This window comes from Tursiops truncatus, chromosome 2 (genome assembly GCF_011762595.2).
Source record: "Tursiops truncatus isolate mTurTru1 chromosome 2, mTurTru1.mat.Y, whole genome shotgun sequence".
In the NCBI taxonomy this organism is placed as follows: Eukaryota; Metazoa; Chordata; class Mammalia; order Artiodactyla; family Delphinidae; genus Tursiops; species Tursiops truncatus.
Window position 1 is genome coordinate 138,714,925 of NC_047035.1, and position 71,664 is coordinate 138,786,588.

At 47.5% G+C, this 71,664-nt stretch overlaps 1 protein-coding gene and 1 pseudogene across 1 annotated transcript; one reads left to right on the plus strand and one right to left on the minus strand.

The window, feature by feature from the left end:
- Positions 1-15,419: 15,419 nt before the first annotated feature.
- RHCG (Rh family C glycoprotein) lies at positions 15,420-40,221 on the minus strand. Its single transcript, XM_033852643.2, has 10 exons — positions 40,035-40,221; positions 30,045-30,231; positions 26,674-26,824; positions 22,570-22,717; positions 21,618-21,784; positions 20,025-20,162; positions 19,690-19,826; positions 19,252-19,376; positions 18,981-19,054; positions 15,420-15,488 (listed from the first exon to the last, which is right to left on the minus strand). Exons 1-10 carry the CDS (start codon positions 40,219-40,221, stop codon positions 15,420-15,422), a joined length of 1,383 nt encoding a protein of 460 aa, XP_033708534.1.
- Positions 40,222-68,372: 28,151 nt separating this feature from the next.
- Positions 68,373-69,896, plus strand: LOC109551781 (heterogeneous nuclear ribonucleoprotein K pseudogene; annotated as a pseudogene).
- The last annotated feature ends 1,768 nt before the right edge of the window (positions 69,897-71,664 follow it).

Below are 71,664 nucleotides of genomic sequence, written 5' to 3' on the forward strand. Positions count from 1 at the left end.
GCGCATCCGGAGCCCGTGCTCCGCAACGGGAGGAGCCACAACAGTGAGAGGCCCGCGTACCGCAAAAAAAAAAAAGAGAAGCCACCGCGATGAGAAGCCCACGCACCACAACGAAAACTAGGTCCCACTCACCGCAACTAGAGAAAGCCTGCACACAGCAGCAAAGGCCCAAAGCAGACAAAAAAAAAAAAAAAGAAAAGAAACTTAGATTTAAAAAAAAATGTGCTACCATTTTATGTAGCTACCAAAAAATGTGCTACCAAAATAGATAGCTAGTGGGAAGCAGCCGCATAGCACAGGGAGATCAGCTTGGTGCTTTGTGACCACCTAGAGAGGTGGGATAGGGAGGGTGGAAGGGAGACGCAAGAAGGAGGAGAGATGGGGATGTATGTATATGTATAGCTGATTCACTTTGTTATACAGCAGAAACTAACACACCATTGTAAAGTAATTATACTCCAATAAAGATGTTAAAAAATGTGAAATTTGCCAATTAAAAAATGTACATTCATATTTTAGAGCCACTGGGGGGCAGGGTGGTGATGGGATACATGGCCCTCAGGCTGCTGAGTTTGAGACCTTTGCTTCTGACCTCACTGAGATCCCCCATCCTCAGTTCCCAAGACTGCAGGCAAGGGAGGCTTGAATGTGGCCACCAGTGCAGATTCTCCCTGTGCACAGGTCCCCCCGGCCCAGAAGTCAAAAGCAGTCTGTAATGCGGGCTGGTGTCCAGAAACCCACTCTATTTGTCCTTGGTGCCCTGGTGCACGTCTGCAGCCCTCTGACTGGGTGGCTTCTGCTTTCAGTTGTCAGCCCCAGCTGAGACGTCCCATCTCCAATGACTGCAATTCCTCGCCTTTCCTGAGCCCCGCTGTTTTCCCCACTGGAGGCAGAAGTGACAGGTTAATGGCAGTCTGTGCTGGTCTCTGCGGGGTGCCCTGACCTTCCCTTTGGGCTTGGCATGATCCCACAACACAGATCATCCTCCAGAGGGGGCAATGGGGAGGGGGAGGACCGAGAGGGAGAGAGACAGAGAGAGAGAGACAGCCACAGAGAGAGAAGAGCAGGGAGGCGAGGGAGCAGAGAAGGAAAGAGAAAAAGGAGAAGAAGAGAGAGAAAGAGAGGGAGAATCAGGCGGATACACAGAGAGAAACAGCAAGGAAATCAGAGAGAGATACAAGAGAGATAGGGGATGTTGGTGGAGACAGAGGAGAGAGATGGGAAGAGACACAGGGGACAAGCCTGACACAGGTGGAGAGAGTCAGGGAGAGACCTACAGACAGACATGGAAAGAGACCGCGGAAGAGAGGAGGAGAGAAGGGCAGGAGAGAAGGTAGGGGACACCCCTCCAGGTGCCCCCAGGTCCCCTTCCCAAGGCTTTCCTTGTCAGAACTGTCTCCGCAGTTCCCAGAGGCTCTGAGGGGCAAGAATCAGAGCCCTCCGAGATGATTCCCTCTTTGCTCTGAAACCTGGGGCCGTGCGCACCTGCATTTGAAGCTCAGGGGAAGCCGGCACTACCTCTACGCTGGTAAGTGACAGACTCCAGTCCAGGGCCGACATGTTCTGAGGGCTCTGAAAGGCAGAAGGGCAGCTCTCACTGGACTCCAGGGAGGTGCTGCAGATGGGGAGCCCCACCCACCTGTCAAAGGAGTTGACATTTATTTGGGAAGGATGAGACCAAAAATTTCAAATTCTTAAAAAAATTCCTTTTGAAAATGTTATTAAGCTTTTAAGATGATAAAGAGAAAACACTTGCCGTGACGACATAGGAGGAGATCAAGCGAAGAGTAAAAATTCTCCTCCCCTGCAACATCTCCAAGCACATTCTAGGGGACAGGATTCAAATCTGGAGCCCTCTAAGCCAGATTCACAAGTGGTCCCCTTAGCCTTCCCTCCCCTTGGCCCATGGGACTGGGGCTACTGGGGTTGGCATTCGTGCCAGCTCTGCCTGCAGGACCCCTTGATGGCATCTCTTAGGAACATACAGAAGGGTCAGGTCTTTAGTGAGGCAGCTTTTCACAAGTACCCATGTATGTAAGTGCACAAGCATGTGCAAGCACACACGTGCACGCACGAGCACACACGTGCATGTGCACACACAACCCATCTTCCGGGTGTGGCTCCTGGTGTGTCCGAGGGGTCAGCTAGGTGACCTTTCATTACAATTCTTGGTAATAGTCAACCAGAAAGGTTAGAACACATATCGGGTACTGGTGTGCTGCTCATAACTGTGGTCTTTGGGACACTTGACCTGTGTGCCTTGGTGCTCAGTGACTCAAGTGGGGAAATTCCAGGCACAAGAGAAGGACAAACAGTGCTGGGCCGACAGGGGAGAGGTTTGAGGTGAAAGATGAGCAGATGGGCCAGACCCATCCCTTTGTGTCTTTAATGACAGATATCTTCTTCTATCAAGCATTTACAGTGATGTTTATCTCATGTGCATTTAATTATGTGTATAGACACTCAAAATATTTTTAATTAAAAATACTGAATACATTTGAAAATGTACTCTTTCTTGTATCCTACATATTAGTACATCCATTTATACATGTTTATTACTGTTCAGAGCTGTATATACAAAACCATGTATACTGACTTGCTGGGCAAATTTTAAAGGCTCACTAGGGGTAATATTTTTTTTCAAATATTTAATTAATTAATTAATTTATGGCTGCTTCGGGTCTTAGTTGCAGCATGTGGGCTTCTCTCTAGCTGTGGTGTGTGAACTCAGTGGCTGCGGTGCACGGGCTCTCTAGTTGTGGCACACGGGCTTAGTTGCAGAGCGTGGGCTTAGTTGTCCCGGCTTAGTTGCCCCGAAGCATGTAGGATCTTAGTTCCTTGACCAGGGATAGGACCCATGTCCCCTGCATTGGAAGGTGAACTCTTTTTTTTTTTAATTTTTTTTTTTGGCTGCATTGGGTCTTCGTTGCTACATGTGGGCTTTCTCTAGTTGCGGCGAGGCGGGGATACTCTTCGTTACTGTGCACGGGCTTCTCATTGCAGTGGCCTCTCTTGTAGAGCACGGGCTCTAGGCGCACAGACTTCAGTAGTTGAGGCACACGGCCTTAGTTGCTCCGCAGCATGTGGGATGGAATCTTCCCAGACCAGGGCTCAAACCCGTGTCTCCTGTATTGGCAGGCAGATTCTAAACCACTGCGCCACCAGGGAAGTCCCGGAAGGTGGATTCTTAACCATGGGACCACCAGTGAAGTCCCCAACTAGGGGTAATTTTGACTATACTGGATGTTGACTTTAAGTAATGATTCTAACCCCACAAAAGATAAGACTCCACTGTGCCTATTCCCTCCTCTCTGCCAAGCCCCCCATTATGCCCTGGGGGAGACAGAAACAAAGGTCCCACCTTGTGGGGTATTGTATCCTATTGGGGGTAGACGTATAGGCACATGATGAGAATATACTGTGATGTGTGTTATAGGGGAGGTGTGTCCATGGGGAAATGGCATCCAGGAAGGCTTTGTAGAGCAGAGGACACTGGAGGAAATTCTCAGAGGGGAAGTAGGAGAGGTTATGGGCACTAATAGTTTCAGCCTTGCTCCTGATGTCTGGGATACAGCCTGGGTTCAAAGCCTGGCCCTGACACATACTAGCTGTGGGACCTCGGGCTAGTTACCTCATCTCACTGGACCTAACATCCACGGCAGATGCTGTTGGTCACCCACCAGCAGGCATTTCTTTGTCCTTGCACAACTCTAACTTTGACCCTGGCTCAGGGAAGGGGAACCGAGCTCCAGCCCCAGTCCCAGCCTCTGGGGGAGGGTTCCAGAAGATTTAAGTCCTTGTCCCCTTGTCAGTGATTGGTTTAGGCGTTGAAATATATTGCACCATTGGCACAACTGCCTAACAAACCACCTTGACACTTCAAACAACAACAATCATTTCCTTTTTTATTTATTTTTGGCTGTGTTGTGTCTTTGTTGCTGCGTGGGCTTTCTCTAGTTGCGGCGAGCGGGGGCTACTCTTTGTTGCAGTGCATGGGCTTCTCATTGCAGTGGCTTCTCTTGCTGCAGAGCACGGGATCTAGGCGAGTGGGCTCAGTAGTTGTGGTTTGCAGGCCCTAGAGCGCAGGCTCAGTAGTTGTGGCACACGGGCTTAGTTGCTCCGCAGCATGTGGGATCTTCCCGGACTAGGGCTCGAACCCATGTCCCCTGCATTGGCAAGCGGATTCTTAACTTCCATGCCACCAGGGAAGTCCCAGCAATCATTTCTTTTGCTCAATACATCTGTGATTGGGGCAGGAATCGGTGGGATGGCTCATCTAGGTTTCACATGGTATCAACTGGGCAGTCTGAGTGGAGCTAGAGGATCAATCACACGGCTGGAAGTTGGGGCTGGCTGTGGGCCGGTCACTCAGCCTAGCCTGCGGGCCAAGGGCCTCCATTACTCCTTGCTTGGACTTCTTCAGACATGGACGCTGGGTTCCCAGAACAAGGGTCCCAAGACGCAGGAAAGAGAAGCTGTCATTTCTTAAGGTCTGGGCCTGGAAGCTGGCACAGTGTCATTTTGTCCTGTTCTATTGGGCAAGCAGTCACCAAGCTCAGATTCAAGGGGAGGGCACAGACCTCACCTCTTGATGAGAAGAATATGGAAGAATTGGGGGTGGGGGCATGTTTTAAAATTGCTGTAGCCAGTGAAACATGGGGAGAAGTCTGTTGGGGGGTGATTACTAAGAAAGGTTTCTTTGCTCCCCAAAAGAGACATAGGCTTAACTGAATCACAACTGAGAGGCCAACATAAGAAATGAGACTCTCCCAAGAAGAATAGGATGATCATACACTTGACCCTTTACGATTATATTCTTAGTTTCATAAAATTCAGGGAAAGGAGACCATTATAATAATATCTCCTGCAGTTGTTATATTTGGGATCATAACAAAGCATGCCTAAATTACATATAATTATGTGAATTATACTTAAAATCCTGTAGAATTTCAATATTTGATGGGAAAACTCAATACTGTCAAGATGTCAATCCTTCCTAAATTAAAGTATAAATACAATGCAATACCACTGAGATTGGAATTTAGAAACATTCTAAAGTTCATCTGGAGAAGCGAATGTGAAAAATTAACCAAGAAAATTTTGAGAGAGAAGAAGTGTTCTCACAGGACACAAAAACACATATAATGGGATGTATCATAGCATAAGTTTTAATAACAAGAAATTGGAGACAACGTGAATGTCCACCCCCAGGGGAATAGTTAAATAAATTAGAGAGTATGACTCAAGCTTGAGCATGCATCAGGATCACCTGAAGACTGTCAGGTCCTGCTCGCAGAGTTTCTGTAGGCTGGGGGAGGGAAGGCTCAAGAATTCTGCGTTTCAAACAGGCTCCCAGGTGATGGCGATGCTGCTGGTCCAGACCACACTTTGAGAACCCCTGAATTAGAGACTCTCTCTACTAGAGAATACACTGAAATTGATCTAAGGACAAGGTGTGTGTGAGCCGCAAAAGATAAAGAATAACATCAATTTTCCCTCCCAAAACACAAAAACTAAACTTAATCAAATTATGTGGGTGTATAATTTCACTTAAAAAGATGACTGAAGGGAAAAAAGACAGGTAAGGAAAAGGTAGATTGTTGCTCTTCTTGCCCTGGACATTGCTGCGTCTGTATGCGATGCTGCAGCCACCTTTATACTGGCCTGACGTTGGAGCCAATAGCAAGGAGGGAGGAGCCATGAGAATCACAGGAAAGCATGCCCGCAGCCTGGTGTATCCCTGGAACTCTTGTTATGTGAATTAATAAGTCCTCATATGGCTTAAGCCATTTTTTGTTAGGGTCTTCTTTTACTCACAGCCCAAACTGCGTAACTGATACAGTAATGACTGAATAAGATCATATAAGTGACTGCTTACTTGGGCACTTGACACATAGCCTTCTTCCATCCAGCCACCTTTTACTGCACTTATTCTGGAAAAGATTTCTGGGCTGGGCCATAATAGGAAATATTGTGAGGAAGCTGGCAGATTCCCTGACCTCCAGGAGCTCAGAGTGGATAAGGGGAGCCAAGAGAAGCAAAAGAAGGAATTTAATGGTTCATGCAACTGGGAAATCCAGGAATGGGCTGGCTTCAGGTGTGGCAGAGTCCTGTTACTCAAATGATGTCAATTGGTCTCTTTTTCAATGTGGCTCAGGTCTCCCCTTTGTGAGCTACTTGCATTCTGTCCTGCTGTGGAGCACTTCCTCTATGCGGTGGGAGGAGAGCATGGATTTTGTCAACCATAAGGCTTACATCCTACCATCTGAGCAAGCCTAGAGGAAAGAGAAGCCTCCTCTTTTCCCTGCCTCCATATATAAAATCCCAGGGAAGGAGTCTGACTGGCTTAGCCTGTGCCATGTGCCCCTATCTGGCCAAAAATTGTGGTCGGGGGATGGCATACCATGCTTGGCCTAACATGTGTATTGTGTGGGTGTTTACATATATCATTTATGTCATATATGTGTATATATTATATATATATATATTTTTTAATCTATTGTGTCTTTTTTAAGATTTTATTTTTGGCTGCTTTGGGTCTTTTTTATTTATTTATTTATTTATTTTTGACTGTGTTGGGTCTTTGTTGTTGTGCGTGGGCTTTCTCTAGCTGCTGAGAGCAGGGGCTACTCTTTGTTGTGTTGCACCGGCTTCTCATTGCGGTGGCTTCTCTTGTTGTGGAGCATGGGCTCTAGGCGCACGGGCTTCAGTAGTTGTGGCTTGTGGGCTCTAGAGCACAGGCTCAGCAGTTGTGGCGCACGGGCTTCATTGCTCTGCGGCATGTGGGATCTTCCCGGACCAGGGCTCGAACCCGTGTCCCCTGCACTGGCAGGCGGATTCTTATCCACTGCGCCACCATGGAAGTCCCTAATCTATTGTTGTATAACAATATTACCACAAATGCAGCAGTGTGAGACAACATATATTATCTCACAGCTTTTGTGGGTCAGGAATCCTGGCATGGCTTAGCTGGGTCCTCTGCAAGCCTGCAATCAAGGTGCAGGCCAGGACTGAGGCCTCATCTGGAGGCTCAGCTGGGGAAGGGTCCACTTCCAAATTCATGCAGCACTTGGCCAAATTCAGTTCCTTGCACATACAGGACTGAGGGCTCATTTTCTTGCTGGCTGTCACCTGTCCTCAGTTTCTAGAGGCCATTTTCAGGTGGGCTGCAACATGGCCACCTGCTTTAGCAAAACCAACAAGGGAGTGAGAGAATTAGTAAGATGGGTGCTACAATCTTTTTTTTTTTTTTGGCCACGCCATGTGACACGTGGGATCTTAGTTCCCTGACCAAGGATCGGACCGGTGCCCCCTGCAGTGGAAGTTCAGAGTCTTAACCACTGGACCGCCAGGGAAGTTCCCGGATACTACAGTCTTACGTGATGTAATCACATCATCATATACATGTAATCACATACATCCCATCACCTTTGCTGTATCCTGTTGTTTAGACATAAGTCACAGGTCCTGCCCAATCTCAAGGAGATGGGATTCTGCATGGGCATGAATACCAAGAAGTGGGTGTCATGGGGGCCACCTCAAGAGTTTGTCTCCATAGAGTATATATACATACAGGTATATGTTTACTGAATAGTTTATTACATATATAGTTGTTCTCTGCTTGCTATTCTCCACCTCATTCTCCCAGTGTAGCCAAAATTCATTCATTCACTTATTCATTCACTTAACAAGTACTGATCAATCCCCTGCAATGTGCCAGGCTCAGCCCTAGGAAGATGGATTCCTGTTCTCATAGGACTTATATGTACTGGGGGAACTGAGAGTTAACTAATCACACAACGAAATATATCATCACAGGCTCTGTAAATGCTATGAAGAAAAGTTCAGGGTACAGTAAAGGCATATAACTAGGGGTCCTGTCCTGGTCTAGGGCTCAGGAAAAGTCCCTCTGAGAAATATTTCCTGAAATTTAAGGATGAGTAGAAAATGCAGTGCACAGGGAGTCAATGCAATGGGGCAGGGTGTGTAGAACACTCTAGGCAAAGGGCATGGCCTATGCAAAGGCCCTGAGGCAGAACTGTATGACTAATTCCTAGAACTCAGTGAATTCCCTGAGGCTGGCATCCCGAACAGCAAGGGGGAGTGGAGAATACTGTTCCTGATCCTGTCACTCCTGGTGCTTAAAACTCTTCAATGACTTGTTCTCAGAACCCTTAGTATAATATCTAAACTTGCCCTTGGGTAGACTCCTGTCTTCCCCTCTGGCTGCATGCCTGGCCACTCCTGAGCCAGATGTTCTGTCACCTCCCAGAAGCTGGTTTCTCCACCCCCAACCCTTTGCTTGAATATTTCCTATTTGTCCTTCAGGACACAGATTAGACATCATGGCCTCTGGAAAGCTGGGTTAAATATTCTCCTGTTTGTCTCTGCAAACCCATGGGTTCCATGCAGGTTTTGTCAGGAGGGAGGGGAGTGAGGATGGGTCATTGTTCCATGGTCTCCTCTCCTCCCTCCCTCACAGGGTCACTTGGAGCTGGCTATGGCCATTGACAGATATCACTGATCTGCTTGAGACAGCCCTCTCCACATAACCCTCCCCCATCCAGGATCCTCAAACCCTCCCTTCCTTTGTCTCTTCCAGTGACCTAAGAGTGGTAACAGCCTAGCTGTGACTAAAAGTGTGTGATTAAAAGCTGGACCTCTGGGGCCATAGTTTGAATGCCAGCTTTGCTACATACTTAGCTGTGTGACTTTGGGCAAGTTACTCAACCTCTCTGTGCTTCAGTTTCTTCATGAGTTAAAATGAGGATAATAACTGTACTCCCTTCATAGAATTGTTATGAAGATTAAATGAATTGGGACTTCTCTGGTGGTCCAGTGGTAAAGAATCCGCCTTCCAATGCAGGGGACGCAGGTTTGATCCCTGGTCAGGGAACTAAGATCCCAAATGTCGCAGGGCAATTAGGCCCATGAGCCACAACTACTGAGCTCGAGCACCTCAACGAGAGAGCCTGCATGCTGCAAACTATAGAGCCCACATGCTCTGGAGCCTGCGCGCCACAACAAAAGATCCCGCATGCTGCAGCTAAGACCTAACACAGCCAAAAATAAAAATAAAATAAATAAATCTTTTAAAAAAAAGATTAAATGAATTAATATATGTAAATCCACCCACTTTGTGAAATAGTTGGAATCCTCCTCCCACTCATTAGCCTATGAAATTACCCACCCCTATAAAAACTGACAACCCCAAACCCTGGTGCCTTTCTCACCTTCTGAGATGGCCCACACTCTGTCTGTGGAGTGTGTTTCTCTCTAAATAAATCCACTTCTTACTTATCACTTTGTCTCTCACTGAATTTCTTCTGCGATGAGACATCAAGAATCTAAGCTTCATTAAGTCCTGAAACCAGGTGTGTGATCACAGTTCAAAGACTGTGGGTTTTGGCCGGGTTCAAGTCCCAGCCGTGGGGGTTCAAGTCCCAATCTGAGGTGCACGGTTTCACTTCCTGGGTCATCTTAGTTCTCTGCATCCTCCATGCCTCAAACAGAACCCGGCTGACTGTCAGTTCTTGTTTGCTGCTTGAAGGAAGGAATGAACGCCTGTGGTGGGGCCGGGCAGAAGGGAAAAAGGGATCAGATAGACCTGGGTTCAAATTTCTGCTCTTGGGGCTTCCCTGGTGGTGCAGTGGTTAAGAATCTGCCTGCCAATGCAGGGAACACGGGTTCAAGCCCTGATCTGGGCAGATCCCACATGCCACAGAGCAACTAAGCCTATGCACCACAACTACTGAGCCTGCACTCTAGAGCCCGCGCACCACAACTACTGAGCCCAGGTGCCACAACTACTGAAGCCCGCGAGCCTAGAGCCCGTGCTCCACAACAAGAGAAGCCACTGCAATGAGAAACCCATGCACCATGACGAAGAGTAGCCCCCGCTTGCCGCCACTAGAGAAAGCCCGCGCGCACAAACGAAGACCCAACGCAGCCAGAAATAAATTAAAAAATAAATTAATTAAAAAAAAATTTCTGCTCTTCACCTACTGGCTGTGTGACCTTGGGCAAATCATTTAGCTTATCTGAGCCTCAGTTTCTTTGTGAAATGGGAAGCCCAGGGCCTACGTCCCTGGATTGCTCTCAGGCTCAATGAGCTGCTGTGTACAAAGTAGTGACACAGTGGCTGGCGCCTGCATAAAGGCTCAGTAAACTGATAAGAACTTTTTCTGAGTCTCTACACATCCCAACGTGTCCGCTTGCTGTGACTCGACTTACCCTTTCAGGATTCCATCTCTCCGGCACCTCCCAGATTCTATCCAGCTCCCAAACCACTCAAGTCTCAGCCTGGCCCTCAAAGGATCAGGCATAAAGAAAGAAAGCTGCCCATCTTCACCCTGAAGGAAACTGGAGGCCAATTCTTCTGTCCTCTATGGGGTCCTTGCCTCCTTCCCCATCCTTCATCTTGACTGGCCAAAAAGGACATCCCAGAGCACAACCCAAGCTGGAAGTTTCTGGAATTCATGGGAAAAAGCCCCACACTAGTTAGGGGAGAGTTCCCAAGGCCTGGGTGCCCCACACTCCCAGCCTGTCTGCTCCCTCGAAAAGGGTCCCGGTACCTCCTATTTTCCCAGCCAGGAGGCCTGCCAGTTCCCACATTACCACATGAATGGGCCACAAGGCGCCCTGTCCACTCGAGCAAACAATTTGGCTAGCAAATTGACATAATTAGGAGAGACAGAGAGGGAAGAAAGCCGCGCCCGGCTCCCACAGCAGCCCGCGGGCAGCTCCTGCCGAGCTCCTCCTGGGCTTTGTGGGCCTGGTGCTCAGGGCTGATTAGAAACCTTGTGGCCTTTTCAAGAGCCCTAAGTGATTGGCCCCCTTAATCTGATTACAACTTGCAGAGCCCCTCCAGCCGCCTCTGAAGGGCCGTTCTCAAGCATCCTGCTTGATGGTGCACACACGAGTACACACACACACACACACACACACTTAGCACCCACTCAGGCCTGCTGGTGGAGGCGCTGCCTCTTTCCTCACCATGGCTCACCTCTTTAGTCAGGGACCTCTGAGGACCTCTGAGCTGTCCTAGTCGCCGCCTTCAGGCCCCATTCCCCTCAAGACAGGCCCTAAACCTGACACACAAGGGGACTGACACTAACACACTGGGTCACCTATCTTTTTATTTTTTTAATTTCTTAATACAATTTTAAAAGTTACTTTCCATTTACAGTTATTACAAAACATTGGCTATACTCCCCACGTCGTACAATACATCCTTGAGTCTATCTTACACCCAACAGTTTGTACTTCCTTCTCGCCCACCCCCAATTGCTCTCCCCCCACCCCAACTGGTAACCACTAGCTTGTTCTTTATATCTTGGGTCACCTATCTTTAGAGTGTCCCACTCGGATACACTGCCCAGGCCAGGGGCACACACGTACACTCACACCCCATGGGCATGCCTCCCCACCACCCATCCCTCCTCAGAGCGGCCACTCTGACCATCCAGGACAAGATACCCGACCCCACCAAGGGCAGCCCTCTCTCCACAGCAGCTGTATTTCCAGGGCTTCTCGGGCTGCAGCTCCCAGGGGATTAGGCCCAGCAGGCAGCCTGGACACAGCTCAGGCACAGGCTGCTTGGGCCGCCCCCCCAGGAACTCAGCTCGCAGGGCTACCGTCAATGGCCTCAGCTCTCCACATCCACTTTCTAGCTCTTAATCCCCGGAGCTGAGCCACAATGGCCCCTTTTCCCATACTTGCTCCTGGTCCTCACAGGCCCCAGCCTGGCCTCCCACCCCAATCGGAGCCCTTCTGGACCGCAGCACAGGATGAGGGTGGGGCGGGGGACAAACCTGGCGCAAGGCGGAAGGGGACAGAAGAGGAGGCTCTGGCCTTGTTAACTAACCACGCCTACCCCAAGAGATGCAAGACAGGCATGTACGTATGGGTGGGTGACATGCGTAGGGCCCTCAGGGATGAGCCCCAGGCTGCTGCACCCCATCTTTCAGGCCATTCAACCTGGAGGCTCTGAGAAAGGGTTCTCCACTTAAGAACCCCACTCTTTTCTCACACCGTCCTGAAGACCCTCATCTCCTGGCTGGGCCAGGAACCAGAGAGTGGGAAACATGGGGTCCAGGTTGGGACATTGAAATCAGAGGGACCTGGGCTCCAGTGTCACTTTAGCACCACCCTTAATAACACTGTGACCATGGACGGGTTACTTATCCTCTCTGGACCTCAGTATCCCCACCTGTGAGATGCTGGGAGCTGCTGGGAGGTTAAATAACAGGGCCTGTAAGGTCAGCACAGTGCCCAGCACATAGTCAGCACTCAGTACATGGCTGCTGTCATCATTTGTGAGTCAAAACAGGAGGGGACTTGGGGTGCAGCCACCAAACAACAGATGTGGGGACAGTCTCTGGGTGTGCCCCTGCAGCCCTGCAGGAATCTGGGCTCTGCAGGGTCCTGCGAAAACCGTCGTCACAGCTGTGCCCTCCAGTATAAGCCTCCCAGTGTAAGCCTCCCAGTTGCCAACGTTTTAAAGACCTCATCCCCAGTCACGTGACCCAGAGCTAGTTCGGGCAACAGGGGTCGGTCCAGACTCAGGTCTCTCCCTGCTGAGGCCTGGGCTTGGGCTCCCAGGGCAACCTCTACATTACCCTGAGGCAACTGCCGGACCCTTGTCTTCGGTGCCCTCCCTGCACAGCCACCAGAACCCAGGTCGTGTCATCAGGGGAAGGGGCCCCCCCAGAGCCCCCATAGCCTGGTCCTTGTCTGGGCCTATTACTGGGCGAGACTGCCAGCGGGACCTCAGGGCCGTCAGGCTTCGGGGATCTCCTCCACCCGTACCTCTCCGGCGCCGCCGCCCCTCCCAGGCCCTCCGTGGGCGTGCCGGCCTGGGCTGGGCTGGGCCAGCTCTGCAGGCGGAGGGAGGCTGGGGTGAGGATCAGCTGAAATCAAAGCCGCCGCTCCCCTCCCCGCCACGCCGCACCCCTGCCGAGCCGCCGCGCACCTCCTTCTTTGTCACAATGTTTTTCAATCCGGTGAAGCAAACTGTCCAATTAGAGCCGGGGCCTCCGGCTTCCATCTTTGCCGACGTTTAATTAACACGCTCCTCTTGGCAGCTGCTGACAAGTTCCAGAAACAGGTTGTAAAGGGTTTTTGTCTTTACCCAGCATGGAAAATGAGGGGTGTTACATCTCGGGAACATGAATAGGTTGCATTTCAGCTCCTCCTCCCCGCCGCCTCCTCCCGCTCCTCTGGCAAGCGGAATGAAGGCCTGAGTGCGTATGTACGTGTGAATTGCGAGGCGGACGGGGAGGGCGATTTGGAGGCAGGAGAGACCTTCTCCTCCCTCTCCCCTCACCCCTTCTTCCTGGAGTCTTTGCTCCACAAAGGATCTGGATTCTGCTTCTTAGTCTCCAGCTGGCACACTTTTGCCTCACCTCCTTTTTAGCCATACCAAACCTTGCCATGCTGATTCCCATCCCTGGGTCTCTGCCCATGCTGTCCCTTTGCCATCCTTCTGGTAAACTCCTATTCAGCCTCCAAAACCCTGCACAGGTGGCCCACTCTGGTAAGCCACCTGGGCATTGAATGCCTGCCAGAGTTCAGGGTGGATTCTGGATGTCAGTTTAATCCCCCAGCTACACTGTGAGCCCCCTGAAGGCAGGAACCCTGTGTGGTGGCAGGCCTTAATAAGTGATGGAAGATCTGAATTACTGCAACATTCTCCCAATGTGGAGGGAAAGCAGGACTGGCATGGCAGGGAGGAAGGCGGGAAGGGTTGGGGGAGGGGAATTGGCCACAAAAGCCCTATCTCTCTACTCTCTCACCTGCCTGAGTGCCCTTGAAAGGGAGCCGGGTCACATGGAGGGCACAGTGGGCATGGTAGTTTCACAAAATGGGTGTTTCTGGGGTGGCTGATGTGAAGTAAGGAGGGGCCTTGGGGAAAGATCCCAGTACAAAAGCTGAGCCCTGCTGGGGGAGGGTGGGGGCGGGCTCCAGGCTGGGCAGACTCCAGCACCCTGAATTCTTCCTCTTCAGCCTGGGATGATTTTCCTTGCAGTGTGAGCGGCAGCTTGGGGTGGGAGGTCAGGACTGAGGCAGGAGGTTTCTTGGGTCTTTTTCTCCCTCAAACTGGCCCTGTTGGAGCATTAATACCCATTCTACAAAGAACACCAAGAACGTTTTATTCATGGAGGCTACCATCTGCATGGCACAGAGAGGCCTGGAGGTTTCAGGGGGCATGGGAGATACTGGCTGAGGGGCAGGAAGGGAGTGGAAGAGCCCAGCAGTCGGTGGTTGGCAGCTACGTTGTCTCGTAGGAGGGCTCAGGTCCACCTCCAGCCCCCAGCCCCACTCCTGCCTGCTTTTCTCAGGATGTGGCCGCCAAGACTCCTGGTGGCAGGCTTCCTGCAGCCAGAACCTGGCTTGGATGCCCACTTTGTCTATAGCTCCTCCTCCATTCTCAGGCAGGTCCCCTGGGATGAAAGCGGAGGGAGAGATGGAGGCACCCTGGACCGGGCCAGCAGGTGGAGTGCCGCTCGCCTTGCTCTTTTGTTCCCAGCTTGATCAGCACTGGCTCCTTGGGGAATGCTGGAACAGTCTGTGGAGCCTGCAGGGAGAGAGCCAACAGCAGCGGGCCACTGTCATGTTCTGCAGTAGCCCCTCGGGCACCTTTTCCTTTTCTGAACGAGATGGGCAGCATTAGAAGCAACCAGTGACAGCCTCTCTTTTCTCTTTCCTTAAACCCCAGCATCCTCTCCTGCCACATCACTCAGCCTGTGTCCCAGACACAGCTCTTTCCAAACTCTGGTCTTTGAAGAGGTCAGATAACTACGATAAGAGCAATGATAGCGACCTGGAGAGACCCCAGTTCCTCCACTTGCGCTGTGTGGCTTTGAAGATCCTGAACATCTCTGAGCCTTAATTTCCTCATCTATTAAAAAGAGGGAAGTAACTGCACCTGTCTGTAGAGATCTCTGAAGGGTCAGATGCAAAAGACATGAGAAAGGGCTTGGTGCATTCCACAGAGGGAGCAAGGAAATGTTAGTTGATGGAAAAAAAGGAAGGAGAGAGAGATAAGGAAGGAAGGAAGGGTCTCGCCTGAGTTGATCTACTGAACAGAGCCAGACCTGTCATCTCCACTTTTATAAATGAGGAAAGTGAGGCTCAGTCTCTGGGGTGAAGAGTTCCTCAAAGTCACTCTTCCAGTCCCGGGTGCTTTCCACAAATTACCGTGTCTGTCCAGTAGGCACATAGTCTGACTCTGAGTGCCTCTCCCACCAACCCCAGCATGCCGCTGTGGGTGGGTGGGTAGGGGGTTGTGGGAGCTCACATCCTCATTTCTTGATGCTTTCTTTTTGCCCCTTTGCTGGTGGCATCTGATTCCCAGAGTTGGGCCCCCACTGACAAGCCAAGCCCATGCTCACCTGCTTCTCACTTGCCCTGGGAGTTTAAGGTTCTGAGGGCTTGAGGGTGGGGTCCTCAGAATGGAAGACAATACTCTTCTGGTCCTTGGGCATCTGCAGAGAGAGGAGGCAGCTCCGAGGGCCCTGCTCCAGGCCGGGCAGGTGTACCTGGTGGAACTAGAACAGCCTGGGCAAGTCAGGAGCAGCAAATGGTGTGTGGCGGGCGCCACCTTGTGATCACCGTGCAGTTTGCATGCCGCAAAGCAGGGCAGTCTTTCACACAGGTATCTGGCTTCTAGTTCACTTAGCCACTGTCCAGGGTGCTAGGGCACTGCAAGGCCAAGGCACAGTCCTTGACCCACTAGAGCAATGGGAAGGCATTCAAGTGAAGTGCACAGTGACAGTAAGAGTTGTAAATGCACGCAAGAGACTGATAACCCAGCCTGGGGGGATTCCATTGTGCTGAACACACTTTTTGAAAGAGGCGTAGCAGTGTGCCAGGTGAGAGGCAGCACGGCAAGCTCCCTGAAGCGCGGGCAGGTCCAAAAGTGAGGTAGGGGGAGATGCAGGGGAAGCCAGAAGTGGATTGGTAGGTGCAGTAGGGGTGGGGCAGATCAGCCCAACCTTGGCCTCAAGGCTCAGATTTGATCCTAAAGACTCCCTCATCTGTTGTCCTGGGGAATATCTGTCTCACTTCTGTCCTCTGGGAAGCCACCTTATCTCCCAGGTAGACTATCCAGAGGCCAGGGGCCATGGGAATGGCTTGATGGTGGCTTACTTCCATCAACACGGAATTATATTACTTGAAACTGAGCACTGCTGAAGAGTATACAGCACGGAGAAGGTGTGAACTTAGAATAAATTATGAAGATCAAAACAGAACCAAGAGGGAATTCCCTGGTGGTCCAGTGGTTAGGACTTGGAGCTTCCACTGCTGCGGCCGCCCCAGTTCAATCCCTGGTTGGGAAACTAGGATCCCACAAGCTGTGCAGTGGCAAAAAAAAAAAGAAAAGAAAAAAAATAAAATAAGAGAGAACTTCTACATATGGGAATTGATAATGTTTTTTAGTTTATTTCATCAGCATTAAATCTGTGTGGTTTCTAATTGTGGTGTCTGAAATAGTTTAAGTTCTGACTTCAAATATAGAGTGAAAATAATTACACTGCTAAAAAAATAAAGTTTATTCAGAATGTAATAACACAAAACACTTCTTATGATAGAGAGATAAAGAACAAGAGCAGGATACCAAATCGAGTATAATATCATCTCAGCTATGTATGAAAAATCAATGCCGATTTTAAAAAAAGGGCTGGAAGGAAATATATCGAGACTATTAATAGTGCTTGAATGAGGGTGATGGGATTTCTTTCTATTTTTCTCTATTTCCAGATTTTCTTTAATGAGCTTCTATTCATGTTATAATTTAAAAAATAATTTAAAGAGAGTGAATTGAAAAGGCTTATTAGTTATGTACATAAAATTGGATTACCCTGAAAACTTCTGGTATGATTTTAAAAATACAGAGCCAACTAATCATAAGAGATGCAAATCAAAACCACAATGAGCTATCACCTCACACCTGTCAGAATGGCTATCATCAGAAAGTCTACAAATAACAAACGCTGGTGAGGATGTGAGAAAAGGGAACCCTGGACACCGTTGGTGGGAATGAAAATTGGTGCAGCCACTATGGAGAACAGTATGGAAGTTCCTCAAAAAACTAAAAATAGAACTGCTATATGATCCAGCAATTCCACTGCTGGATATATATCTGAAGAAAATGGAAACACTAATTTGAAAAGATATATGCACCCCAATGTGCATAGCAGCATTATTTACAATAGCCAAGATATGGAAGCAACCTAAGTGTTCAACAACAGATAAGCAGATAAAGAAGAAGACGTGGTATATAGAGAGAATGGAATATTACTCAGCCATAAAAAAGAATGAAATTCTGCCATTTGTAACAACATAGATGGACCTGGAGGGTGTTATGCTTAGTGAAATAAATCAGAGAAAGACAAATACTGTACATTATCACTTATATGTGGAATCTAAAACATAAAATGAATGAATGAATATAACAGAACAGAAACAGGCTCACAGATACAGAGAACAAACTAGTGGTTACCAGTGGGGAGAGGGAAGGGAGGAGGGGCCAGATGGGGTAGGGGATTAAGAGGTACAAACCACCATGTATAAAATAAGCTACAAGGATATAGTATACAGCACAGGGAAATATAGCTATTATTTTATAATAACTTTAAATAGAGTATAATCTATTAGAATATTGAATCACTATGCTGTACATCTGAAACTAATATAATACTGTAATTCAACCATACTTCAGTAATAAAATAATACAAAGCCAAATGAAGGACCATGATGGGCAGACCCTTGTCTCAGGGGCCACAGACACAGGCTAGGTCCTTGCCCTTGTCAGCAGGGGGAAGTGCAGGAGGCAAGAAGGGCCCTCTATGTCATCCTCCATCACCTAATGCAGGTAAATACCTCTAATAATGATTCGTGGGGAGGAAGGCCATCCTGATGTCACAGAAAGCCCAGACTGTGGCATGTTTTTTGTTTTTTGTTTTTTGATGTACGCGGGCCTCTCACTGTTGTGGCCTCTCCTGTTGCGGAGCACAGGCTCCAGACGCTCAGGCTCAGTGGCCATGGCTCACGGGCCTAGCCGCTTCACGGCACGTGGGATCTTCCCGGACCAGGGCACGAACCCGTGTCCCCTGCATCGGCAGGTGGACTCTCAACCACTGCGCCACCAGGGAAGCCCTGTGGCATGTTTTTAAAGAAACTGAGTTCTGTGACATTCTACTACTTTTAGCTTCTAGAACAATGTTTCTCAAGTTGGATTTTTGTACTGACACTTCTCTGGATGCTGGGAGAAGTGTTAGTATAAGACCACCTGGGAGCTTGTTCCCATGCAGAGTCCCAGGCCCTACTGAAATGGAATTTCTGGGCTAGCCTCTGGGAAACTGAGTTTTTCCAGGTGGTTCTTATGGATACAGAGGCTAAGCACTGCACTGTGATTCTGAACCCAGGCTGTATATTAGATTCACCTGGGAGGTTTTAAGTACTGAAAAATTCTAATGCCCAGGCCCTTCACAAGACGAATTAACTCCAAGTCTCTGGAGGCTGAGACCTGAGCTTGGAAACTTTTAAAGCTCTCCAGGTGATTCCAATGTGCATGTAAGGACCCAAACCCACTGGTCTTGGGCAGTGGTTCACAGATGAGTTTTTCATCAGAGTCAGGTGGAGGGCTTGTAAACAGCGCTGGGCCCCACCTCTTGAGCTGTGAAATCAGGAGCTTTGGGTGGGACTTGAGAATTTATATTTCTCACGAGCTCCCAGGTGGTGCTTCTGCTCTGGGGAGCACAGGGGACTAGGCTTTGGGAATTACTCTAGAATGCTCTAGAATGAAGCCTTCAACCCCCAGGAGACACAGCCTCCTGGATAAAGGAGCAGGATGACACAGGCTCTGTCCCCCAACCCTCAGCTTCCTGCTTCCCAGGCCCCAGCCCAGCTGATGTGGTCCAGGGAGAGGGGAAGGCAGCCACCCTTGTGTGGGGGGACAAGTCAGTAAAACTCACCTCCCAGTAGATTGCATCCTCAAAGCAGTTCTCATCAGCGGCTTGTCCCCAGAATGGCAATTTCAAAATGACCCCTAAAGGAAGTTGGAGGTCAGGGATAACTTCTTCTCTACCTACCCAGCCCTTTCCCTTGACGGAAAAATCCCCTCAGTCTCACCGCTATAAGTGCAGAGACAAAGGGTTTCTGGGAGCCTCAGCTGACCTCTGGCACACACTCTTAGGTCCCCCAACCACAGGCCCCACCTTCTCTGGCCCAGGCAGTCCCACTCACCTACGATGATGCCGCCCACCAGGGCCATGGCCAGCGACACAAAGAGACCAGCAGCCTGGAACTTGCCCTGTGTGCTTGCGTTCCAGCTCAGTGTGGAACTTCCAAAGCCAAAGGCAAAGGCAAGCCTGGGGTGGAAACAGGGGGCAGGTCAGGGCCCCACAGAGAGGCCAAGTCACCGCCTGCTGCCACCCCACACACGAGTGGACACCAAGGGCCTCAGCCTTCCTGTCTACAAAATGGGGGCACTGGAAAGACCAGATGATCTCTAAGGTCCTTATGGAAGGACAGAGGTTGAGGAGAGAAGGCCCATGAAATAGTGGTCCAGACTGGGCAAGAAAGGGGATAGAGACACAGTCTTGGACCCGAAAGGAACAGTAGGAAGGAGGAATGGAGAAGGAAGGAGGGAGCTCAACCTCCCTCTGCCTCCTCCATTCTTACCCTTCCTGCCCATACAGCTCAGTGTTGGCAGAGGCTGCCGTCACAGCACCCACAATGCCACCTATGATGCCGGGCATGCCATGCAGGTTGTGAATGCCACACGTGTCCTGGATCCGCAGCCGGGACTCCAGGAATGGCTGGAAAGGGGAGATAGGTGCTGCTCAGGCAGGGGGCTGTGGCACGATGTGGGGAGGCCAGGATTCTGGAGGCTCCAAATACAGAGAGATCCCGGATTCCCCAGTCCCCCACCCCCTCCCTAGGGACCACCCCCCACTGTCAGGAACACAGAGACCCCAGCATTCTCCAGCCCCCAGCCCCTGGCCTGGGGCCCTCACCGTCAGGTACACAAAACCCAGGGTGGAGATGATGCCGCAGATGAAGCCGATGATGAGGGAGCCGTAAGGCATGAGCATCATCTCGGCGGCAGTGCCCACGGCCACCCCTCCTGCGAGCGTGGCGTTCTGGATGTGCACCTGAGCAGGGCAGGCAGAGCGGGCAGGAACTCAGTCCTCTCCCAGAGTAGCGTCCTGGAGGAGCTGACCCATAGCCCAAGTTGACCTCCTATGCGTGGGTGCCACCTGGGAGCCAGGGATGGCTCAGAGTGCATCTCAGCAAGCCAGGAGACTGCAGAGGGCTCCAGCCTGGGCCCAGGCTTCGGACAGCCACCCCTGTGTTCTCTGCACATGTGCCACCCACACCAGCGCTCTGGGCTTTTTCCGTGTGCACAAATCAGTGTTCTTGTGTCCATGCCAATGAGTTCCATCAGCACATCTGCATGTTCCCTTTGTATCTGGCTGCCACACATCCCTGTGTGCCCAGGTTTGCATGTCTGATGTTCTCTAAGTGCCCGTGTGCCAACGTCAGGCACCTCTGGGGCCTATTTATTCACACGCACCCATGTCAGACTCTGTGAGCCTACACCAGCACCAGCTGACTCTCTGAGCGCCTCCCTGCGCCATGGACTGTGTCGCTGGCTTGTGGGGATGTTGTTTCCTCTCCACAACAAGCCCAGGAGGTAAGTACAGTTATCTTTTGACGTTTACAGATGAGGAAATTGAGGCACAGGGAGGTTAATGGACTTGCTGAAGACCACACAGCTAGCAAGGGGCAGAAAGGTGTCTTGATCCAGGTCTTCGTGGAGCCACAGCCCCTGACCTTGACCCTATTCCATGTCCCTCCCTGCATGTGCCCACGTCAGCGTGTCTGATTCTCTTCCCCCTGCTTCCTGAGCCCCCACCTCTCTGTGCAGTGATCGGCCAGTGCATCCAGGGGCTCGAGGCTGTGTCCCGGAATAACGGGTACTCCTGGCAGTGTCTCGACACACATGTGCCCATGTCTAGAAGCTAGTGTCAGAATGGCAAATAGAGAGGCGGTTGTCTTTTTACAGAAAAATCTACCAACACCCATGGGGTTTGGCCCCTCCCGCTAATGACAGAAACACATGTCCCAGTGGCGTGATATGAAGGACACTGGGCAACACCACATTCCCACAAACCTCCCAAATGCATCGAAGGGATTCCCCGCTTTGGTGTGTGGGATAGGGCAGGTGAAAGCAGTGCTAGGAAGGCTGAGGGCCAGTGTCTGGAGGATCAGAAGTTGGCAGAGGGGAGGTGCTCAGTCCAGAAGAGCTGTCAGCACCCAGGCTGTGGGGAGGAGAACGAGAGGAGCCAGTTCATCCAGAGCAGCCGGCATAATAGAACCTCCAAGAATGTGGTTCTGGACTCTGCCTAAAACCAGCTGTGTCATCTGGACAAGTCATTTCTCCCGGAGCCTCCGTTTCTTCATCTGCAAGATGGGTGCGATAACCCTTATGCTGCCTGCTTCACAGCGCTGTCGGCGGGGCATGGTGATCAGTGCCCACTGGGCACAGGCAGTCGTGGCCACAGCTCCCCCCAAGGCTCCCCACTGCTCCCCCGCCCCACGCTCACCATATCCAGCTTGCCCTTCTTATGCAGGACGCTGGACAGCGCCACCGCAGTGAGCACACAGGCTGCCAAGGAGCAGTAGGTGTTGATGACAGCTCGGTGCTGGGCGTCTCCGTGATTGGAAACAGCTGAGTTGAAGCTGGGCCAGTACATCCACAGGAAGAGGGTGCCTGGCCAGACCAGACAGGGCCGGTGGGCCCGGGAGAAGAGGTGTTAGATGGGCCCAACGGAGCTCAGGCAGACATCCTGTCCTTTAGCTACAGAGATGTCAGATGACTCACACGCCCCAGCTATTTCCCACCCCTGCAGCTTTATTCATGCTGGGATCTTCTTAGAAGGCCCTCCCTGCCTTACTTACTACCTAACTCCCACTGAGCCTTCCACTCTGCTCCAGGAAGTCTACCTTGACCCCATAACTGGGCAAAATGCCTCCCACCGGCTTCCACAGCACCTTGAGGGAGAATCATTTTCTCCACTGTAGGGAGATTATCTGGTGGCATGGCCATCTGTCTACTACACTGTGAGGCGCTCCTTGGAGGCAGGGCTGGGTTTTAAGAGACCAGAGAGGGTGGCTGATACGTATTCTCTGGAATGAATGGACACTGGAAATAGGAATGTACACCTTGCCTAGCCTAGGGATGGAGTGAACAGTTCCTGGTTACCACTGTGTCTGCCCTGGGACATCCTAGGGAACACACATGATGACTGACCAACTTCCTCCAGCCCCATGGGGGAAAGGGACAAGTATCTGGGATCCTGGAAGTATCTATAGACGACCTCTCTCTGCACTTCCTCCAAAGGGAGCTGGCAGCCACCTCACAGAGCGCATGGGGATCAGCTGTGAACATGGCAGCCTGAACTGCTCATGGTGACCTTCACCCGTCACAGTGGTCCTCACCCGACATGGCAGCCCTCAGTCATCAAGGCGGCCCTCAATCATTATGGAAGCTCTCACCGATCATGGCAAAGAGGTCCGAGTGGTACACAGAACTTGGCCTGTCCTTGCTCTGATACAGGTTGGGTCGGTAGAGGATCCAGGTCACTGTGAGCCCAAAGTAGGCGCCGAATGTGTGGATGGTCATGGAGCCCCCTGCATCCTTCACCTGGGGTACAAGGGGCCTGTGAGACTCTGACACGTCCTCTCTCTCCCTCCTCAGAGCACTCTCCCACCTCCCCCTACCCACAGACAGAAGGTCAGCTGTCTTTTGACTCCACAGGCTACAAGAGGGAGCCTAGGGCCCCTTATAGACCAATCAACTGGGAAGGGGAGAAAGTGGGGATCCCCTGTACAGCTATACTTCAATAAAAAAATTAAGAGGGCGATCCATGAACCCAGGCTGTAAGCCTGTCAGCAAAATGCCAGGGCATCCTCACCCAACAGATGAGGTTTATGGCCAGATGGGGAACCCAGGCCTGGAAAGGACTTGCTCAGTCACACAGCTGGAAGAGGTAAAGCCAAGCTAGGACCCAGGGCAGCGCCCTATCTAGTCTGTCATCCACTAGTTTCCAGCTTATCTTAATTCCTGGGACCTCGCCGCTGCCCTCTGGGGTCTCCCCTCTCCACATTTCCTCCTACACACCACTCCTGGCCCAACACCACCCCATCCGGACTGCCATTACCCGTCTCCCCTGCATCCTACCATGCTCCTTGCCCTCCAACCTCCCAGCCAACCTCCCACCGTCCGCCCCATCCCCTCTCCTCTCCCCTGTCCCCCAGAGTCAGAGCAGGCAGATTTGGTGCCCTCCCCATCTGTCCATTCCTGGGCCTCCTACCCTACCCGACTCAGCCCACTGCACCTCTGGACCTTAAGTCTCAAGTTCCTCCTTTACAAAGTGGGGCAGGTCCTAGTGACTTAGCAGAGCTGTCTTGAGGATGAAACTAGACAACTTGTGTAAAGCACTTGGCAAGCATGTGGCACTCCACAGGGGTGGATGATTGACTGATTTAGTCTTCCTCCCTGCCCCCAACCTCCCCTCTCTTCATCTTCCTCTTCTTCCCCACTCAGGAAATCTCCATCAGAATCACAGACTCGCTTCTTCGCTTTAGATGGGAAACCCAACCTTGTGTCCAAGGTCACAGAGCTAGCTGTTGAATAGTTGACAGAGCTGAGTTTCCTGACTCCCAGCCTGGGGGTTGCCTCTACTAGCTATGTGACCTTTGGGGAGCCCCTTACCCTCTCTGAGTGTCAGTCTTCCCATCTGTAACATGGGCGTAATAATTGTGTCTATCTCAGAGATGAGAATTAAATGAGATAACCCACGTGAAGCATTCAGAGCAGGGCCCAGGCAAGGCAAGTGCTTCTTAACTGTCAGCAGTCATTATTGTGTTTAAACTTGGCTCAAAGAGAGGCCAGAAGACTGTCATGGATTGAAAGAATTTCTGCAGCAGATCAGGGAGGGGTTTTGAGGGCGAAAGGAGCCTTCTCTGCCTCTAAATTCACACCCAGGATACTACTTCTCAGCCAATTTCAGATCTCATCTGTTGACCCCACTGTGTACCCCCTCATCTAGCCTCACTTCTTTCTCTCTACCCACCCCAACCAGTCTCCAAGGTCTATTTGTTCACCTTCCTTATAACTCTTGTATCATCCACTTTCTTCTCCTTGTACTAACCCAGTCCCATTATCTCTCACCAGGGTGACTAAAACAGCCTCCTAACTGGACCCTTTGCCTCCAACTGTTCTCTTCACCACAGCCAAAGTGACATTTCCATTACATGTGTCTGACCATGTCACTCTCCTGCCTGAAACCTTCCATAATTCCCGACTGCCCTCATGATAAAGTGGAGACTCTTTGGGACTTCCCTGGTGGTCCAGTGGTTAAGACTCTGCACTTCCAATGCAGGGGACTCGGGTTCGATCTCTGGTCGGGGAACTAAGATCTCACATGCCGCATGGTGCAGGCAAAAACAAACAAACAAAAAAATAAAGTTGAGACTCTTTAACACAGCCTCTGAAAGTCTGAAGATCCATGTTCATCTCCCTACCCCGTTTCCTCTGCCTCAAATGCCCTTGCTCATTCCTTTGCCTGGTTATCTCCTACTTGACTTCTAGCTTTGATATCTCTTCCTCCAGGAAGCCTCCCTGACCTGCCAGGTGCTGGTTCAGGCCTTCCTCCCCTCCCTCCAGGCCACCTAGCCCTGGAGCTCAATCCTTGTCTCACTGCATGGTCACTGTCTATTTGCTTCCTGGCCCCCTCACTAGACTGTGAGCTCCTTCAGATCGAAACGTGAGTCCTGCTCACCTCTGTATCCTAGTGCCTGGAGCATTGCCTGACATGCAGTTAGACTCCAAAATTCATTCCCTCGACAAATATTTCTTGAGAACTTATTAGACATTGGGCCAGGTGCCAGGAATAGAGACTGTCCAGGTAAGATAAGGTTTCCCATCCTTATCATATAAGGATACATGCTATGAAGAAGATAAATTAAGGCAATGAGAGAGAGAGTGACTGGGAAGAGGTAAGGTAGAAGGCAACACTGGGTAGGAGAATCTGGGAGGGCCTCTCTGAATAGGTGAGATTCCAGTTTAGACCACAAAAAAGGACTGGGGTGGGGGGATGAGCATTCCAGGTAAAGGGAACAGCAAGTACAAAGGCCCTGAGGTGGAACCAAGCTTGGTGTGTTTGAAGAGCAGACAGCAGGGTATGGCCAGAGCACAGAAAGATGGGGAGACAGTAGATGATAAGCTTGGAGAAAAGGCTGGGACCAGAACATGTAGGGCCTTATAACAAGTTTGGATTTTATTTGAAGTGAAATTTTAAAAACCAGTGTTTTAATCCGGGGAATGGTCTTATATGCATTATTAACAGGTCACCATGGCTGCTGGTGGAGATTAGCCTGAGGTGGTGGGTGGGGCAAGGATGAAGCCAGCGAGGGACTTACTTCCCTGGCCATCCAGTAGTTAAAACTCTGCGCCTCCACTGCAGGGGGCGTGGGTTCAATCCCTGGTAGGGGAACTAAGGTCCCACATGCCTGGCGCGGCCAAAAAAAAAAAAAAAAAAGATGAAGACAGGGAGATGAGTCAGGAGGAAGGGATATGGTGGCTTGGACTAGTCTGGTGGCTGAAAAAAAATGACAAAATGAATGATTGAATGTAGGGTGGCCTGAAAACAAAAACCCTGGCAGTGGGACTTCCCTGGTGGTCCAGTGGTTAAGACTCTGTGCTTCCACTGCAGGGGGCATGGGTTCGATCCCTGGTTGGGGAACTAAAATCCTATGTGCACAGCATGGCCGAAAAAAAAAGAAAAGAAAAAGAATGGAAATCATGTGCTCACAATAGTGGAACAAAAAAGATTAGGGTCCTGGATCCCAGATGATACTGAGGAACCACTATACAAGCCCTGATCTCCCTGCTTCTGAGAAATAAACTTTTGTATTAAAAAACAAAAAAAACCCCAAAATCCTGGGGGTTTTCAGGCAGAGTCCAAATATAGAGGAGCTGGGGGCTAAGAAATGGATGGGGTCCCTGAATAATCCCTACACCTGCAAATATACCAAAGAGGTGTCTGAGCAAGAGTCAGCAGCCTAAGGTGCCCCTTACCTGGGCCAGTGAATTGGCCAACTCCAGGGGGCATCATTCCTGCCATAGAGGTGCATGTGAATGGCACCTCTGGAGTTGTGCAACCTGTGAAGCTATACATATCCACCTTGGCCACTCCCCTGGGAACTTTTCTTACTGATGTGCCCCTTCAATATACTGTGCCTTTTTCTTGGCAGAGCAATCTGGGAATATGTGTGTGGAAGAGGATGTGCAGGAACATCCCATTCTTTCCATCTGATATACAGGAAAGAGAAAGAAGAGAGAAAATTAACATGTGAGGAACCACTTCTCTGCCTAGCTGGTGGACTGATGTACCAGGTGGACTATCATTCCTGCCCAATAAATGTCATTACTCCCGCTTTACAGATGAGGAAACTGAGATTCAGAAGGTTAAGTGACTTGCCAAGCTTGAATTGAATTCAGCTGGCATGTCTCCCCAGCTCTCTCTTTCTCTGTCCCCCTCCTGCCCCCACCCAAGTGTCCCTTCCACTCCCATCCCTGTTCTGACCCCTGCTCACCTCTAGCAGGCTGAGGAGAATGAACTCATTCACTGAGAAGAGGGTCACTTGGAAGAGAGTCATGATGAGGAGCTGGACAGGGCTGACTTTGCCCAGAACTGCCCCAAAGGCGACACAGACAGAGCCCACGCAGAAGTCCGCATTGATGAGGCTGTGGGGAGACAGGTCAGGGGAGGGGCTGAGGCCACAGCAAGAAGTGGCACTCCAAGCCCTGCGGTTGAACCTAGACTTTGGTCACTTGTGGGTTTGGGCTTGCGGTCTAAACTTTCTGAGCCTCAGTTTCATCATCTGTGGTAATGGGCACATAGCATCTTAGAGCTACTCTAAGAATTGAAAGAGGGCTTCCCTGGTGGCGCAGTGGTTGAGAGTCCACCTGCCGATGCAGGGGACACGGGTTCGTGCCCCAGTCCGGGAAGATCCCACATGCCATGGAGCGGCTGGGCCCGTGAGCCATGGCCGCTGAGCCTGCGCATCTGGAGCCTGTGCTCCGCAACGGGAGAGGCCACAACAGTGAGAGGCCCACGTACAGCAAAAAAAAAAAAAGAATTGAAAGAAATAGCACGTGAAGTATCCAGCACAGCAGTGGTACATACTAGATGCCACACCCTTCCTTTGCGGCCCCATCTCAGGCCCCCACCCCTCCTTGCAGGCAGCTTGCGTTTAAGGCATCCAAGTGGTCTGGCTGCTGTTGTTGAATGTGGCCCATATTTGGGGCCTTGCCCTGCCCTCCATCTTCTACCTGCCCTTCCAGAACCTCTTCTCACCTGCCTCCTCTTCAGGAAGCCTTCCCCAATTCCTCTAACCAGATGTGGTCTCTGCCTCCGAATCCTTATCTCTCACTGTGCACACACCTCTCCTGCTGGCTACCAGGGCCTTGCTTGGGTTTGAGTTATCGTGACCTCCTCCTCACCTTACTTGGGAGAGAGGATATGTGTCCAGGGAAGAGAGAGGGGCCTTCCTGCAGGCAGTAGGGAGCTGGAGGCTGGGTGGAGGGAGGGGGCAGAAAGGCCAACAGAGAGAATGGAGGCAGAGGGGCACATAGGCGCTCCTTAAGTGTGGACCCTGAAAGCCCAGCCAGCCAGCAGAGGCGGACATCATGTGGTCAGAGGAGACCCTGTTTCCATCCGTGTGTCCGCTTTGCCTAACCCAGGCCTCTGTGGGCCCTGCCAGCAGCAACGCTGTCCTGGATTCCAAGGCAGACTCTCAGCGTGGCTCTCTGAGTCATGAGCGTTGTTAATTGGGGTTCATGTAAGAGCGTTGTTAATTGGGGTTCGTGTAAGCACAGCAGGGGCTACTACTTCCTTAAGGCAGTCACATCCAGGGGAGTGCCCCTCCCCCACGTTCAGGGGTGTGTGTGTGTGTGTGTGTGTGTGTGTGTGAATCAGGAGGTGAGAAGTAAGAAGCCAGCTGATTGTAGGGTCAGTGCGTGGAGTGGGGGCAGGGCACTGTTCCCTCAGGGTCCCTCCCCAGACAAAGGATGTTCACTGGAATGTATGCTTCACTATGAGCCTTGTTCACTGCTGAGTCCCCAGGGCCTGGCTGCATGAACAATGACAGCTGCTAAGTGCCAGGCACCTAAATGCCTGCTCAGTACTGCTCAGGCCCTCCTGTGCCACACCCGAACCAATGATGGGAAATGGAGGCTTAGAGAGGCCGAGTTATTTGCCCCAATTCCCATAACTGCAGCCAGAAGACCATCTGACAGAGGTGACCACTAGGAAGGAGTGAGAGGGAGAGTACCAAAGCCCACACCTGGGCCATCAGCTCCCAGGAGATGGAGATCTGGATTTCACCTCTCAGGCAGAGCCTGCAGAGGGGAACTACCCTGGAGTGACAGGTACGATCTGGAGGACTCGGCAGCAGGGACAGGACAGAAGCCAGGAGAAGGGTCCACAGGTCAGGTCTGGGGGCGACATGCTCATCTCAGCCCTGGGCACCAGAGATCAGCTCTGGCTCAGTTGGTGAAAATCATTTCCCTGAAAACCAATTTGCCAAAACTCAAGTTGTCAGATGACTAACTTGTTAAATAACTGGTTCAAAAAACTTAACTCACAAAAGTTTACAATAATTCCCTTTGAACATTTTAAAAAGCATTTAGCCATAGCTATTTTGCTGTGGTGGCCAATTAAATGTATTACAGATATTTTTTATGCTTTGGGTCTATGGCTTTGGGAATGAGAATTTCTTGTGTATCTTAAACAGTAGAGTGATATGCATGTCACGGATTTTATATACAAAAAGACTGACTTCTTGGTTCCGAAACATTTCCTATCTAGTCGACTATTTTTCCTGTTTCTCTTAATTCATGGAGTCACTAACTGGCTTAAGTGAATTAATATTTTGCAAATATTTGGCATATGTTTAAAATTTCAGGCACCTGGCTTATGATACCTGGTTGGTGCCCTATATGTGACAGCAGGGATTTGCACTTTAAATGTGGTTTATAACAATTTGCCTCTAAACCCTTTCTGTGGACTTGGTTTTCTGATTTTCTCCCATGCAACACAAATTGCTATAGGTTTCACAAGTTGCCATGGCCTAGAGAGTTTGATAAATGAGACATTCAGTGAAGTGACTGCTTGGCAACTTGGTTTTTGGCAAGTTGGCAAATTTATTGTATAACCTGGTGGTGGTGTTGGGGGGAGGGATACACTGAGGCTCCTAGGAGGTCTCCTCAGACAGAGGGAGGAGCTGAGTTACCTGATGTGAGGGGGTGGTGGTATTCACCAGACCAAGAGATTATCACAGAGAAAAGTGATGTGGATAGAGGTGAGAAGAGATGGGGATAAGGTGCCCCCTGGAGGCTGAGGCAGGGAGGGGCTTCAGTCTTCGGTCTCCACACCTGCCTCAGCTCTTTCCTATGCCTGTTCCGTGGGTGGGGATACGGGCAAGTCAGGGAGAGGGCAAGGCAGGGAGAAGCACCCCATTCCGTCCACAATGAACCTTAGGAGGCTGGTTCAGGCAGCCCCACACTCCTTCCCCTCCTCTGCCACCCGCAACACCGCCCCCTCCATGGGTTCCAGGGGCTGAGGTTTCTCAGGGCAATTTTGATGTTTGATGTGTCAAAGGGGAGGATCTGGCTCTGACCCCTGGAGAGAAGAAGCCTGGCCTTGTGTCCCTGCAGCCTGCGTCTTAGGAGGAGGGAAAGCCTCCAACAGCACTTGGACACCATTAGAACTCCCACCTTGGGGACTCGTTGATCAGGAAGTGAGTGAGCGAGTGTGTGTGGTGTATGTCGCAGGGCCCCGGGTACCCTGGATGGACGATGAGGACCCAGCTCACAGCCCCAAGCGCCGGGCTCTGCCCCTGGACCCTCCCCTCACCCGGGGCCCCGCCCACTGTGCCCGCCCCGCCGCCGGCGCCGCGCTTACTTCTCCACGCCCAAGAGAATGTAGCGTCCGTCAAAGGAGTGGAACCATCCCTGCATGAGCAGCGCCCACTGGATGCCGAAGGCCGCCAGCAGGAAGTTGAAGCCCACGGCGCTGTAGCCGTAGCGCTGCAGGAAGGTCATGAGGAAGCCGAAGCCCACGAAGATCATCACGTGCACGTCCTGGAAGCCTGCGGGGAAAGCGCAGCCGAGGGTCTTGGCGGCCCGGCGAAGACCCGCCGTAGCCCTGGGTCTGGGCCAGCTCCGCCCGACATAGAGCCTGTGTCTTCCCTGCCGCTGGCCGGGGCGGGCCGCCCCCGAAGCCGGTCCCGCCATGCCCGCATCTGGATCCTGAGGCTAGGCGCAGTAATGAATGGCTCTACTGCAAGTAGAGGAGCCATTACTATCCCATCAAGTCATAAGATACAAACTACTATGTATAAAACAGATAAACAAGGTCCTACTGTATAGCAAAGGGAACTATTCAATACTTCTATTCAATATATTGAATAGAAACTATTGAAACTATATTGAAACTATTCAATATATTCAATAGCCTGTAATAAACCGTAAAGGAAAGAATATGAAAAAGAATGGACTTCCCTGGTGGTGCAGTGGTTAAGAATCCACCTGCCAATGCAGGGGACATGGGTTCAGTCCCTGATCCAGGAAGATCCCACATGCTTGTGGCAACTAAGCCTGTGAGCCACAAGTATTGAGCCTGCACGCCACAACTATTGAGCCCACGTGGTGCAACTATTGAAGCCCGCGTGCCTAGAGCCCGTGCTCTGCACCACCACAATGAGAAGCCCAAGCACCGCAATGAAGAGTAGCCCCTACTCTACACAACTAGAGAAAGCCTGAGCGCAGCAACGAAGACCCAATGCAGCCATAAATAAATAAATAAACTTATTTTTAAAAAATTTATTAAAAAAAAGAAAAAATATATTTATATATATGTATAACTGAATCACTTTGCTGTACACCAGAAACTAACCTAACATTGTAAATCGACTATACTTCAATTAAAAAAAAAAAGACCTTCTGGAGTGGACTGGTCTAGGGGAACAGAGGTGGGCCCCACGACTTTAGACCACTGGGTTTTAAGGCCAAGAAATGCCTGAGGTCCCCCTCGGGAGATGACAGCTCCCCCTCACCACTCTCACCAAGGGTGGGTGTGGGCAGCTAGGCATTTCAAACTGGGGCCAGGCTGTGGATTACACCCAGGGTCTAGGGCCTTGCCCCCTCAACTCCATTCTTCTACTATGGAGAAGTTAGTCTTATCTAGCCTAGGAGTCCCTTGACTGGCCATGCTCATCAGTTGATCACCCCCAGAAACATCGCCACATCCCACCCCCACTCCCAGCAAGCACACCTTCCAGCATCACTGAGATCTGCATTAGATGTCTCTGGAAAGTCACTTAACATACTTGATTCTCAGCACCTTCTGCAATGCTTACTCACAGATGTTGCAGAGATTAAATGCAGATGTGTATGTAAGCACACAGCACAGTGTCTATCCCATAATAGATGCTCCAAATGGGCATGTCATTATTTATTGCTACTTGATTATCATTTACTGTTACTTAGGTATAGTCTAATTCTAAGTTCTGACCCAACCCTTCTACCAATTCACAGTGTGGCCTCGACAAGCTACTTCCAGGACTTCCTTGGCGGTCCAGTGGTTAAGACTTTGCGCTTCCACTGCAGGGGGCATGGGTTCGATCCCTGGTCAGGGAACTAAGATCCTGCATGGTGCAGCAAAAAAGAAAGGAAGGAAGGAAGGAATAAAGGAAGGGAGAAAGAAAGAAAGGAAGGGGGAAAGAAAGAAAAGACAAGCCACTTCCCCTCTCAGAGCCTCAGTTTTCTCAATGATAAAACTAAAGGGATGGATTAGAATGATCTCAAGTGTCCTCCTAGGGCTAACATTGCATGGTTCTAGATTCCCAGAAAATAACAGAAGGCAAAGAGCTTTGAGAAGCAAAGACAGCTACAAAAGTATAAGCCACTAAAAGGAACTACCACAGGTGTCACAGGACACAGGGGCCAGATGGAAGCGCTCTCATTGGCCAATTCTGGGACAATTTGAGCACCAAAATAATTAGGTTACCATAACAAATTAAAACCATAAAAAAATAGGAACTCAGAATAGGTAAATAAATAAATGAGATAGCAGGGAGGGCTCTTGCTTACAGCAGAATGCTGCCAGCCTGACAGTTAAATGTGGAATGAGCGCTGAAGTTGGAAAATCATAATTTTCACAGCAAAGATTCCATCAGTGGATGCTGAAATCCAGGGACAAATTTTTATGAAGAGCAGGACATTTGCCTTGTCTTAAAAGGGTCTCCCTATAGACTGCTTATGAGTTGCAAGGGAGGGGAAAAAGCACCCAGTAAATTATACGGCAGAGAAATTGGGCAACATCTTGACTGGGTGATCAAAATGAACATCACCAGTGAGGGACAGATGGACAATGTGCTCCTTTAGGGAGATACTCTGAAAAGGACATATCCCCTCTGTGGTGCTCTGGCTGAGAATGCATAATCCCACTCTAACCGTGAGGAAACATGAGACAAAAAATGAGCAACATGTTATTAGAAAGGGGTGAGGCTGTATTCTTGAAAAAAATCAATATCGTAAAAGATAAAGAAAGGCTGCCCATTTTGAGCATCTATTATGGGACAGACCCTGTGCTAGGTGCTTTACATGCACAGGAATGGTCCAGATTAAAGCGGCTAAAGAGGGAGAGGGAAGGGTAAGCTGGGACGAAGTGAGAGAGTAGCATTGCCATATATACACTACCAAATGCAAAATAGATAGCTAGTGGGAAGCAACTGCATAGCACAGGGAGACCAGCTCGGTGTTTTGAGACCACCTAGACGGGTGGGATAGGGAGGGTGGGAGGGAGGCACAAGAGGGAGGGGATACGGGGATATATGTATACGTATAGCTGATTCACTTTGTTATTCAGCAAAAACTAACACAACATTGTAAAGCAATTATACTCCAATAAAGATGTTAAAAAAAAGAAAAAGAGGCTAAAGAGACAGGTCAAATAAATTCAACACCTAACACTAGACTGGATCCTGGACTTGGCTGGGGTGGGGGGTGGGTGCAGGTGCAGGGGAGTGCTACAAAGGTTGTTACTGCGCCAACTGACAAAATTATATAGGGACAGTATATTAAAGTACTGTGCAATGTAAATTTATGAAATTGATCACTGTGGTTATAGAAGAGAATACCTCTATTCTTAGGAAACATTGTGGAGTAATTAAGGCTACAAGACCATGATGTGTACAACTGACTCAAGTAGTTCAGGGAAAAAGTAAGTGTGTGTATGTGCTTGTGTTTATGTGGGAAAAGAGAGAGAGAGAGAGAGAGAGAGAAGAGCAGATAGCTTAATCGGAGTTAAAGAGTATACAGTGTTCTTTGTACTATTTTTGTCTTAGCAACTTTTTGTAAATTTGGAATGATTTCCAAATTAAAACATTTTTTGAATAAAAGTGAACTGCAGAGCCCACCAGACCTGGCCTACCCGCCTGCCTCCTCATTCTTCCTTTCCTCAGTCCTCCCCTCCCTCCTGTGCCCCGGCGTCACTGGCCTCCCTTGTGCTCGGTCCCACTCCGGGTCTTTGCCCGTGGTGATCCCTCCACCTGGGATGCTGTTCCCACAGAATGGCCAAGCAACTTCTCTTCCTGCAGATCTTGGCAAAATGTCACCTCATCACAGAGGCCTTCCTGACCCCTGAGTTTAAACTTGGTTCTTTCCCTCACAGCACCCTCTTGTTTCTATTCTAGTTCTTATTACAATTTGTAGTTAGGTTTGTTTGTCTAGCCCTCCAGACTATAAAGCTCAAAGAAGGCAAGGCCAAGCCTGTTCTGTTCACTCTGGTATTCTCCATTGTCTATGAGAGTGCCCAGGTAGATGTCCCATAAAAATCCAGGAATGAATGAATGAATGAATGAATGGTTACTGTCATGATCTCAGCAGCACCCAGATATGCCAGCCTAGGGCCCAGGTGGGATTTCACCATCAGGGGAGGCTGCAGGCCTTCTACCGTCCAAAGTCTCCTACCCACTGGGCGGATAGGCCCTGGTGCCCACAGCAGCCTGGCAATGCTTACGCTTGCCAGCCCCCATCTGCCCTCATCTGTCTCCCCTGCAGGCTTCCCTGAGGCCCAGGCCACAGCCATAGACCCCTTGGCTAGCAGCTACCTGGACGAGGCTGAGAGAGGAGGCCCTGGCACATTGCTGGGTAAGGGTTGAGGGCATAGCAGATGATGCAAGAGAGCTGTGGGTGTCGCCCCAGTATGGTGCTCTGAGCTTTGCGCTTCTTGCGCAGACCTACACAAACAAACAGCAGCTCAGCTTAGGTTCACAATGTGTGTAGCTGATTTCATGTATTATCGTGTTTCATGGTTTATCACGTTTCTAACTGTTGTGGAGGAAGCTGAGCTAATGTATGTGAAGCACCATACACGGTGTTATGGTTATTCTTGGGAAGAACTGATGGGTGACAGACTGGAAAGAGAGGGAGAAGACACATTCAGACCACAATTACAAAAGCAGGGAGGGGACGTGGCAGGAGGGCAGAGCTGTGGGTAAACACAAGGAAGGAGGAGGAGGTTGCCGGGGTGGGAGGGAGGTGCTGGGACTAACGCTGGTTGTGGGAGTCTGAGATGACCCCAGGGGTGGTGGTGAGTGTCGGGCAGGGTAATGTGGGAGGAATGGATCCTGGCCTTGGGGCTTGGAGCTGGGGTCTGAGATCAGGCAGACCTGCAGACAGAGCTGGCAGCTGGAATGTGGGAATGGTGAGTGGGAGCCAGAAGCCGAGGATCTGCTAGCTTGCCTTGAAGCTAACAGACCAGACAGGGAAGCTGCTGGCAAGGAGGTGGGGGGAACCCCTGGAAAAAGGTAGCATCACAGAAGGTGGGGGCCATTCAAGGAGCGGGGTGTCAGCTGTTTGGTGGCAGAGGAAGCATGCGGGCAGGGGCAGGGCTGAAGAGTACTGGAGGCGGCCTTCCTGGGGGGTGATGTGCAGTTTCAGGGCTGCCTTCGTTCTCCCTGTGGAGCAGAAGAGAGGCCTCAGCTTCCCAGGGCTTCTCCCTAACTGTCCCCACCTGGCCAGTTCTCTGTCCTTCTCTGTGACTCCCTGGCTGTCCTGACCTCTGTCTCTGACCCTCTCTGCAGGTGTCTCTTTCTCCTCCCCCCACCTCAGGCACACAGATGCCAGCTTCTCTCTCCTTGGGCACCTTCCCTATCCATTCTCTTGCTCATCTCTCTTTATCTCCCAAAGTCCTCATTAGAAGTACCACTTTATTAACTTATATTTCATAAAGTTTGATGCTACTGAAAATGCTTTTAATAATAATGGTCTGGGGACTTCCCGGGAGGTCCAGTGGTTAAGACTTTGCCTTCCAATGCAGGGGGTGTGGGTTCGATCCCTGGTTGGGGAGCTAAGATTCCACATGCCTTGTGGCCAAAAAAATCAAAACATAAAACGGAAGCAATATTGTAACAAATTCAATAAAGACTTTAAAAATGGTCCACATCAAAAAAAAAAAATAGTGTGAAGGTCCGGAGTGCATGAACTTCAGAAGGGACATACCTCTCTGATCTGCAGTTTCTTTTTCTGTAAAGTGGGGGATAGTAACAGAGCTCAGAGGTGTGTGGTGCACATTTAATTGGTCATCCAACCAAAGCCCTGGGCATAGGCCTGGCCCTTTAGCCGTTGTGCAATCATATTAGCTACTGTAATACTTCTCTTTTTCTCTTTCAAGACTGACTAGGTGCTTTGCATTGCGTTGGCGACTTGCTGGAGGACAGTGTAAGTTGTTAAGACACCTCCCCTCTTCCCCCTCCTTCCCCAGCCTGGAGTGACTCAAGCAGCCCAGCCCAGAACCTGCTCTCCACTGGGAGGTCCCTGATAGGGCGAGTCTGGCACCTGGCGTCCAGCTCTGAGAGCTGCCACAAGGGGGCATCAGTACACAGCTGTTCTGCACCCGCTTCCTTGCTCACTCTTCCCTATGGGTCCCTAATGAAGCTGGCCTGAAGCTGGCCAAGTCTCAAAAATCTCTGAAGCCTGAGGACAAATCTTCCCATGCTGACGGGCTATGGCAGCTCTCCCTCCTCTGCTGCCTCAGCACAGCAGGAGTGGTGCCCTGCAGCAGCCTGGGTACCAGCCCTTCCCATGCTCTATAGGCCAGCCCAGCCTAACCTGTTGCCTTTGAAACCTACCGGCCAGACCCTCAATTCCCCAAGGCTCTGTGCCCACCTCCCCCATGCCTCAGAGCCGACCACAGAACCACCCCATCACTGCAAAACCTCCTGGGGAGGTGGCTGGGGAGTAGCAATGCGGCAGAGACTGGGGGAAGCTGGTTGGCTGTGCAGTGGGAGGGCTTGGCCTCGCCCCTGCCTGTGCCACTGACCAGCTGGGCAAGTCTCTAACCTCCATCACCGGCACCATAAAATAGAAACAAATACACTCCCTGCCTGACAGAGCATGCAAAAAGCACTTGTAAGTGGGGAGAGCACAAAGGAATTTAAATGCTATAATAGTTCAAACTAATATTGGAAGAGACATTCCTCGGCCACATCTCTAAAGGGATGCTGAGCCTGCACTTAAACACCTTCAGCAGCAGAGCACTCACTCCCTTCTGAGTAAGCTCGATATCAGCATTTACTGTCCTCTGTTTTCATGCCATGAGACGTGCCCTCCCCACCACCCGTCATCTTCAATCTTCCAGGAGAGCCTGTGCGTTAAAGAACATTCCCACTTCACAGATGAGCATACTGAGGCTCAGCATGGTTAAGGAGGTGGCTTACTCCATTTAGTGATGGACCCAGATCTGTTTAATTCCAAAGTCAACCACCAGGTTACACTGCCCTCTGCTTGTGGGAACATTGGTCTTTATTAAATGGAGTTGAATCTGAGGTTCAGGTTCCCAGGAGCACAGGCCAAGCCTTGTTGCCTCGGTTTCATGAAACAGTCCTTCAGGTTTGAAACTGTGGCATCCTCTACCTTGGGTGATCTCCCTTCTCCCTTAGTTTTCCCAGGAGGCTTCAAGAGCCGAGGCTCTGATGGCTCCTCCTCAGGCCAACCTCCCCCAGACACTGCCTGGAGACCCCCAGGCCCCAGAGCACCAGCCCAGGAGGAAGTTCATGTTCAGCAGCCGGTGCCTGCAACACGGCCTTTGAGGCCACTGCCAGGGCAGGTCCCCAGCTGGTTCTGTGCCTGCCGCCAAGGGGCCCATGCTTGGGGAGTTGTCCTCAGGCACTCCCGGGCCTCAGCCTGAGCCAGCTGGAGCGGTACTCCTCTGGAAACCGAGATGCCCAGTGTACTCCACTAATCCCTTGGGCGGGAATGAGGCCCACGCAGGTGTTGACAGCCTGGAACCAAGAATCCTGAAAGTACCACAAGGGCTGCCCTCACTTCCCGCCCCTGGGAATTGCCTTCAGGCCCAGGAATCCAGGCACAGGGCCCCACCTGGGCTCCAACTCCTAACCATGGCCACTGGGAGCAAGAGGGGCAGGAAGAGAGGGGAAAGGTGAGACTAGGGGGAGGAGGGCAGTGTAGCAGGGTGGGCTCAGGTCCCCGGAGCTCCTACTCTGGCTCACTAGTTTCCTAGCTGAGTGACTTTTGCAAGATACTTCCCCTCTCTGGCCTTAGTCTCCTCACCTGTAAAATGAGAGTCATAACATTGCCTTCCTCATGCGGTGGCGGTGATGACTTATGGAGAGATTGTATGTTGGTTTGAGTTGCTGCCACTACTTCCTGCCCTTGCCAAGGAATCCTGAGGCCGAGATTCTTTCCCTACACTCCTCTCCTCTCTGTCACTTCCTGCTCAGATGACAAAGAGCGCCCCGGCCGTGGCAGGAGAAACTCAAGGCCCTCATTGATGGCTGGGACTACCTCATCCCGCTTAGCGACCTCCCTCCCAGTCTTTTCACAGACTTAAGCCGCTCAGCCCACATCCCCGCATGCTCTTTCCATGGACCCCTTAACTGCCCTGCTTTCCCCTCCTCACCATCCCACTGCTCTCCAGGAAGCTGTCACAGATCTCTTCTGCACAGAGCACTTGACCCCCTTGCTGAGGCCTGCGGTGTCGGGGTGTACCTCTCTGACCAGAGTGGCCATAAGCCCTGGTTTGCTGAGACAGCCATGGTTTATGCCTGTGTCCTGGCAAATTACTACTAGCACAAATTTCCTACCTCTTCACTCTCCAAAGTGTCATTTGGTTGATAAATTATACGGCCACCCTATAGATAAGTGATCACTGAGTGAATAAAAGTAGAGCATGTATGCAAGGAAGTGGGTGGGTGTGGAGAGAGTGGGGATAGGAGCTGGGGAGATGTGAGGATTTTACCCCCTACTGCCGTGGTTCTGTAGCTCCTATTAGAGGATCTTGAGACCTTCCACTGCACAGACACGTGCGGGACCTATAAACGCCCATGGGAAGCCTTGGCCCTGACGCTTTACCAAGGGGCTGGCTCTGTGGCCAACAGAGAAGCAAGAGCTGGAGGGAAGGAGTGAAACAGGCAAAGGAGGGTCTCAAGCTTGCCGGCCTCACCATTTGCTGGGTCAGTCCCCCGCCAAGAAGCATAAAAGTGGGCAATGTGAAAGGTGGATTTGGAGTCTAAGCTCCAAGGCTACAGCTGTCAAGATCTCTTAAAACATGGCCCTGAGTGGAGCCCAGTAGAGGCTGTGGTGTCACCAACGCTGGGCACCCTCTTCTCTCACCTCCCTTCTTTTAGGCACCATATTTCTGTTAACGAAGCCTGTGATTTTGCTGGTTTTTTGGGAGGCACTTAATGTGGCTGGCTCCCACGGGGCCTACAGTCTCCTCCACCTCTACTTCTTTTCATGCAGGCTGCCATCCTGAATGTGTGTACTTATTTAACTGGATCTGAGTACAATGGGTAGAATCCCATTACTGAGGGTGTATAAGCCATGGAGGGAAGACCAGTTTGTGTAGGTGACTGTTCCAAAACCAATAGTCCATGACTATGTGAGCACCAACAGTTAGAAAGATTGTCTTTGGCTGCTGGTAGATGGTGTGGAAAACTAGAAAGCACAAGGGCATGAAAAGAGTCCTGGGCTGGGAGTCTGGAGGTTGGGCCGACCCGAGTGACCTTGGGCCAGTTCTTCTAACTCCTGAATCCTAGGGCCTCTGTGTTTAGTGCTCTTCTAGCAATTGCTCCATTATGAAGTGAGGACTCCATGCCCAGCACCAGGCCAGAACTTTATGTGCAAGGTCTCAACCCACTCCTGGGAGGTAGGATCTATTATTATCGTCACTGGACAGATGAGGAAATTGAGTTTCTGCATTGTTGACATTTGCCTAAGGCCACCCACCTGGTTAATGGCAGAGCCATGATAGAGGTGAGGTCTGGTGATTCCAGGGCCATGCTCTTAACCACAGCACCACAGATGCGAGAGAATTCAGGGGTGCTCTTTCTCCCTCTCCAAGCCAAAAGGTGGTAGGTGCCGTGGTCCCCCACACCTCTCCCAGCAGCAGGGCTGGTAGGCCAATGAGCCACCCCTGCAGCCCTCGACATTGGAACTACCCCCTTAACATGGAGAGCATGGGCACAGCTGGACAAGGGAACCAGAGTCACCCACTGGTTGGTGACCAAGATGAGACTCAGGTCTTTGGAAGATATCAGGAAGGGCTCTCTGACAGGGAGGCTGGAGGTCTCTGACGGCACCTGGAGGGAGTGAGCTCTCCCCGGTGAGTTTTCAGGGGGTGAAAGGAATTTGTGTACATCGGGCCACTTCCCAAGCTTGATCTCCAGACACTGGGAAGTCCCCCTGGTGGGGAGCCTAAGAGGGGCGGGGCAGGGGGGCCTGTGGGCAGCATTTCCTCCTCCGCTCCCGCCTGCCTGCCCGATGTTCCTGAGCAGCAGGCTGCGGAGGTGAGGCCGGGCGGGGCCCTCAGCCCGGTGGGGACAGCTCGGATATGCCGCAGCTGGGCCTGCAAGGTGGTGGGACTTACTCGGGTACCGATAGTAGAATTCGTTGTCCAAGTCGCTGGAAATGTTCCTGGACATCCTCTCCTCGATCCAGTGGGCGTCGGCATCCAGGTCATAGCGCACGAACACGCCGAAGAGGACCACCAGGGCCACCTGCAGGAGCAGGCAGATGACCGGCAGCCGCCAGCGGAGATTGGTGTTCCAGGCCATGCTGCAGGGGGCGCCTGGCCGGGACGGGCAGCAGGCAGTTCGGACGCTCGGAGGCGAGAGAGGCTTTTAAGACTTGGGCAGGGGCGGGGCGGCCGAGTCCGGTTGCGGAACAGCTGATCCGGGGGCCGCCCGCGCGCTCGCCCAACCGGGGAGGGGACCCGCGGCCCGCGGCTCGCCCTCCGCCCAAGGGCCCCCGCGCTGGGGTGGTGTTGACGGTGGCGGGAGTAGGGACCGAGAGGGCAGAGGGCAGGGATTAAGGCGTCCAGCCTCTGTGGATCCCATAGATACCGGGCAGCACTGCCTTTCCTCTTCTGTTCCGGTGAACAGAGGAAGAAAAAGCCGATCATTTGCCTCCCACCGAGATAAAAACGAAGGCATTCCCGGGCATAAATCATCATCATCATCATCTTCTTTATCTTCATCTTCTTCATCGTCGTGCCTTTCTTTTCCTGATTACAAAATTCACACAGGGTACATGAAAAACCAGGAAAGTTCAAGAAACTGTCACAGACCAGGGAAGCCTGAAGAGACATGACACATCAACGTGATGTGATACCCAGGATTGTATCCTGGAACAGAAAGAGGATGTTAATGGGAAAACTGGAGAAACCCAAATAAAGTCTCAAGTTTAGTTACTAGTGTTGTACCCTCCTTGGTTTCTTAGTTGCGACAAGTGTACCCTGGTTATGCAAGTTAGGAGGGACTGGGTGAGGGGTACAGGGGAACTCTCTGTACTATCTTTGCACATTTCAGGTAAATTAACATTATTCCCAAAGAAAAGGGTATTAAGAAAAAAATATATATAAAAGATTGTAGGAACAGTTTAAGAGCTTTTCACAAGTTCATTTAACTATGATCAGGAATTATCTATTGGTTACTATAAGTGATCTTGATATGAGTCAAGATAGAATTTAACCTTGGAATTTAAGTTAAATCTTTGCTTAGTCCGTATTTTGTCAAAATAAATTTGATTTCTTATTTTTTTAAATATTGCTTTCCCTTTATTTTTCACACACACACAGACTGTATTTTATTTTTACAAGAGATAAATCAACCGACACCAAGCATTGTAGATGGATGACCACAACAAAAGTAACAATGATTGCAATTACCAAACACGAAACACACTCATACTATGTCATAATATTGACATTCAGTCCAGGAATCCTCCACCGTAACAGCTCCTTTACTTTGCAGTGAAAATTGATTTGTATATTTTTTGCCTCTGAGTCCTTGTGGGATTTTTAAGAATTTTATTCAAACAGAAAGTCACAAAAATTATAATCATCCTCATCATTTCACTCAGTCCGATGTAATTAATTTTTTTAATTTTGATCTTTTGTTAGCACTTTTATGAATTCATCAGTTAAAAAGAAAGAAAGAAAGAAAGGGAGGGAGGGAGGGAGGGAGGGAGGGAGGAAGGAAAGAGATTCTTCTGCTGCCTTTAGTCCCAGCTTGCCCCTGAACTTGGGGAACATGACCTCCTCAGTAGCATTTTGATGCTATTGCACTTTACTGAATGTCCCAGGGCAGCTGTCCTCTTCACTGGCTGCCCTTGGTCTTACTGGCGAACTGAGCTCTGTTTTTCCCTCGAGTGGCTAGCAGTTTCATTTCTGGTGCCCCTGGGGGGAAATGGCCACTGCTCCAAAAGCCTAGGGAAAATACCTCCTCCCAGAATACCTTCTCTCCAGCTAACATAAGGCCAGGCCAGCAGGCTGCCCCACCTCAGACAAGGGCCAGACTCTCTGCAGAGCGCCTGTCCTCCCAGGGTGATGGCAGGAGGATGGGAGCTCCCTCCCCGGGCCATTCATCCACTTTCTCCTCTCCTCGATCTACAATTCATACATTCATTCAGTCGTTCAGTCATTCACACACTCTTTCTTTGTAGCGCTGGCCTCACATCATCTGCTTATTTATCTGTCTGTGGTCTGACCCCTACATTCAGTCCCCAAGGGCAAGGGCCTCTAGAAGAGATTCTAGCTCAAGGTAGTTGCTCGTTAATGATTTTTCGAGTGAATGAATGCATGAATAGATGAACTCTCATTTTATTTAGCTAATCAAAACATGTACTGAGCACCTACTGCATACACAATGCAGGATTAGGCCCAAATAGCTGCACAAAGATGCACCCCCCCCCGCCTCCCCAGGTTTAGTACTATACAAGAGGAGGCACAAGTAATTTGCCCCAGTGGTTAAAGCAGAATTAAGCACTTTCCTATGCAGTTGAGAAGAGTTTGGTGGGCACCAAGGTGATCAAGGTGGGCTTCATGGAAGAGGTGAACTGATCTGGGATTTGTAGAGCAGTTAAGAGGTAGACCTTTCCCCTCTGCCCTCTGGCTACCCTTGACTCACCCACATCCCACCAGTTGATTCCAGGCCACCTCCCTGTCCTGGCCCAGTATTTTCTCTTGCCACCAGCAGGCTGGGATTCTAGGCTTCTCCTCTGAGACCAGGGTTCAAGACACCGGCTGCTCAGGTCTGTTGGGCCAGGCGGGGGTTTACCACAGGAACCAGCCGCTTCCTCCTAAAACGTGAGTGCCTTAACAAGTAGGGAGGATGAGTGGGGATTGCCGGGACAGGATGGTTTCCTCCCCGCCAAAGAGAGGCAGGGCATGGCAGCCACGTGGGCAGGCAGGAGGGGAGTTGTGGTTTGGGGGCAAAGGTGATTCTGAACTGCCCTGGGAAGCAGTTCTGGCCACATCCCATTCCCTTTATCTCCTCAGAGCCACAGAGAGTGCCACATCTCCACGCTCATGGGGCAGTCTCCAATGTGGCTGGCCTGCGGGGCAAGGGGAGAGAATGCAGGCTTCTGCAAAATTGTCTCCCCTATGATAACTTGTGGGATCAAAAATGAGGTCACAGATAGTGGGACACGGGACATCTTGTGCTCCCTGGTGGGCTGCTCTGAGAGGGTCACAACATTCTATCTGTGCTGTTCCTACCAAAAACATACACGTTGAATTTAATCATGTGGAAGCAGCAGACAATCCCAAATTGAGGGACATTCTGCAAAACAACTGGCCTGCATTCCTTAAAAAAAATGTAGGTGTCCCGGATGACCAACAAAAAAAAAAGAGAACTAGATTAAAAAGACATGACAGCTGCATGTGGTGCTTTGATTGATCCTTGATTGGCTCCTGGATCAAAACAAACAAACAAAAAGAACCCTGTAAAAAACCACTATTGGGACAGCTGGGGAAATCTAAACAAGAACCACAGTTAGATAAGGGATTTATCTGCGTCAAGTGTTTTGAGTATGATCATTGTAGTGTGGTTGTATGGGACAGTGTCCTTGTTCTGAGAGTATGCCTGGTGAAGCATTTTGAGGTGAAATGTCATGATGTCAACTCTCAAATGGTTCTGAAAACAATGTGTGTGTATGTGTGTATGTGTGTGTGTGATGAAGCAAAAGTGGTGAATCCAGGTGAGGGGTACATGCATGTTCATTGCACCATTCTTGCAACTCTTCTGTAGGTTTGAAAATTCATAAACAAAAAGTTTGGAGAAAATCCCTTGTGGAGCTGTCACTGGGAGCCTCCGATATGTGCTAGGAAAAATCAGCTTCCCCAAGGCCTGGGGCAGAAACCACAGAGTTATAGGCTCAAGGAGAGTCCCACCCACACACTCTGCCCAATTACAGTTCAAACTTTGCATGACCCACTGGGCTCCCTGTGTTCCGTACAGAACAGGGGCCAGCGTGTACCAGGGACTCAGCACTTACTCAGGACCTACCCCATGCCAGGCCCTGTACTAGGCACCAAGACATCAAGCCCCCGCTCTTTCAGTGTGCACAGTACATGGAGGTGTCAGCTCATGCCATTGCAGAGTATGTTCTGGGTACAGGAGTCCAAAAACACACAAACCAAAATGCAGGGGTCTCAGGGAAGACAGAAGCAGAGATTAGCAACAGTAGCAGCCTCTGTGAACTGGGCGTTTCTAGAAGCCAAGCACAGAGCTGGGCCTTCTCTGGACAACACTGTGTCTCCTCTTCACAATGGCTGACCATGCAGGAGGGATTTTTTGTTTTAACAAGGTGGAAACTCTGGCTCAGAGAGGTCACATCACTTGTCTAAAGCCACACAGCTAGAGGATGGCAGATCTGGAAAAGGAGGTGACGTGATCTCAGTCATGAAGAGGTTTGACAAACTGACTTAGTTTTGGTTTTGGTTTTGGTTTTGGCGGCACCGTGCAGCATGTGGGATCTTAGTTCCCCGACAAGGGATCGAACCCATGCCCCCTGCAGTAGAAGTACGGAGTCTTAACCACTGGACCTCCAGGGAAGTCCCCTCAAACTGACTTAGTTTGTTGCTTGCCAGGCATGAAGGGACTGCTTGAGTGAAGATGTGGAGGGAGGAAAGTGTGGGCAGGGTTTCTCAGCTTTAACACTAGTGACATTTGGGGCCAGATAAATCTCTGTTGTGCGTCTGTCCTGTGCGTTGCAGGATGTGTAGCAGCATCCCTGGCCTCTACCCACTGTATGCCAGTAGCCAGTAGCACCCTCTACCCCTTGCTGAAACAACTAAAAATGTCTCCAGACATTGGCAGACGTTTGTCTGGGGGCAAGATCCCTGCCGCTGAGAGCCACTGGGGTAAAGCATCTGCATCCTGCCCTAAGCTGAAGGGCAGCCCTTGGCCTAGCTCTGCTCCTGGCTGGAGGGCTGTGCCTGCTCCCTCCTGAGGTGGGCAGGTGGACTAACCCTGGCATGAACTCTGCATTATCTCTGCGGCTGCACCCGGCTTCTCCTCCCACACTGTCCTCGCCTCCATTTCTGCCTTGACTGCTCTTCTTGGAGAGTCCAGTGAGCAGCAGCCCCCTGGGCCAGCTGAGAGTGGCCAGAGACAGGCCAGGCCCTGATCATCACTTGCAGGGCCTAGGAAGGTCACCCCTTCCAGTGTCTCAGTGTCCCCACTTGTAACGCGGAGACAAACACAACTGCTTTGAGGAATCCCAATGGATCACTGCTGTGGCCTCAGGGTTCCTGGCCAGGCCTGAATTCCAGACAGTGAGTGACGAAGGGAGGGCTCTTGCGCAGGGATCGTCCCCTCCACGCCCACACAGGGCAGAGTTCTCTCTGCAGCCCAGATGGAAATGCTGTCCTTCAGACTTAAAAAGTCCCTGAGACCTTGGACAGTCAGGTCTCCAGGAATTCACCGTTAACAAATAAAGTACAGTCAGTAAGCAGTGGTATGGCCAAACTAGAGTGCCCGTCCACCGCAGCTGACCTGGACGCCCTGGCTTCCGCCAAGCCAGCCACTGTGTACTGTGTGTTATCTTGCCAGCTGCTGCATTAACCTTTAAAAGTATTTGGAGACTTAAGATGAACTACATTTCTTGCAAAGTATATTCTTTTCTGTATCACAGAAATTATTTTATGGAAATGTTAGCACTTCTGTACCAGTGTTGAATAAAATTAAAAATTAAAAAAAAAAAAAGGGTTAACACTCTCCTAATGAAGAACCTCCAGGAACCTCCTCCCCACCTCCCATCCGCCACCCCCCACTGCTATACCGGTCGTTACATATTTTGGCTATTTCCTCTTCACTCCCTCCGTCATTCAACATTTATTGCAAACCTACCATGAGCCAGGTCCTATGCTAGGTGCTGCCCTCAAAGTGTTCCTGGGCCCGTAGGGACTAAAGAGACAACCAAACATCAACGATTCATGTAGCACAGCAGTTGTAAAGGTAGAGGCCTGTACAGAGTCCCCTGGGGGCACCATGGAACTAGGAAAGGTCTACCTGTGGAGGAGTCTCAGAGGACTGGGTCTTGAAGGATAAGTGGAGGATCGTAGTGAAGGACAAAGGGGGAAGGCAATTCCCGGAAGAAGGACCAGCATGTGCAAAAGCAGAGGTCATCCATAGGATGTGGAGAGAAAATGTTAGAACTTGTATTTATATTAAGTTCTAGTCTCATGCTTTTTTATTTTCTATTTTATAGACATATTAACATAGTGATACATATATGGTTTTTGTTGTTGTTGTTGTTGTTTTTGGCTGTGCTGCAAGGCTTGTGGGATCTCAGTTCCCCAAACCAGGGATTGAACCTGGGCCACAGCAGTGAAAGCCAGGAATCTTAACCACTAAGCCACCAGGGAACCCTCCTGGTTTATTTTTTAATATATGTATTTTGAGGCGCACCCCTCCCACATTTTCTACTGATGCATGATCAAAACTGTTGCCAAGGCTGTCTTGAGACATGTTGTGTTTGAAGGGCCTGTGAATGTCCAAGAGGTAATGTCTAGGCTTGGAGCTAGATAAGGGTGTGGGTTAGGGAGACAGCCTTGGGTGCTGGGGGTGAGAAAGGGAGAGGGGTTTAGATAGTGTGTTTACAGAGACAAGGCAGGGTGGAGGAAGGAGCAAGTGGTTCTTAGCCTGGCTGAATCTGGGGAGCTTTTAAAAAGCATTCACTCCCAGCTCCTTTGATTTAATGGGCCTGGAGTGAAGCCCAGTCATCTTCTTTTAAACTCCCCAAGTGATTCCAATTGCAACCAGAGTTGAGAACCACTGACCTAGATCAGTGTTCTTTAAATTTTCATGCTGTGTATCCCCTAAAAGAATTTTGGAAAACTACATACTTTCATATTTTTAAGTTGACATCTAAATTTTTTTATCATAATTTTAATAGCTGTAAAAATATAATTTCCTGCATGTTGTATATATTTTCTCCAGAACCTCAGGGTTGCAGATTTGGTTTATTTAATTTATGGGAAATGTCTGCCATATAAGCTAATTGGCAAAGCCAGAATTCATCGTCAAGTCAGTCAGCCCAATCAGATTTACTATCTGTCAAAAGAAAATCTGGATTCATTTTTCAATTCAAATAAATGCGTTAATACATAGCCCTGTGACAACCATCTCACTTTCATATTCTAGTTCTAAGCTAAATAGTGCACAGAGCCTTGTCACCAAGCATTTGTCCCTTAGATGGAATAAGATGCTGCCCCTTCAATATTTATAGCCAGTGCTCTCTGTGCTTTGTTGGGGGGATCTCTCCCTCAGAAGTGTGCACTCTCTCATTGCTCCTTTGTTTGGGTCCATAGTGGTCTGCACTTGTCTAAATGATGGACCATGGTCCAACTGAGATTGAGTGAAAGGTAAGCCTTACTTGGAAAGGTAAGTGAAGTGGGAAAGGACAACTGGCTTGATGTTTGACTGCAGAAGCAAATAGATTCATTTTAGAAAAAGAGGGCAGAGAGAAGTTGAGGATCTGGAAGTTAATACCTCTGAAGTTGTTCATGATAGATCCATACATATGGTAACTTGACTTACAATAAAGACACCTATGCAATTCTGGGGATGAACCAATGCTTTTTTCTCTGCATACTCATAAGGGAAAGAAATTTGCTCTGACCCCTTCCTCACACCATACACATTAAATCAACGTAGATCCACTGCGCCACCAGAGAAGTCCCTAAAATGTGCCATTTTAACCATGTTTAAATGTACAATCCAGTGACATTAATTACATACACTATTTTGTGCAACCATCACCACCACTCATCTGCAGAACTTTTTCATCTTCCCAAACTGAAACTCTATTGAACATTAATTCTCCATTACAACCTTCCCCTGTCTCTTAGTAACCTCTAATATTTCTGTCTCTATGGATTTGCCTATTCTAGGTACCTTATGTAAGTGGAATCATATAGTATTTGTCCTTTCATGTCTGGCTTATTTCACTTAGCATAATGTTTTCAGGGTTCATCCATATTGTCACATTTATGAGAACTTCATTCCTTTTTATGGCTGTATAATGTTCCATTGTACCTGTATTTATTTTGAGAGTAATTTCCTAAAGATTCAGAATCATTCAAGCTTTTTCAAGTCACAGTTCGTCTCTCCATTCCCTGTGGTATTACATATTCCTGCACCTAACCATATATTTGAAATAAATAACGGTAGCACAATGATTTTAAAGACAAAGAAGCAGAACCTAAATTAATTTAATTTTATGTGATTATTGGCTTTTTTTTTTCTTTTGGCCAGGCCGAGCAGCTTGTGGGATCTTAGTTCCCCGACCAGGGCTCGAACCCAGGCCCTGTGAATGAAAGTGCCAAGTCTTAACCACTGGACTGCCAGGGAATTCCCTATTGGCGTTTCTGTGTTTAAAATTTAATACAGTAAAATAGTATAAGCTGGTATATGTTTTTTTGTCTCCTTTAAAAAAAGTTAACATACTTAAAAAATATTAATCCTTTTTGGGGGGTTATGGTAATATTTATTTTATTCTTAATTTTTTTACTGGTGTGATGACATATACATGAAGTGCAATAAAATTAAAGTGTCATTTTCTGTGTTGTTTTTCTTGTCATCATTATTAAGATTATCAATTTCATTATTATTGCTAAAAATAATTTTCTTGTATAGAGAACTGGAAGCATTAAAAATATCCATCCCAAGTGTCTAGTATTCTAGGTATGCCACTGGACATACTAAAGAAAAATGAATATGTCCACCAAAAGATATGTATTATACAGAATGTTCATAGCAGCTTTGCTCATAAAAACCTCGAATTGTAAATAACTCAAATGTCCATCACTTAGAGAATGGATAAATAAATTGTGGATTATTCGCACAATGGAATACTACATAGAAATTAAAAAAGAACTAACTACGTATACATGCAACCATACAGATGTCTCTCACAAACATAAACGAAAGAAGCTAGGCACAAAAGACTCCATTTCTATAAAGTTCAAGGACAGGCAAAATTAATGGATGGTGAAAGAAGTTAGGAATAGTGGTTACCTTGGGGAGGGGGTGGCAGTGATTGACTGGGAATGGCAGATACCCAGATGTATATACTTATAAAAATTTATCAAGCTTTACATCTGTGATTAATGCATTTCACTACATGTAAATTATTCTTCAATACAAAAGAAAAAAAATGTTAGCTCCAAAAGTTCAGAGATTTTTGTCTGTTTTGCTCAACTCTATCCTCAGAGATTAGAACAGAGCCTGACACATGGCAGCCCACAGTAAGCACTGAACGAATGAATGAACTTAAGATTGGTCTTATTACACCATCATGTAAGTCTTGCAAGGTTACATTTACTTGTCTATCTCCCCCAGTGGATTTCTGGCCTTGGGGATCAGGGACCTGGTGGAGTGAGGCTGTGCCTGGGATTAGGGTGGTTTGACGATCTGGGTACCTTTTTTCCTCCAATTCCCTTTACGGGAAGGTAGGTTGGGCTCTGAAACTGGAGAGCATTCAGGATGTGCTCTAAGGACTTTGAGATGGACCATCAGTGATAATAGAATAAAGGAAGGAGAGAAATAGAGACATCTGTAGCTACACTGACCCCAACATCCTTCGTATCCTCCCTACCTTAGACCACACTCCGTGGGCCCTGCTCCTTCAGCCCAGGGTCCCTCTTTCCCTGCTGGCCCTGGTGGAAGGTCTCTGCAGGCAGCAGCTGTAGATTCTGCTCCATCCTGCCCCGTCTGATGAAAGCCCCTTCCAACCTTATTCCATCTTTTCTGAATTAGCCTCCATGGTGGACGCTCCTTTCTCGTTGACTCCAGCAGTTTCCCTCCAATCCGTCTCTCTCTCTCTCTCTTTTTTTGAATATAATTTATTGGCAAAAAAATTTTAAATCATACAGCCATGCGTATTTACTTGTTCTCCTTTCTTTAAACAGTTTCAGTGGGTCTCTCTCTTTGCCCTTGTTCCAAACCTCTCATCCTGGTCTCCAGCTCCCATGTCTGAGCTTCCACGGTGACTCATACTGACACTGATCTCTTCAAGGTCTATGTTCGCTTGGAACACCTTTTAAAACTAGGAAAATTTGGAGAGGGTAGTGGCTTTATCCACATGGACTAATCACCCCTGAATGGGTCTTTTATCAAATTATGGTCCAAACATGGCAAGTGGATCAGGACACCCAGGAGGGGTCCTTGGCAGAGGTGAAAGTAGTGAGAAAGATCCCCAAACACATTCCTGCTCTCCCACACTTTTGCTTAAAGTGGTTCCAAGTGCCTAACAATGATGGAGAGACAAACCTAATCACATCTTTCTAGAAGGTCTGGATCTAGAGCTGAGAGACCAGTTTTTAAATCTTTGCTTATAATAATAACACTGGATTAAATGCAGCAGAAAGGATCTGGGCTTAAAATAAGAAAAGAACTGCCAAACTGATGGTGAGAACTTCAGAACCTGGGCATGACCCAGCAGGAGCAGTTGGGCCAGCTCCTTCCGGGAAGTCCTGACCACAAAGACAAGTGCTGATGCAGTTGCATTTATGGAGTGAAACTAAGCCAAGCTCTGTAGTCAGGGCTGCTGCCATTGTAGGGCCAGGTGGGCTGGGTTGCCAGGGAGGCAGTGGCATGAGATGGCCAGGGAGCCTGCCCCGGCCAAAGAGGGTTTCTGGGCAGGGCTGGTTCTGTGGAGCAGGAGGGCCAGTCAGGAACCTGAAGCTACAACAGACTTGCCCATGAGGGTTGAGCTCTTGCCCATTTTCTTTCCTGATCAACTCTTCCTCATTTATCAGGATCCACCACAGGTACCACCTCCTCCAGGAAGCCCTCCCCTAGGACTCTGAGTTCACAGCAGTGAACTCTGGGACTTGGCTACTTCCTTCTACAGACTGTTAGTCTCTTGAGGGAGGACAGAGGGTGATTCATCACTGTGTCCCTTGTGCTTGGTAGGTGCTTGGAGATGTAGAGAAATGAGAGAAGGAAGGAGGAAGGAATGGAGGGAAAGAGAAAAGGAAGGAGGATGAGAGGAAGGGAAGGATAAAGGAACTGAAGAGGGAGAGAGGAAGGAAGAGAGAGGGAGGGAAGAAGGAAGGGAGGAGGGCAGGAGGGAGGGACTCCTGTACCCAGAGCTTACACAGATGCCCAAGCCTCACCCCTGCTTGACGGTCAGTGGTTTATCAACAGCAACACTACCCCAGGCATTGCAGCAGCTGGGACTTGAGCTGCTACATATTTCCTGCCCCATGCAGCCCCAGCCCAGGGAGAGGGGTCAGGCAGGCTGGTGGTTGCTGAGCATCAGAGCTTGGGACTATGCGGGGCTGGGATGGGCACAGGCTGACAAGTGAGCGTGGACGGCTCTGGGGGCCAAGGGAGAGCTTGGGAACAGACAGGACTGGCAAATTCTTATTAGGTCTAGTTCTTGCTCATTTCTATTTGATTCACATAATTTCAGAGCTGTGTTCTTAAAGGGAAATGTGCTTTCATTTAATTTTAATGTTTTCCACAAAATGACAATAGTATTATTGTTCTCCCTGAATATAAAGGAAAGAAAGCTCATGATTACCAATACAAAGGAAAGAATACAAAAATGACCTAAAATCCCAGAGATAACTATTGTCAACATTTTGCTGCATATCATTCTAGAATTTATATATATATATTTATATATTTGTATGTTAAAATATATAAAAGATTTTTTAAAACAAACAAAACTGGAATCACACTGTACATAGTGTTTTGAAACTTCCTTTTTTCCATCCAATAATGCCTATGAACACTTTTCTGTATTAATAAATAAAATTTCACATCATCATAGTGGCTGCAAATATTTTAGTAAATGAAGATACATAATTTATTTATTTAACCTCTTTGAACATTTAGAGTTTTCCCCCCATTTTTTTTTTTCACTGTTAAAAGCAAGTTTTGGGAAAACAGCCCTTGTCATTTGAAAAATAAAACAAACACACAAGTATACTATAAAAGACAGCTGATTTTGAACTACAAGTTTTAGAAATAACTTCTTTGATGATTAGCAGCAGTATCATTCAAATCTGACCTTGTGGGGAAAACAAAGAATTGGGCAGTAGCTGAGATTGAGATAATTGATAGTGAGCTGTGGAAAGGGAGACGTTTCATCCTGAAACAGGACTTTTTTTTTTTTTTGCATCAGTAGACCTCTCCAAATATAGTTGTTTTGAACAAGCTGTTGCCTGTAATCATTCCATCTACCAATCTCTTTTTGTAATTGTACCCTTTCAGGGCACCCCTGGTAAGCGTTAGTTTGTCAACAAACACTAGGGATCCCTCCCTGTTCCAAGCACTGTGCTAGGTTCTGGGGATGGAGCAGTGAGCAAGACCCACCCACATCTCACTCCCTGTCAGGCTTAGTGGCAAGGCCTTCAGTAAAGACAGGCTGGGTCTCTAAGAGTCAGCCTTCTCCCCTCCTTCTGTTGCCCGGAGCAGCAGCTGGGATCAAGGAGTTCCTGGGTGCTGACTCCCTGCTACCCCCTCCCTGGGAATGAGAAAATGCTTCTCCTAAACAGACCAGGATGTTGGAGTCCCCTGCCTCCTCCTTGCAGCTGCTCCAGATAACCTGCCCCTCCTTGGATGCCACTGCACAGTACAAACACCTTCAGGCACAGGATGTTGGTATTGTTATTGAGATCAGGCAAGTTTCAGATTTGTTTCCAGTAGGCTAGAAGAGAGCTTAGAGTTCACCTTTTTCAACTGACCTGGCCCACTGAAGATTGAATCTTCTCTCTGATCTCTACCTTAGGTGGCAAGAAGGACACCTTAGGTGGCAAGAAGCACTTTACCTCTCAAGGTGGCCCAGTTACTCATTAGATACTGCTGTTTAGTAATCTAGTCAATCAAATGGTGCATATTGAGAGCTAGGTACTGAGTGCTTACTATGCGCTAAGAAATAAATCAGTGAATAAACAGACAAAAATCTCTGATCCTGTGACTCTTACCTTCTAATGGCATGGAGTGGGGAGGACAGACATTAAACAAAATAGGTAAATTACAGAAAGCTAGAAGGTAATAAATGCTCTAGCAAAAAAAGTGGGGGGAAGAGTGTGCTAAAATGGATCAGGATGGCAAGGATTGGATGGCAATTTTAAATAATATTAAAACATTAATGTGTTATTAGCTAATAATAACTAATAAATGTTAACTAATGAGTGAGCTTAGTAGCAAGGTCACAGGATACAAGGTCAATATACAAAAATTAAAATTATTTCTATACATTATCAATAAACAATTGAAAATTGAAAAAAAACATTTTAAAGCATTATTTACAGTAGCACCAGAAAACATGAAACACTTAGGTAGAAATCTAACAAAATATGTGCAAGATCTGTATGCTAAAAATTACAAAACACTGATGGAAGAAATCAAAGAAAACCTGAAATATGGAGAGGTACATCATGTTCATGGGTTGGAAGACTCAATAAAATTATCCCCACACTGATCTGTAGATTCAATGTAATTCTAATAAAAATTCCATCAGAATTTCTTGTAGAAATTGACACGCAGATTTTAAAGTTTATTTGGAAAGGCGATGGAACTAGAATATCAGAACAATTTCAAACAATAACAACAAAGTTGGAGAATTCACATTAATTTCATGACTTACTCTGAAGCTATAATAATCAAAACAGTGTAGTACTGGTGAAAAGACAATATAGACCAATTGAACAAAATAGAGTCCAGAAATAGACCAAGACATATACGGTCAATTGAATTTTGACAAAGCCGCAAATGCATTTCAATGAGGAAAGGATAAACTTTTCAACATTGGTACTAGAACAATTGGATATCCATATAAAAATAAAAAACCTCAATCCATACTTCATGTTACTTACAATATTTAACTCAAAATGGATTATAGCCTTAAATGTAAAACCTAAGACTATAAATTTTCTCAAAGAAAATAGGAGGAAATCTTTGTGACTTTGCGTTAGGCAAAGATTTCTTAAATATAATGTTAAAAGCATTACCTGTAAAAAATTTTTTCTTTTTTGCTAAATTGTGCTTCATCAAAATGAAGAACTGATTTTTGAAAGATGCTTTTAAGAGAATGGATAGATAAATGACAGACTTGAAGAAAATATTTGCAAGTTACCTATCTGAAAAGGGACTTGTATCTGAATATAGAAAGAACTCTCAAAACCCAAAATACAATTCCTCAAAAATATTAAAAGTAGAATTACCATATTAACCAGTAATTCCACTTCTGGGTATATACCCCCATAGAAATGACAGCAGGGTCTTGAAAAGGTATTTGTACACCTGTGTACGTAGCAGCATTATTCACAATAGCCAAAAGCTGGAAGCAACCCAAATGTCTGTTGATGGATGAATGGATAAACGAAATGCATATGCATACGATGGAATACTATTCAGCCTTATAAAGAAAGGAAATTCTGACACATACCACAACACAGATGAACGTTGAGGATATTTTGCTCACTGAAATAAACCAGTCACAAAAAGACAAATACTGTACGGTTCCACTTACGCGAGGTACATAGAGTAGTCAAATTCATAGAGACAGCAAGTAGAATGGTGGTTGCCAGAGGCTAGAGAAGAGGGAAATGAGGAGTTCTTGTTTAATGGGTATAGAGTTTCAGTTTTGCAAGATGAAAAAGTTCTGGAGATGGCACAACAATGTGAATGTACTTAACACTACTGAACTATACACTTAAAATGGTTAAGATGGTAAAAAAAATTATTTCTTAAAGCAAAATATAGCAACAGATAAATCTATAAAATGTGCATATTCAGCCCTTAGACACTGAGCAGCCTTAGTAAAGCCCTGGTTTATACAAAAGCCACAAACCAGCTGCCCTTGGAGCAAATCCAGACAATTGATATACTCTGTCTTCCACAGTGCCAACATTTAAAATCAGGAGATTTCTCATACATTTCTTTTTTTTTTTTTAGATTTCTAGCTTCTCTTGAACTATTGGAAGAAGTGGCCCTGCTGACCTCTTATTCTGTATGGTGATAAATTTACATAAGTGCCCACTCAGAGCTCTTCACCTAGTACATTACCTGCCTGGTCACTCACTGTAGGCATCTGAATTTGCCATCCCTGTTTTGATCTTTATCCCCGATGGGCTTGTGATCTGTAGCAGGTATTTGTCATACTTTTTGGCTGACCAGCATTTAAATCTCCTTCCAATGTTTGAGGAAAGTCCTTTCTGATGAGGCATTATAGAAGTGGAAGATTCCAGGTACATTCCAGTTTTCCTGGAAGTTTGAGAGCTGACCTAGTACCACTCATCAGGAGCATCAGCCTCAGACTTGGAATTGGAAGCAAACTAGCAGGGATAGTGCACAGCTCATTTTGGTGATGGGTGGTAGCTGCAGCAGTGACCATATACAGTCTCTAGGGTTGTCATGGCCACAGTTCTTATGGTATGTCCAGTGGTGGTGGCCCAGGAGGTATCTAGGGCCTGTGATGGTCTTCCCTGGATTAGTCCCATAATGTGATTTTGGTCATTGATCCCGTGAAGTCTCTAAGCCTGATTCTCTAATCCCACATGAATTTAAGGAAGGATTTCTTCCTTCTTTCCTTCCTTCCATCCAATTCTGAGATCTACCCACAAACATGTAAATAAATTCCTTTCTTGCCTAACTCAACTGGAGTCAAGGGCACTGGTTGATGTAGTAGCTGGGACTTATTAAAAGAGAAGTCCCTGGGAATTCTCTGGCAGTCCAGTGGTTAGGGTTCAGTGCTTTCACTGCCATGGCCTGGGTTCGATCCCTGGTCAGGGAACGACGAAGTTCCCACAAGCTGCACAGCGTGGCAAAAAAAAAAAAAGAGAGAGAAAGAGAGAGAAGTCCCTGAGAGAAGACCCCATGGACTAGTTCTATTAAACAACATTCCTCCCCACAGCCTGGTTGTTTACCTTTTCTTGGATCCCCTCGCATACAAAATCTGTAGAATAACTATTATTTTCCCCCAGTTCCTTGACATAATTTGAATGGATCTCATTTTCCTAAAAGGAAAAGCATCCTATGAGAACAGAATCCTTCTAAGGGAACAATTCAAATGAAGAAAAAGCCAAACAAGGCCGTCTACTGCAGTGTTACTTCTAATAGTAGAAAACTGGGAGGCAACTAAGTGTCCAACAATGAGTGACTGATTAAATAAATCCAGATGTGTTCTCCAGGTGAAATATTACAAAGACCATGAAAATGGTCTCTGGCAGCAAGGAAATGTTTATGAAACAATGTGAAATGATGTTGTTTTACAAAATATAGAACTATATATTCCTATGCTGAAGACTGGAAACCATAGAAAAATAAAAACAGCCTTGTCAGAGTGGTGGAAGTTTTTCTTTTAAAATTTCCTTTTCAAGTTTTTTCTGACAATAAATTCTTAAAAGGAAAAAAAAGTTTCTTACCACTAGATCTTCCCTGCAGGAAATGCTAAAGGAAAAGTGCTTCAGATGGAAATGAAAGGTCATTAGACACTAACTTGAAATCATATGAAGAAATAAGATCTCTCCTAAAGATAAATACATGGACAATTATAAAAGCTAGAATTATTATAATTTTGGTCTGTAACTCCAGTTTTTGTTTTCTATATGATTTAAGAAACTAGTACATTAAAAATAAATTAAGTCTATGGTTTTAGACACATAATGTATAAAGATGTAGTTTTCTAACATCAATAACTGAAATACAAGAGAAGAGAGTAATGCAGGAAATGAGGGCCAAAAGAGTCAAAAGGCATATAGAAAACAAATAGCAAAATAACAAAAGTATGTCCCTCCTTAGCAGTAATTTCTTTAAATGTAAATGGATTAAACTCTTGAATCAAAGGACAGAGATTGGTAGGATGGCTTAAAAAAAAAACATGATCCAATTATATGTTGTCTACTAGAGACTCACTTTAGATCCAAAAACACAAATAAGTTGAAAGTGAAAGGATGGAAAAAGACACTCCATGCAAACAGTAACCAAAAAAGAGCAGGGGTGGTTATACTAATATCAGACAAAATAGGTTTTAAATCAAAAAAGTTTATAAAAGGCAAAGAAGGAATTATCTATCTGTAAAAGCTTTAATATAGCAAGAAGATATAATAATTATACACATATATGCATCTAATAACAGACCATCAAAATATATGAAGCAATGGAATATTATTTAAGCTTACAAAGGAAGGAAATTCTGACATATGATACAACCTGGGTGAATCTTGAAGATATTATGCTAAGTGAAATAAGCCAGACACAAAAGAACAAATACTGTATCATTTCACTTGTATGAGGTACCTAAAATAGGCAAATTCATAGAAACGGAAAGTAGAATCATGGTTGCCAAGGGCTTGGAGAAGGGAGGAATGAGGGGTTATTGTTTAATGGGTACAGATTTTTAGTTTGGGAGGATGAAATACATTCTGGAGATGGATGGTGGTGATGGTTGCACAACAATGTGAATGTGCTTAATACCACTGAGTTGTACACTTAAAAATGGTTAAAATGGTAAATTTTATGTTATGTATACTTTAATCACAACTAAAAATAAATTTTAAAAATCTAAAAGGAAATTTAGAACCTATGGGAGCGTATACAAGGCACTATTAAGATGAGTATCTGGAGTGGAGGTGGGGAATAAAGTGAGAAGTAGGTGGATAGGGAAAAGTAGTGGGAGGGAGACTTTCACTGCATTCCTTTTAATACTCTTTCAATGAATGTATTGCATATTCAAAACATTAAAAATAGAATTAAAAAAATTTTAAGAGAAAGTTCTTTCTGATGTTGAGCAAAAGTATGTCCGGGCTTCCCTGGTGGCGCGGTGGTTGAGAGTCCGCCTGCTGATGCAGAGGACACGGGTTCGTGCCCCGGTCCGGGAAGATCCCACATGCCGCGGAGCAGCTGGGCCCGTGAGCCATGGCCGCTGAGCCTGCGCGTCCGGAGCATGTGCTCTGCAGCGGGAGAGGCCACGGCAGGGAGAGCCCCACGTACTGCCAAAAAAAAAAAAAAAAAAATAGTATGTCCTACAACCATGTTGAACAAATCAAATCCTCCTCTAAATGACAGCCCTTTAAATCCTTAGGACAGTATTCTGCTCCCTCCGAGCATCTGCTTCAGCTCTCTGTTCCTCCTTCTCCATACTGGGGACATCAATCACTACAGAGGGGTGTCGGAGTCGGTGGGCTCTCTGGTGGACACTTGTGATTTGGGGATCTCCAGCACGTACTCCACACTGTCCTATAGCACCCTACATCTCCTCTGGAGAATCTCCCACTGTGTACAGTCTCTGTGGAGGACAGCCCAACTTCCCAGTATGAAAGCAAAAGGTACCAATAGGTCTCTGTCTACACTGGCCCAAGCAGAGGAAAGCATGTGACTCAACCCATCAACTCGCCTTTCCTGGGCTTTGCTCTTCAGAGGGCTGCAAGGAAGCTGAGTGCCTAGTGGTTGTATTTATTCTAGCAGTGGTGGGCTATAGTAATTAGACTGCATAGTTCTTAGGTTCCTCCTTCATGTGCATACCTGCTGCCCAGGCCTCCAGACCTCCTTGTTTCTGGCCTATTTGCCAATCCTGGCCTTCCAGCCTCCATCAATTCTATGAGCCCTAAAGGTGTCCAAATTATTTTTATTCTTAAGCTAACCAGAGCCAGCTTCTGTAGTTTATGAATGATAACAGCCCTGATTTACATATGAATGGGGGGAATGTGACAGATTGTATTTTCCCAAGATGCTCTCATCAGTCAATTTCTCCCATCCCACACACTGATCGACAATATAACCTTGCCAATCCTTCCATGGAGTGGTGGGGTCTATGGCCCCTCCTCTTGAATCTGGGCAGGCTTCCACAAATAGAGTATGGCAGATGAGATGCTGTGTGACTTCTAAAACTAGGTCATAAGAAGCCAGGCAGTTTTGGCCTGGTCCCCTTGAGATGCTTGCTCTGGCGAGGAAGTCAGTCCCCGTGTAAGAAGTCCAACTATCCTGATGCAGGACAGGCATACGTAGGCAGTCTGGTTGACAGTCCCAGATGGAGCTCCCGGCCAACAGCCAGCTGAGTAAGAGAGTCATCTTGGACATCCAGCCCAGCAGAGCCTTCAGATGATGACAGCTCCATTCAACAATTGCCTGGGAGACCCCCAGCAGGAACCGCCTAGATGAGCCTTCTCACATTTCTGACCCAAAAAATCATGAGAAAAAAAATTGTTTTGAGCTGCTAAGTTTGGAGATCATTTATTATGCAGCAATAGAGACTAGAAACTCTGGCTTGCTTCCTTGTCTCGCCCCAGAGAAAATTCTTTATTCTCAGCAAGGAGAAAGATAACAGGATAAAAGGCCTCCATTTATTGAGTCCTGCCATAAGACAGATCCTTTTCATAAACCACCTCCTATAACCCTCATGATTCTATGAGCTGGGGAAAAGAGGAAATGGGGGTTCTGAGGGGATAAGAAGGGTTAGTTAAGTGTCAGACTGAAGAGCTGGTATTCTTTTTGCTGGAGCAAAGCACCCGAAAGCAAGACTAAAGGAGCAAGTAAGAAGAAAGTTAAGTTTAGCAACATGATGTCATGGGAATAAAGATTACCGAAGCTATGTGGTCATTTTTCAGGGATTCAAGGGCCCGTAAGGCTTCACCCCGTGCACCAGCCAGTGACAGGAGGAACATGTAGTCTATTAGGTGGGGCTAAGGAATGAGAGGTTTCACCTTCCAGTTACAGAAAGTTACAGGGAGTGACCTTCTGTGCCTTCACACTTGTCTGTCCATCACTGCCTTTGGTTCTCAGACAACTCTGTTAAGACCCTTTAGCAGATGGTTAATTTTAAAATGGAAAGAGATGATGCATTAACATTAAGATGGGGGAATGTGAGGCTTATCAATAACTTGGTGAGTTCCTACTATGAGCTGGGCACTTTATGAACATTATCCCTAACCCTACAATATTGACATCTTATCCTCCATGACAGGTGGAGACTCAATTGCAGGTGATTTAGTTGTTTGTCCCAAACATCACACAATAAGGAAGTGCAGGCTAAAGAAGGGTCCCCCTAGGGTGGAGTGCAGGGGAGGAGAAGGTGGCTGACAGGCAGCGAAGCCCTGTTGACACAGAGCCCTGGGCAGAGACACCAGCCTAGGGCCCCTGAGAGCTGTGGGCACAGACAGCAGGACCTGGAGGAAGAGCTAGCAGAATGCAGGGTCCCCAGAGGCCATGGAGTCAAAGATGCTAGAGAAGGGACAATGTCCTCATAAACCTATTGTTGGGCCAGAACCCCCAGGGACCCATGTCTCACATTCATTAACTCCCCAGCTAGAAGAGGCCTGTCTGATCTAACCCCCTCAATTCAGAGATGAGGCAGCTGCAGCCAGAGAGGACTCGCCCAAGGTCCCCCAGCTTGTCAGCAGTAGGGCAGGACAAGAGTCCATATTTCTTACTCCTGGACCAGTGCTCTTTCAGAATCACCTTCCCTTGGTTCTGGAGATCAAAATTGGGCTATAACTAAGGTGACCCTAATTATCATCCAAACCAGAGTGAGAGGGGGCATTATTAATCATTACACCAGGAGAGCAGGTGTAAACAGGACTGCCATGGGCAAATGGGACAAATGATCACTCTACCATGACAGCTGAATACCACCCACTTGCCCCCCAGGAAAGCTTCTTTGTAGCCTTATGGCTGAAGGGACCTGAAAACTCATCATCACATTCCATACCCAGTGAGGGGCCAGAGCACCAAGCAACCTTGAGGGTTTGGCCTTCCCAGGGATTATCAGGGTGCCCCAGAACTGGCTGCTCCATAACTGGCCTCCCTCCCACCTGGAACTGTGTATGCATAAACAGAGGCCCCATTTGTACTGTCCCTTCCTATCAGAGGGCAAGTGCCTGCCAAGGCCAGCAGAGCTCTGGTTTCGGGTGCTTCCCTCTGGGTGTTGCCCACTGAACCAAAGCCCTTCTCACCGCGGAGCTGTGAACATGGGGCCATCTGGTGGGGCCCAGGGCAGTGGAGAAAGGGTCTCTCCTGGCCTGGTAGCCAGGTCACAGTAGAAACTTTAGGATTGAGGAACGCACCTGAGTGTCTCCAGCTAGCTGTGCTGTTTCCTTCCCTCTTTCTTACACCTCTGCCTTCTCTCTGATAGTCACAAGCTTCTCAAAGTTTATTGGGCACACGTATGTCTTGTTAAAATGCAGATTCTGGGTGAGTGGTGGTGGGATGAATTGGGAGATTGGGATTGACATATATACACTAATATGTATAAAATAGATAACTAATAAGAACTTGCTGTATTAATAAAATTCAAAAAATAAAAATAAAAAGGGTAATCATAAGCAAAAAAAAATGCAGATTCTGATTTAACAGGCCTGGAACAGAGCCTGAGTTACTGTTTCGCTAACAAATCCCAGGTGATGCCAATGTTGCTGGTCCAGGAACCACTTGGATTAGCAAGGTCATAGATGTCGTCCTTTCCAGTTCTTTCCCTGCATTCATGTGGCTACTCCTTCTTTAGATATCAGTGCAAATGACCCTCTTCAGAAAGGCCTGCCCTGACTACCACCTAAAATGAGGGCCTTCCTATAATCCTCTCACAGCATCTTGCTCTCTTCCTTCAGAGCAGTAATCAAAATTTGTCATTTGTTTATGTGTTTACTACAGATTGTGGAAGATTGTTACAGTCTGTCCCCAATTGATCATGTCTCTCCATACTCACGTTCTTGGGAAGCCTCTCATCATAATGATTCCAGGGCATGGCCATGTGATTCGCTTAGGCCAATGGCACATTAACATGATGATGCAATCACAGACTTGAAAAGCACATGTGCATTGGGCTTGCCTTCTTCAAACACTGCTGTCAAGTGAAGAAGCCCAGGCTAGCCTGCTGGAGTACCCTGGCCCAGCCAACCACTACTGCCAGACCTTGGAGTAAGGCCACCCTAGATCAACCAGCCCCAGCTGCCCCACAAGCTGACTGAAGCCACAGGAGTGAGTCCAGAAGAATCATTCAGCTGAGCCCAGCCCACACTGCTGACACACACAGTGGTGAGCAAATAAAAGGGTTGTTGATTTTAAGTCACTGAGTTTGGGAGTGGTTTGTTACACAGCATTAGATAACTGATAACTCATTTAGTGTCTCCATTAGGGCTTGGACTAGGTCTGTTTTGTTTGGTACCTTATTCCCACTGCTTTGATTCATGAATGAATGAACTAACCAGGATCTGTCTGATTCTAAAGCCCATGAGTTTCTGCTCCACCACTTTGCTCCCAGACATGGTGCTTATCTTGGGACTAGTGGGGTCAAGGATAGAACATGTAATCTAGCCTAGGCCAATCAATGCTTTCTAGTTCACAGTGATTGATTAAGGGATGTATCCGTGACCTAAGCTAATGCAATCAGACTGAGACTCAGGACGTTTACTGAGGATGCTGGGGAAAACAGCTTCTCTACCCCAGTCAATATAAAGGAGAAAATATAGTCAGGGATGATTTTCAAAATCAGAACAAGCCAGTGCAGGAAGTAAGGATTTAAAGGCTCCTGGCTATGCTGGGCTTTAACACTTTAGTTGCATTTTAGGGAGGTCCAGGGTGGCTAGGTGTATTACTCAGGGTTCTCCAGAGGAAAAGAACCAATAGAATACATGAATATAGGAAGAGATTTATTACGAGGAATTGGCTCACATGATTATGGAGGTGGAGAAGTCCCATGATCTACCATCTGCAAGCTGGAAAGCCGGAGGTGTAATTCTAGTCTGAGTCCTAAGTACTGAGAATGAGAGAGCCAATACAGTAAATCCCCTACATACGAACCTTCAAGTTGCGAACTTTCAAAGATGCGAACATGTGTTCGCATGTCCAATCACGTAAGTTAGTTCATATGTCTCTGACATTATCTGTAAAAGTCAGGTACCTAGGCTAACTTTGTTGGATTTATGAACAAATTGGACTTACGAACACGCTCTTGGGATGGAAGTCGTTCATATGTAGGGGACTTACTGTAGTATAAATTCCAGTCCAAGAGCAGGAGAAAACTGATGTCCCAGCTCAAGCAGGCAAGTAGGAAGCAAAAGGGGTGAATTCCTCCTTCCGCCTTCTTTTTGCTCTATTTAGGCCTTCAGTGGATTGGATGACATCCCACCTCCATTGGGTCCACCATTTAAATGCTAATCTCACCTGGAAACACCCATAAATAATGTTTAACCTGGGCACCCCTTGGTCCAGTTAAGTTGAACATAAAATTAACCATCATTGGGCTTCCCTGGTGGCGCAGTGGTTGAGAGTCTGCCTGCCGATGTAGAGGACATGGGTTCGTGCCCCAGTCTGGGAAGATCCCACATGCCGCGGAGCGGCTAGGCCCATGAGCCATGGCTGCTGAGCCTGTGTGTCTGGAACCTGTGCTCCGCAACAGGAGAGACCACAACAGTGAGAGGCCCGCATATTGCAAAAAAAAAAAAAAAAATTAACCATCACATTAGGGGTTACTCAGATAGCTTGGGATGGTGGCTATTTACCAATGAGCATAGAAATTTTCCAACATTATAACTATTTGTATCAATGTAACAGCACACTGTTACTCTCAGTGCTGTCAGTTCTGAGAGCTGTTTGATCTGTCTGAGCATGGAGCCAACACCCAGGAAGTGCTCCTGAGAAATGTAGAGAAAGAAACCAGGCCTGTTCAGAGCACTTAAGTCCTAGGTAAACCCTTGTCTGATGCTAAAACTACTGCTGATCTTTTTGGTCCCAGGAACACAGAACGTCATTTTGTTTTAGCCAGTAGGGCTGGAGTTTCTGTTGCTTGCAACTGTCCGGATCCTAACTGATAGACCTTTTTTCTGGTAATAAACTCTCTTTGAAGGTCAACCAGATGATCCAATCCAGATATTTTAAAATTAACCCAAGTGTAAGCCAGACCAACAGGGGATGAATACCACTTCCTGCAGAGTCACCTTTACTCTGCTGTGCTTCGCGAAAAAAATGCTATGCAAAACTCGGCACCAAGTCTATTGCAAAGCTGGTATTGAAGGGGTGGCTCCCTACTTTACACAGGGTCATTCTGGTCTTTTAACTGTGCCTCTCTTAAGCTGTGGATTCATTTTTTACCACATAGATACTATGAAGTATGTAACTAACTAGTTGTCCCTTTTCCCTTGCCTGCCAGGAAACCCAATACACAAGTACTTGTAGCAAAAGTATAGAATTCCATAGTGGATTTTTTTGTTTGCTTGTTTGTTTTTAATCGTAGCCTTGTTCCTCGTTTAATTTTATGTTCTTATCCTTGTTTTCCCCATCAAGGGGAAAACTTTACTTTTTATTTATATAATCTTGCTGCATTTCATGTATCCCTATGTGGAAATAGGAATTATATATCTAAAAAAAATCACTTTGATTTAGGTTTGATTAAGATGAAAAGACACTACAGGGAAGAGTACTGTTATATCAATTACTTTGAAGTTTAGTAAAGGAAAGTGAAAGGGGATGGAAGAATATTTAAATTCCAGGGATCTCTAGAGCAAAAGGAATCAAGACACCAGAGAGGTGGGAAAAAGCTCCTATTTACATTTTAACCTCTGTCTCATTTACTCCTGAGCAAACTAATACAGAGTTCCTCTTGAGATGGTTATTTAGTGTTAAGTACAGAGTCTCCACACTGGGGAAGCCCTGGAAACAATGTATTATTCATTTAATATATAAAATATTTGTTGAAGGAACTGGAATTTGCTAACTTAGGCTATAAATGAACTAACTACAGGCCCTTCTGTTAGAAAAATCTCAGACCCCTGGGTGTATCTCCTGCTTTTACTGGCTGTGAAAGTTAAAAAAAAAAAAAAAAAGTGGCTCTAGCAGATTCAAACTCAAACACAACATAGAGCTTGGGTTCTCCAATAATCTTAAACTGATTTAAGACCTTTCTGACCTAATACAAATAAGTAAAAAACAAACTAAAATTAATTAAATAAGCACTATCCTCAGTTGTCATAGAACATGTTGAACAGTAGAGGGAAATGGGCACTAAAATCATGAAAGGGGAATCCATGAAGTGCTCTAGAAGGAAGTGTTTTCTGGGGGTTGGACAGGACCTGACAGCAAGGGAAGTGAAGAGAAGGGAAAGGAAAAGGGAATCAGGGAGGATGAGGTTAGAATGTCAGAATCAGGACAGGGAACGGGAACACTCCAGGTGCTAAGTCCAAAACGCAGCAGTCTGCAGGGAGGTGAACCTTCCAAGTGCCACTTGTACAGAGTGATGCCTTTGAAGTAACAGCTAATATGGCCTCTGTTTTCATGTAGGGCCCATCTGAAGCATCCCTGGTATTTGAAGAAAAAGATCTCATAATCCCCTATCTTGCATGTGACTTAAATTGGCTGAGCCTCCTTGCTCCCACCTTAAGATGGGTCTCAATGTGTCACATCCAAAGGAAACACCAATCTTACTTTGAATGTCTTGTTTATGCATTTCCTGGGTTTGGGGTAGGGGACACAAAGGAGAAATCATCTCTACCAATGTCAGCCAAAATCCTCTTACCCATTTCTACTCCTAGACATCCACTTCTAAAGGCAGCTTCGACTCCTCTGGTTAAGAAAAAACTTTTTTTGAAATTGCAAAACTGGTTCTTTTTTGCATGTGCAATTAGAGAAAGCTAGCTTGTTAAAATACATTTTTTTTTCCCCAGAATTCTGACCCTAAGGAGCAAGTCCTACTAGGAGAAGCTGATATTCTCTCCCTGTGCCTTGAGACTCGGGCTCTCAGGAACACTTATCTAGACCGCCTCTGATTCCTGAAACTGAGGGGAAAAAAACAGGGAACGAAGCCTTTTACAATTTTTCTTATTCCAACTGTTATTTATAAATGAGTGAGTTTTATATTGTGACATCTGATTCATGACTAAGTTTAGAAAATGAAGCTAGATCTCTCGTTGTGTCTGTCTGGATATGTATATGTGTCTCAGTATGTGTCTTTGGATAATATTTCTGAGGTTAATTTGTAAATTATATGGAATTCCTAAAGATCTGATATGTCCTGGTAAAATGTTATCAGTGATAATTCTAATTATTATCTTAAAGTGTTGTATGTCACAACAGTAACCAAGTTACTTTGTCAATTGCATTGTAATCAGATTTTAAATGTGCCTTCTTAAGTCTTTTGTCATTATAGACACTTACAGTTTCACCCTAATACCTTTGCAAAAATGCTTCCTCTTCAATAAGACTTATAGAAAGGACTTTTGGATTAATACAAGTTTCTGACTTTCAGACCATAATGCCGAACTGGGTAAGAAATGGAAGAATCCTAATGAAAAACCTGATGGCTTCATAAAGCTGTTAACAAAAAGGATTAGTTACATAGGACTGAGTGAACTGACAAATGTGGTTATAATTTTTATGGTTTCTATCTGAAAAATTTACTGGTTTAAATCTGTGTTTTCCAGGTGTAAGGAAAATCTTCTCCTCAAACTAATTATGGCTTACAGTAATTTGGTAAATTACTTATGCAACCAGAATTGAAACATTTATATTTTCTCTCTCTCTGCTCCCTCCCGAGATTGGAAACTCTTAGGTTCCCAGCAGCTTTAGCAGATAAGTTAGGCTGGCTACCTCACTAACAGGGCCCCTGCACTGGACTGGCCTATAGAGAGGACTGCTGACCTCAAACTCACCTTAAAACAACATTCAAACAGGGGAGAAACTACACTTGCACTAGGAAGAGAAGACGACATCAGAAGTAGACAGCCCAAGATCCTGGACCTGACTTGTATGATCATTTATAATGTTTTCTTGACTTCTTAGACCTCTGCATATGAATCAAATGTTTTCCTTTCATGGGTATGATCCTATGCTAGTTTTAAAAATCAGTCCAATTGTTGGGTTTGTGGCCAATTACCTGTGCCTAGTACTTCTGAGTTTCCTTGCTAGATTTCTCCATTCCAAGGCTCTAATTGGTTGGTCCTTAGGAAATTTTTGACAGTGTGGCCACAATATTCTTTAGACTTTATGGAGAAAAAATTAAGTCATGTTCAGACCACTATTGATATTGCTAGATGGGATCCCCTCACCTAACCAATTAATAATACCCGTTCTGACCTTGGCCATAAATATGAATTTTCCTCTATTACTCAAGCTCAATCAGAGCAACAAGCAAAATTTCAGCCAAGGAATAAAACCTCCCACAATTATGGGATGGATTTATGTAGTTAACACTAGGCTATGGTAATTTAAGTTTAAAGGCTCCTCTATGTTGGGGATAATTAAATCATACTAAGGATAGTCAGTCTAGTAACACTAGGAAACTGGGCTGGGTACCTTATGGACAGTGCCAATATATAATTTCCCTGAAAGATAAGGATTGATAAGATAAAGATAAGTCAGATGACCTGGGATATATTGGGCCACACCTAATGGAAGTTCTTGGCTTAATTCTTACTTATGAACTTACTAATACTGCTAGCTATATATTTTTTTTATATTGCCTGTTTTACAAAATTGTTGTTTCTTACATTACCAAATGTGTGACTGAGCCTCTGATAAAATGATGATATATAGTTCCATATGAGATCAATAATTGTAAGAGTGTAACTCTAGATATGGGAAGAAGCAACAAGAGGGAATATTTTCCTGGACCATAAGAGATTAGTAAGACAGGTGGTCCAGAGAATTTCTGCTGCTTGTAAGGCCTAGTCCAATAATGGTACATTGAGTAGCCTATCAGCAAAATCTTCGCCAGACCTGGGAATGAGCATTCCTGGCACCATGGGACAAAATGGTCACGAAATGCCTCCCAAACCATGGTTAAATTTGTAACCACGAGGAGGCCCTGTCATCTACAAATTGGCACTTGCCATTGGCACTTGCCATGTGCCTCTACAAAGATTAAATCAGGAGCCGCTGCAGCTGCTGACCTTCAACACCCCCTGAAAGGAGTTTAGGGTGGAGATCAGGAATGAGGCACTCTGTGCTCTGGGAAAAACTGGCAGAACAAGCCTTCAGATAGTTAGATCTTTTCAGGAGAAGATTTTATGAGCCCAAACTCTTGTCTCTTCTCATACCCAGAGAAACACTAACATCATTAACAGTGACATCTGCTTTGGCTATTAAGGAGAGAATTACAATTAAAAGTCAAAATGGAGTAGCTGTGGTTCAGACATCCAAGGAAATAACTAGGTGACACTATGGGTGTGATTTTAGACAAGTTCTTGTATTGCCAAGAACTTGAGTTTTCTGAGCTGTGTCAGACTTGGGATGTCACCAGCTATTCTCAAAACAATGTCTGCTGGCAGCTGATAACTGCAACCTTATTTTTTAAAGGTCTTCTCTTGTAACTATTACTCCTCCAACTACTTCTAACTGGGTTTGTTACACCTACATCACGGCCATGCCCAGAAATTCTGATTTAATTGGTCTGGAGTACGGCTCAGGCATCCCATTTTCAAAAGCTCCATCCCTGGGACTTCCCTGGTGGTCCAGTGGTTGAGAATCCACCTTCCGATAGGGACGGTAGCCTTGCCCGGTTACTGCAGCACTAGGGTGTCAGTTGGTCCCACCCAGAACACTTCAGTTCTGCCCTGCAAGGATATATTTAATAACTGATTGGTGTGTCCCTTTAATACAAGAAAATGGAAACTGAACAACCAGAGGAAACCCTTCCCAACACCGAAACCAGTGGCGGATTTGATAAACGCCCTGCTAAAGATACGAAGAGGAACAAGTTTTTAAAAGATCTAGAAACACTGATGAGATGGTTGAATTACTCATTCTGCTGCAGAGCAAGAATGCTGGGGCAGTGATTGGAAAAGGAAGCAAGAATATTAAGGCTCTCCGTACAGACTACAATGCCAGTGTTTCAGCCCCAGACAGCAGTGGCCCCGAGCGCATACTGAACAGTGCTAATATTGAAACAATTGGAGAAATTCTGAAGAAAATCATCCCTACCTTGGAAGAGGGCCTGCAGTTGCCATCACCAACTGCAACCAGCCAGCTCCCGCTCGAATCTGATGCTGTGGAATGCTTAAATTACCAACACTGTAAAGGAAGCGACTTTGACTGTGAGTTGAGACTGTTGATTCATCAGAGTCTGGCTGGAGGAATTATTGGCGTCAAAGGTGCTAAAATCAAAGAACTTCGAGAGACCACTCAGACAACAATCAAGCTTTTCCAGGAACGTTGTCCTCAACCCACTGACAGATTCGTTCTTATTGGAGGAAAACCTGATAGGGTTGTAGAGTGCATAAAGATCATCCTTGATCTTATATCAGAGTCTCCCATCAAAGGACATGCTCAGCCTTATGATCCCAAATTTTACGACGAAATCTATGATTATGGTGGTTTTACAATGATGGTCGATGACCGCTGTGGACGTCCCATGGGATTTCCCATGCGGGGAAGAGGTGGTTTTGACAGAATGCCTCCTGGTCGGCCTGGGCGTCCCATGCCTCCATCCAGAAGAGATTGTGATGATAGGAGCCTGTCCAGGACCTCCTCCACCTCCTCCTGGACGAGGGGGTCTGGGTGGTGGCAGAGCTCGGAATCTTCCTCTTCCTCCACCACCACCACCTAGAGGAGGAGATCTAATGGCCTATGACAGAAGAGGGAGACCTGGAGACCGTTATGATGGCATGGTTGGTTTCAGTGCTGATGAAACCTGGGACTCTGCAATAGATGCATGGAGCCCATCAGAGTGGCAGATGGCTTATGAACCACAGGGTAGCTCTGGATGTGATTATTCCTATGCTGGAGGTCGTGGCTCATATGGTGATCTTGGCAGACCTATTATTACTACACAAGTAACTATTCCCAAAGATTTGGCTGGATCGATTATTGGCAAAGGTGGTCAGCAGATGAAACAAATCCGTCATGAGTCAGGAGCTTCAATCAAAATTGATGAGCCTTTAGAAGGGTCCGAAGATCAGGTCATTACCGTTACAGGAACACAGGACCAGATACGGAATGCACAGTATTTGCTGCAGAACAGTGTGAAGCAGTATTCTGGAAAATTTTTCTAAGACTAATGAAGAACTGAAGGAGTCCTGCATCTTTTTTTTTTTTTAAATCTGCTTCCGTTTAAAAAGCCAACATTCCTCTACCTTGTAGGTGTTCTGAATTTGAGGTGTAGTGAAATCTTTGCTGTTCACCAGATGAAATGTTTTAGTTCCTTACAAACAGGGTTGGGAGTTGGGGGAGGGTATGCAAAAACTAACACTGAAATTTTGAAACAGCGGCAGAGTGAATTTTAATTTTTGTTCATTGTTGGTGGTTTAAAAAAAGTCCCCCCGTCTAATTATTGTGAACACTTTGCTTTGTGGTCGCTGTAACATCTGGAGGGGTGGGACAGGGAGGAAAAGTAACAATAGTCCATATGTCCCTGGCATCTATTCAGAGCGGTGTGCAGAATGTGATGCTTTTTTGTAAGAAATGTTTTATGATTTTTTAAATAAAGTTAGTGAACCTAAAAAAAAAAAAAAAAGAATCTGCCTTCCACTGCAGGGGACACGGGTTTGATCCCTGGTTGAGAGACTAAGATCCTACATGCTGGGGCAACTAAGCCCATGTGCCACAACTAGAGAGAAGCCTGCGTGCCACAATAAAGATCCCACGTGCTGCAACTAAGACCCGACGCAGCCAAATAAATAAATAAATATTTAAAAAAAAACCAAAACAAAAAAAACTCCATCTCTGATTCTAGTGTACTTCCAAATTGTACCCTGGAATTCCCTCCCCCTTCCTGCTTCAGCCTGAGAGTTCCTCCTCTCTCCCCTAGGTATTAGTTTCACCTTGGTTTTCTCTTCCCTCTCTGGGCTGAAAAGTCAGTGAGACTTCTTCCTGAAATAGCAGGAGACAGGTTTGCTCGTATTTCTAGTTAAAGACAAAAAAATTATATGTATATATACCTGTCACATATCCAACGTTGCAGGGCATGGGATAGATTTAGTCATACACCTCTAGAAGAAAAGGATCTTGGAGAGCATCTGGTCCAGCCACACTCTCTAGTTGAGGAAACTGAGGCCCAGAAAGAGGATGTGACTAGTCCAAGGTCACACAACGAATGAGGCACAGACCCAGAGACAAAACCCTAGTCTTCTGGTTCCAAGCCATGGTCCTTCCCTTCCCCGCCCCACCTTCACTCTGACTCTGTTCCCTGGGGTGGAAAGTAGAAGACTCCAGGGAAGGATCTGGCTCTTTAAAACCATCTTCCATTTCCAGGCAGAAGGGGGCCTGTTCAGTGAGCAAGAGCCAAACCCCCTGGAGGTGACCTTGGGGGAGGGGAGGGTGCTCTCCAGAGAGATTCTGATGGCTCAAGATAAAGGAGATCTGCAGGGGGAGGGGAGCCAGTCAGCTGAGACTATCACGTGGAAAGCAGAAAGCAGTGAGGCCTGCTTCTAACCACCTACTCACCACCCTGGGTAGGAGGCGGGTGGGGAGAGAAGGGGGGGGTGGGAGGGAGAGCTGGTGGGGAGGGGAGGAAGAGGCACGGTGCCAGGACTTGCTGATAAAGAGCCCCCTCCCTACTGCAGAGGCCCTGGGCTGACAGAGGCCTGGAATCTGGGTGAGGGTGAGCTAGGTCGGTGCCCCTCTTCACCCACCCCTAACACCTGCAGATCCTTCCCTCCCCTAAAGGGGTGAGTTGAGGGAGGAGATGTGGGCAGGAGGGAACTCGGCCTGGCTGCCAAGCGGCGAGGTTGGGATAGGGCAGCAGTGCGGTGTCCCGAAAATCACACACAGCATTTGGAATCACGCAGGCGCAGATTCAAATCCCAAATCTGCCACTTCTTTCAACCGCGTGACCCG

Excerpts from the sequence above, each read along its gene's own strand:
- RHCG (XM_033852643.2), bottom strand. The coding sequence starts at position 40,221 with ATGGCCTGGAACACCAATCTCCGCTGGCGGCTGCCGGTCATCTGCCTG. Across the intron at positions 21,785-22,569 it reads GGACCTCTTTGCCATGATCG|GCACCCTCTTCCTGTGGATG; the intron begins GTGAGAGCTTCC and ends TGGTCTGGCCAG. Across the intron at positions 19,377-19,689 it reads GAGCTGTATGGGCAGGAAGG|GCTTGCCTTTGCCTTTGGCT; the intron begins GTAAGAATGGAG and ends TTTCCACCCCAG.